Source organism: Pristiophorus japonicus, chromosome 15 (assembly GCF_044704955.1).
Source record: "Pristiophorus japonicus isolate sPriJap1 chromosome 15, sPriJap1.hap1, whole genome shotgun sequence".
NCBI lineage: Eukaryota > Metazoa > Chordata > Chondrichthyes > Pristiophoridae > Pristiophorus > Pristiophorus japonicus.
In genome coordinates, this window is record NC_091991.1 from 165,917,837 (window position 1) to 165,989,700 (window position 71,864).

The following is a 71,864-nucleotide window of genomic DNA, read 5'->3' on the forward strand; positions in this document are numbered from 1 at the left end:
CATCATTTGCACTAATGATATGCATCAAGGCATTAAAGGAACCTTTTTGTAAATTTGAAAATACAAAAAATGTATACAGGGCTTGAGTAATTTAGACTAAATTAATGGGTTTAAGGTCTACTTAGGAGAATGGACCCAGGTGTAGCTGATAACTTTCCATATAGACAAGTGCACTATCATTAATTTAGGGTGTGAAAACTCCAGGGATATTTATACCATGCAGGGGTACCAACTAAAATGTTACAGTTTGAGCTACCCGAGATTAGCCGACAACTTCTCTAAAGTGCACAAGCACCGTGAGGTGGCTGTAAGGAGGCCAAATTGGCCTTTAGAGTGCATCATGTGGACCAGGGAGCACTATACATAGGCTACAAGAAGCTTGGGTACATCCTTACTTGGAGTAGAGTGTCCGCACATGACACAGAATGTCAAAAGTTCTGGAGAAGTTGCGGAGGAGGGCTATCACCTTGATACGTAGCCTTAGGGCTCTTCGTCATAGTGCTTAGGCTCCAAGAGTTAGGGCTATTTATGTTGGAGAAACAAAGAGAATATGACTGACTCTTTTTAAATGACAAAGGGAATGGATTCAGTCCTGTTGGATAGGTTAGAGATGGATAGGGAAAGTGGCACTGGAGGGCATCCTTAGGTAACAAGAGTTAAGATAGATGCCAGTAAAGATTTAGTTCCAGTCACCACTCTGGAACAGACAACCAAAACATACATTAGGGATGGATTAGTTATAGCCCTTTACACAGTGTCAGCTATGGCTCAGTGGGTAGCATATTTGCATCCGAGTCAGAAGGTTGTGGGTTCATAGATTCCACTCCAGAAACTTGAGCACCTAAAATCTAGGCCGACATTCCAGTGCAGTGCTGAGGGAGTACAGCACTGTCAGAGGTGTTGTCTTTCTGATGAGACGTTAAACCGAGGCCCCGTTTGCACTCTCGAGTGGATGTAAAAGATCCCACGGCCACTATTTCGAAGAAGAGCAGGGGAGTTATCCCCGGTGTCCTGGCCAATATTTATCCCTCAATCAACATAACAAAAACAGATTATCTGGTCATTATCACATTGCTGTTTGTGGGAACTTGCTGTGCACAAACCTGCTGCCGTTCCCACATTGCAACAGTGACTTCACTCCAAACGTACTTCATTGGCTGTAAAGCACTTTGGGATATCCGGTGATCGTGAAAGGTGCTATATAAATGCAAGTCTTTCTTTCTTTAAAGCAAAACAGACAAGCCTCCAAGTGAAATGAAGTTGTTAGTGAGCTGGGACAATAATCAGTAAATGGGCTGGAGCTTGTCTTAGGGTTCAGAAAGGAACAGTTGAGTTTTCCCTAAAGAGTTTCTTTCCCCCTCTTTTGCATGGTTACGGGTTAGATAAATCATCAATGTGGCTGCACCATATCTGGGATAATGGTCTTTTCACATCCTTTTTGCATGTTTACAATCATGACCAAACATTGACAGAACAGAGAAGAGGGTCTGCTTGTTTCCAGGTACTAGTTTCAATTCCTGATCTGCATTAAATCGCTTAGTTTAAAGAATTAATGGAGAGCGATTGAGATGATTAGAAATGGATAGAGGGGAAGGGTAGAGAGATGCAATTACAGCAGATCGCTTCAGTTGAAGTGCTAGCACTGATACAGGCATGCCATGGGCCAAACGTCTCCCTCCTGTAATGTAATTTATGCAATACATCAAAAATAATGGGTTCATAAAACAAATAGGAAGTAGAACAGAAATACCATTACATCCAAGGCAGGGGCGCTGTAGAAAACACTGAACTTTCATAGCTCAGCAGCTCTACCAACAGGAGCTCAGAGGTACTGCAGCAGTTTAAAATTATCTATTCAAAATATGTTTTTTTTAAAAAAGTAAATGTAATGCGTGCAAAGTTTCACCCTCCTATTCTCCTGAAGGTACTTGGTCTTGGTGGGATACAGCGCCACAGGCACTCACTGACATCAACCAGGTGGGCATTCTTCGCATTGAATCTTGGCAGGCTATTTGGCTCTGTGTTAGCAATTAGGGACAAGGGCTTGGAAATTCAGCAAGAACCACCACCAAAAAAAATGCTAAGACTCCGCTATGAATTCTCAGCGGAAAATTCATGAAATAATGGGAAAAAATCCGCCTGGCAGGAAAGATTGGCGTTATACGAGGATTCGAGGCGGAAAACGCGATGCTCGTCAACTTTAGTCCGAGGCTGATTACCGCTGAGAGTTGGGCCTAGGGAGGGGGGAAAAAACACAAAAAATATTTTTCCAAAAAACAAAAACAAAAAAAATTAACATATTTTTCAAATCGTAAAACATTCACAAGACCCTTTTCTACTGAATCGCTTCAAAGTAATTTAAAAATAAACTTTAACTTACTTGTTTTGTAGGGTTTCATACCTACCGCCGTTCCAAGGGCGACTCCAACTGGATTTTCCTCTGCATTTTTTTTCCCCCATCTATGGGTCACCGCCGTGACCAAACTCGGGTGGAAGCAGTTTTGAGAGTGTTGCACGCTGGCAATCCACTCCCCAGCAATATTTCAAAACCACCGGCGGAAGACTTCTGTGAATTTCCAGCCGCACCGTTTTCCACCCAAAATGAAGAGCTACCGCTGGAAAATGCGGCGGAAGGCTGATGAATTTCCAGCCCAGGAGGTTGTTTTACATAAGAACATAAGAAACCCCTCGAGCCTGCTCCGCCATTCAATAAGATCCTGGCTGATCCGATCATGGACTCAACTTCACTTCCCTGCCCGCTCCCCATAACCCCTTATCGTTTAAGAAACTGTCTATTTCTGACTTAAATTTATTCAATGTCCCAGCTTCTACAGCACTCTCAGGCAGTGAATTCCACAGATTTACAACCCTCAGAAGAAATTTCTTCGCATCTCAGTTTTAAATGGGCAGCCCCTTATTCTAAGATCATGCCCTCTGTTCTAGTCTCCCCCATCAGTGGAAACATCCTCTCTGCATCCAATTCGTAAAGCCTCCTTATAATCTTATACGTTTCGAAAAGATCACCTCTCATTCTTCTGAATTCCAATGAGTAGAGGCCTAACCTACTCAACCTTTTCTCATAAGTCAACCCCCTCATCCCCGGAATCAACCTAGTGAACCTTCTCTGAACTGCCTCCAGAGCAAGTATATCCTTTCGTTAATATGGAAACCAAAACTGCACGCAGTATTCCAGGTGTGGCCTCACTAATATCTTGTGTAGTTGTAGCAATACTTCCCTGCTTTTATACTCCATCCCCTTTGCAATAAAGGCATCCTCCCCAGCTTGGAGCAAGGGAGTCAGCTACAGCAGCACATGCATGGCCCCGGCCAAGACCAGCTAACGCAGCACGGAACAGAGCTGGAACCTAGGAAACAGGCTGCTTTGTACGGCATCGAGTCTTCACCAGCTCAGCCACCACAGGAATCCTGAAAATGATTTTATTATTAGTCCGGGTGTTCCGCTCCTGCACAGCATGCCTTGCAAAAACACCGAACTACAATCTCACTTCATCTCAAGAGAGCCACAATTCGCGGATTTGAACAGGTGCCTGGAGCAGAAGAAGCAAAGAGCCAGATAAGCAATCCTAGTGTGCTTCGCCACAGTGGATTTAACAGTGACCAAAAACACTGTTAATTGCTGGTGCGGACCGACAGAAAAATGCTGCAACAGATTTAGGTCAACTCTGCACGTGGATATTCAACTGCATATAGCACAGATCAATGTAAAGTATTACATAACAGTCATAGATGCGCTTAAGGGGAAGCGAGAGAAGCACATAGGGGGAGAAAGGAATGGAAGGAAATATTCTTGGGGTTAGGTGAAGAGGGGTGGGTGGAGGCTCATGTGGAGCATAAATGCTGGCATGGACCAGTTGGGCTGAATGGCCTGTTTCTGTGCTTAAATTCTATGTAAAGTGCATAAGTATACAATGAATTGGATTGAGCGACCTAGAAAGGGAATTGGGAGTGGTGGTAGTATCACTTTCAATGGCTGGACAATACGACAGAGTCATTTAAAGAAAAGTACGGTGGGATACTTAGCCAGAAGATAGGGTGCAAGTGCCAAAAGATTACACAAAGACTTTACAATACACTGGTCAGACCACATTTTGAAGAACTGTATTTAATTCTGGTCACCACATCACAAAGAACATATACAAACATTGAAGAGGCAGCAGAGAACAAGACTGATTCCAATTGTAAAGTGTATGAACTGAAGAAAGATTATTGAAGCTCAAGCCAAGTCTGGAAAAGCAGCAGTTAATGTGGGGACAGGGCAACAAAAACGAGAGAACCTTGTCTAATCGTGGTTGCACCCAGATTTTTGCAAAGACGAGCCAGAAAAAGTAGAACCAGAGGATTTAATCTAGTGAAAAGTAAATTAAGCAGTGAGTAGAGGCAAACCTTAGTTATGCTCAAAACACAACTGAATGCTATTCTGGGAGAGCTACAACAACTTGTATTTATATAGCGCCTTTATAGTGAAACGTCCCAAGGCGCTTTATGGGAGTATTATGAAATTAAAAATGTGACACCGAGCCGCATAAATAGAAATGATCACAGGTAGAGAGATATGTTTTAAGGAGTCTTGAAGGAGGAAAGAGAGGCGGAGAGGTTTAGGCAGGGAGTTTCAGAGCTTGAGGCCCAGGCAGCTGAAGGTTTCCACCAATGGTTGAGCGATTATAATCAGGGATGCTCAAGAGGGCAGAATTGAGGAGTGCAGACATGAGGGGGTCAAGAACCAAGGGGCATGGATTTAAAGTAATTAGTAGGAGGATTAGAGAGGATTTGAGGGGAATTTTCTTCACTCAGAGGATGGTGGGGGTCTGTAACTCACTGCCTGAAAGGGTGGTAGAGGCAGAAAGCCTCACCACATTTTTAAAATACTTGGATGTGCACTTGAAGTGCTGTAAACTACAGGGCTGTGGGCCAAGAGCTGGAAAGTTGGATTAGGCTATCGCTCTTTGTCAGTCGGCATTGACACGATGGGCCGAAATGGCCTCCTTCGGTGCTGAATTCTATCTTGGTTGGGGGGGGGGGGGGGGGGGTCTGGTGTAGGTTAGAGAGATAGGGAGGGGTGAGGCCATGGAGGGATTTGAAAATAAGGATGAGAATTTTGGTATCATCTAGGGAGATGGGAGTTGATGGGTCGTTACTTGTCCTTGGCTTCTCGTGTTCTTATTTCCAATTACTGCGAAGACTACAGCAGGCACAACATAAAACTTGCTACACGTCATATCCATCACTATTGATGTTGACCCCAATTCTGTGGAGTTTTGCAGGAAAACAAGGCAACAAAAAAAAAAACTCAGAACAAAACACTTTCTGTAATTTTCAAACTTCAACCTTTTTCTGGTTACCACAAGACAGTAAATGTGTGTGCGTTTTATTGTAAATAACAGTGTCATCCACAGGCAGGGCAGATTCAGCAGGATAATCACACATGGGGTCATCAGCACTGTGCTCAGTTCCTTGTCCTTCTCGGTGGCATCGAGCATCACCACCAGAGATGCAGAGGGTCTTCCGCCACGCGACTTTTAAAGAGCGTTATTTCGTCTAAGTGCATCATCGGAACATCTCGGATGATGTCAGCAAGCCCTTCATAAAGGAGGGGGAATATGGCCACGTTCAGCGCGGGCCGCACAGTCTGGAACCTGGAGGAAAGCACAAGGCAACAGGTTAGAAAAGTAAGCATTGGACAGAAAGGGAAGCCCCACTTCCTTCAATCGTTAATGGCGTTGAAGTTAGACTTGAATTTAGAATAGCCCAGAGGACAAGGCATTTGCAGTCCATGGGAGTCAAAAGGCAGCTTGTAGAGAGGCCTGGAACAAATGTGATTACCCTGGGTAATGGCACATGATGCAATGGAGTATGGGTTGTGGAGGTGAAAAATGAAATTCCTAAACTATTCCTATTATTCCTGTTCATTTTAACCACTTCAGTAGTGTATTCCTTTCAAAAAATAATTTGTTGCCCACTCGGGCTTACAACAACAACTTGTATTTGTACAGCGTCTTTAACGCAGTAAAATGTCCCAAGGCACTTTTTACAGGAGTATTGTGAGATAAAACAAATAAATTTGACACTGAGCTACAAGAAGAAATTACGGCAGGTGACTGAAAGCTTGGTCAAAGAGGTAGGTTTTAACATAAAAACATAAGAAATCGGAACAGGAGTAGGCCATACGGCCCCTCGAGCCTGCTCCGCCATTCAATAAGATCATGGCTGATCTGATCATGGATTCAGCTCCACTTCCCTGTCCACACCCCATAACCCCTTTTCGATTAAGAAACTGTCTATTTCTGTCTTAAATTTATTCAATGTCCCAGCTTCCACAGCTCTCTGAGGCAGTGAATTTCACAGATCCACACCCGAGAAGAAATTTCTCCTCATCTCAGATTTAAATGGGCGGCCTCTTATTCTAAGATCCCTCTAGTTTGGTCTCCCCAATCAGTGGAAATATCCTCTCTGCATCCACCCAGTCAAGCTCCCTCATAATCTTATACGTCTCATTCTTCTGAATTCCAATGAGTAGAGGCCCAACCTATCCTCATAAGTCAACCCCCTCATCCCCAGAATCAACCGAGTGAACCTTCTCTGAGCTCCCTCCAAAGCAAGTATATCCTTTCGTAAATATGGAAACCAAAACTGCACACAGTATTCCAGGCCGAAGAATACCTTATATAGACTTCCCTGCTTTTATACTCCATCCCCTTTGCAATAAAGGCCAAGATACCATTGGCCTTCCTGATCACTTGCTGTACCTGCATACTATCCTTTCGTGCTTCATGCACAAGTACCCCCAGGTCCCGCTGTACTGCGGCACTTTGCAATCTTTCTCCATTTAAATAATAACTTGCTCTTTGATTTTTTTTTTGCCAAAGTGCATGACCTCACACTTTCCAACATTATACTCCATCTGCCAAACTTTTACCCACTCACTTCGCCTGTCTATGTTCTTTTGCAGATTTGTTGTGTCCTCCTCACACATTGCTTTCCCTCCCATCTTTGTATCATCAGCAAACTTGGCTACGTTGCACTCAGTCCCTTCTTCCAAGTCGTTAATATAGATTGTAAATAGTTGGGGTCCCAGCACTGATCCCTGCAGCATCCCACCAGTTACTAGTTGCCAACCAGAGAATGAACCATTTATCCCGACTCTCTGTTCGTTAGCCAATCCTCTATCCATGCGAATATATTACCCCCAACCCCGTGAACTTTTATCTTGTGCAGTAATCTTTAATGTGGCACCTTGTTAAATGCCTTCTGGAAGTCGAAATACACCACGTCCACTGGTTCTCCTTTATCCAGCCTGTTCGTTACATCCTCAAAGAACTCCAGCAAATTTATTAATTTAAGGTGTGTCTTAAAGGAGGAGAGAGGTAGAGAGGCAGTGGGTTTGGGCAGGGAGTTCCAGAGCTTGGGGCCGAGGCAACTGAAGGCACAGCCACCAATGATTGAGCAGTTATAATCAGGAGATGCTCAAGAGGGCAGGACTTAGATGGCAAATCACTGCCTCGTGTGGAACTTGTCATGCAAACCAGTAAACTCCTGAAGTCAATCCTCCAGGACGTGCTGAGTTAGCTTTTCTCAGCGCGAGTCGTACTAAAGGTACTATACTTAGCCTCAGCAGTCTGCGGCTGGGATAGATGATGGGTGTGGGGGGGGGGGGGGGGGAAGAAAAGAGAAGGCGAGAGTCAGCTACACTTTCTGCTCATGTTATCCAATGGCGCTTGCTGTATCAGGGTTAGCGGTGATGCCCACTTTGATGCAATAGTTTGCAGACACTCACGAGACTCACATATGAAGAATGGCCACTTGGGAGAGGTATCAGAGAGACGCTGGAACTGTATATCCTGCAATGAATCAGCACTTTCAGGAGAGGCAAGAAAATCGCAGTGGAGGGGGAAATGAGGCACATACTACTTTTGAATAAAGTTACCAAATTCTTGCAATTAAGATTCCAGTGCAGGTTTGGTCTAGTTTACTGATGATCAATTTGCGATAATCCAAAGGGATCTGGACAGGCTAGGTCAAAGGGCACAGAAGTGAAAGATGAACTGCCGTGCAAGTGTATAGTTGAGAGATTAGGTAGAAAAGGCAAGAACGTGAAATACAAATTAAACAGCAATCTGCTTGGGGTGAGAAAATTATCTGGGGGCTTTTGGTGGATAAGCTGTTAAAACCAGTAAAGAATGTAAACAAATGTGAATTATAAAACCAAGGTGGTGATGTTGGAGGAAATGCTGAAGTTATAGATTGCTTCAGGGAAGGATTGCCTCTGGAGCACTGTGTCAGTTTGTTAACTTCTTCCAGCCCTACAACCCTCAGAGATCTCTGTGCTCCTCCAACTCTGGCCACTTGCAAATTCCCGATTTGAATTGCTCCACCACTGGTAGCCGTGCCTTCAGCTGCTTCGGCCCCACGTTCTGGAATTCCCTCCCCTCTCTGCCCTCCTTCAAGACACTCCTTACTCTTTGATCAAGCTTTTGGTCTTCTATCCTAATTATCAACTTGCGTGGCTCAGTGGCAAATGTTATCAGATAACGCTCCTGTGAAGTGCCTTGAGACGATTTAAAGAGGCTATATAAATGCAAGTAGTTACGGGTAAGACTTAGAATTACTAGTGTGTCCAGAGGATGATACATGGCAGATTCATTAACTTAAGACTGAGGTACGAGGAAGTGGGTCTATCCTGAGGAGGAGGATAAGGGCAATTGGATAGGTCTACGTTTTTAAGTATGGAGAATTTATATCCAGGAAATTTCTTGTGTTGGGCAGAGGATTCGAGGAATAAGGGACACAGTTCAATACTTAAGGATGGTTAAAGGAAAATTTAGGCAAGAGGATAATAATGTTGTGAAGCGAGATTACCAACACAAGCCAAGACGGGTTTACATCATTGGGAAAAAAAGGAAGCAATTGATAAGAAGAGATACAGAACTAGAATCACACTATAGAAACTGATGGGATCTATTAAGAAGGGTAGACGAAATGAACCAGTAGTCAGGTGAATTTATAATGGGGAACAAAGAAATGGCAGACCAACTGAACAAATACTTTGGTTCTGTCTTCACAAAGGAAGACACAAATAACCTTCTGAATGTACTAGGGGACAATGGGTTGAGTGAGAAGGAGGAACTGAAGGATATCCTTATTAGGTAGGAAATTGTGTTGGAGAAATTGATGGGATTGAAGGCCGATAAATCCCCGGGGCCTGATAGTCTGCATCCCAGAGTACTTAAGGAAGTGGCCCTAGAAATAGTGGATGCATTGGTGGTCATTTTGCAACAATCTATCAACTCTGGATCAGTTCCTATGGACTAGAGGGTAGCTAATGTAACACCACTTTTTAAAAAAAGGAGGGAGAGAAAACGGGTAATTATAGACCAGTTAGCCGGACATCAGTAGTGGGGAAAATGTTGGAATCAATCATTAAGGATGAAATAGCAGCGCATTTGGAAAGCAGTGACAGGATCGGACCAAGTCAGCATGGATTTATGAAAGGGAAATCATGCTTGACAAATCTTCTGGAATTTTTTGAAGATGTAACTAATAGAGTGGACAAGGGAGAACCAGTGGATGTGGTGTATTTGGATTATCAAAAGGCTTTTGACAAGGTCCCGCACAAGAGATTGGTGTGCAAAATCAAAGCACATGGTATTGGGGGTAATGTACTGACGAGGATAGAGAACTGGTTGGCACACAGGAAGCAGAGAGTCGGGATAAACGGGTCCTTTTCAGAATGGCAGGCAGTGATTAGTGGAGTGCCGCAGGGCTCAGTGCTGGGACCTCAGCTCTTTACAATATATATATTAACGATTTAGATGAAGGAATTGAGTGTAATATCTCCAAGTTTGCAGATGACACTAAACTGGGTGGCAGTGTGAGCTCTGAGGAGGACGCTAAGAGGCTGCAGGGTGATTGAACAGGTTAGGTGAGTGGGCAAATGCATGACAGATGCAGTATAATGTGGATAAATGTGAGGTCACCATTTTGGAGGCAAAAACACGAAGGCAGAATATTATCTGGATGGCGGCAGATTAGGAAAAGGGGAGGTGCAACGAGACCTGGGTGTCATGGTTCATCAGTCACTGAAAGTGGGCATGCAGGTACAGCAGGCGGTGAAGGCGGCAAATGGTATGTTGGCTTTCATAGCTCGGGGATTTGAGTATAGGAGCAGGGAGGTCTTACTGCAGTTGTACAGGGCCTTAGTGAGGCCTCACCTGGAATATTGTGTTCAGTTTTGGTCTCCTAATCTGAGGAAGGATAGCGAAGGTTCACCAGATTGATTCCTGGGATGGCTGGACTGTCATATGAGAGACTGGATCAACTGGGCCTTTATTCACTGGAGTTTAGAAGGATGAGAGGGGATCTCATAGAAACATATAAGATTCTGACGGGACTGGACAGGTTAGATGCGGGAAGAATGTTCCCGATGTTGAGGGAAGTCCAGAACCAGGGGACATAGTTTTAGGATAAGGGGTAAGCCATTTAGGACTGAGCTGAGGAGAAACTTCTTCACTCAGAGAGTTGTTAACCTGTGGAATTCCCTGCTGCAGAGAGTTGTTGATGCCAGTTCATTGGATATATTCAAGAGGGAGTTAGATATGGCCCTTACGGCTAATGGGATCAAGGGGTATGAAGAGAAAGCAGGAAAGGTTGTACTGAGGTGAATGATCAGCCATGATCTTGTTGAATGGCGGTGCAGGCTCGAAGGGCCGAATGGCCTACTCCTGCACCTATTTTCTATGTTTCTTTGCCAACCCAAAACATTCCTAGCTCAGTACGAACTAGATTGAAACCTGCATTTCCTTGTAAGCTAGTTAGGAAAACTTTTCAATAGTCTAGGCCAGGGTTCATTACGCGAAAAAGGCGAAGATTTAAAAAACAAAATTTCATCAATTACTCAAGAGGGTTTCGTTTTCAGCTGAGATAACAGCTGCAATTCCAGATTTGCATATTTTGTATGGTCCCAGTTCTAGAAATATTAATAAAAGGAACCAATTATTGAGTTAATGAGACAGACATAGAGATAATAGAAGCCCAAATCATCACGAGGTAATGGAACCCAATCGCCTGGGGTACCGACATTCCCCGCACACCTGCGGAGGTGCGCCTTTAAAAGAAAATCCCACAGGCCAAGAATGAAGTATGGTCATTCAAGTTAGTGTGTGTGGAGGGGCATTAGTTACCTGCAAGCTATTTTAGAACACAAAACACATTTTTGGAACAGCTACAGAAATGATTTCCCAACCCATTTTTTTCCCAACCCATCTGTATTTTTATGTTCTATGTTTAGGCTTGCGTTTCCCTCAGGGCTGTGAGGTTAAGTTGTTTAATGTTTTTGACGTTTCCTGGAACCACTGAACAGTTACACATTGTTCACACTTTGAAAGTTGAGGCAAAACTAAGGCACTTCAAGTACGGCTGATCTTAGAAACAATGCAGGCATGCCTAGCCCTCCACCTCCAACCTTCCAGAAATAGACCCACTCCACTGCCCCACTGTTATTTTCATTTGACATTCAATACTAGGAATACAGGCCAAGCCTCCTGAGGTAGAGGTGCCACTATTTCACAGGTACTAGCTGTCCTTTGCTCTTCATCTAAATGGGCATTCATCAGCAGCAAACATTTGCAGCCCAATTGACTGTATGTGGCATGAGATGCCAACCATGCTCATGTGCACTTTCCAGCTTTTTTTGGGGGGGAGGGGGGGGGGTTGTCACTCAACAGCAATTGGAAGCAGTAGCTGCTCTCCCCACCCCTGTCACAAGCTCAAAGGATTTGGACACCAATTATAGGATCACTACGGGCAGCTGAGATCAGCAAATGACATCCCTGGTCTGTTATCACTGGTAGTGCATTTACCTACTAAACTAATCAGGATATTTGTTTAATGGAATTGAATGTAAATAAAGCAAGATTTGCACCGTTTTTTATTTCCTCTAATCAAGGTCATACTGTTTCACAAGACAGCAGCATATAGCTACACAAATGCCTGAATAGCTCATTTAGGGCTGTCCGTGCACTTCCAGCAGGGTAGGTGTAGAGCCATCCGGCATTAGCACTGGCAAATTCAGCACAGAACGCACATCAAAAAGACAAGCTTCCCGTCCTGTATGATCTCAGTGCAACCCCATGCAGTTCATCAATCTATTTTATCTGCAGAGATTAGGAGATCTAACCTCACTAAGGTGTGGAAAATGCACTATTCTTTCCCTCCCCTCTTTGGGTGATTCACGTTGCAGAGATCAGAAGGGGCACAACATGCATCAGCCAAGCAGATCACACCAGAAGTACCACTCCACTGAAACACATGGGCTGCCAAATCCTTCAAACTGTGTGGGTTTGTTGTTTTGGCTTTCTTTTACGTAATGCAAATTTTGCTAACAACTTGTATTTATATAACTTCCTTAGCATAATGCAACACAACATTAACAAATTATACATGCAGAGGTTACTGCAAAGGAAGAAAAATTTAAAACCATCAAGTCAATAATATCCTAAGGCTGCCGCACAATGATTTGTTTAATGTTTTCAAGGCGGTTATCTGAAGTCGTGCTTTACTAAGTCTTAAGGGCATTGTATTTAAGATCAGAGTCACCACATAATGTTAGGACTCTAAACTCCTCGACCAGAAAGTAGAAATCACTGATTAACTTGGAGACATCAAAGTGTTATGGGTGACAAAAATCAAAATGAAGGACGACAATCTGAAGAGAACTGATCGATAAAAATTTGAGTATTTATATAATAGGGTTAGAAGAAAGCGTTACATGCTTTAAAGCTTTTGTGCTTTGATGTACAAAGCTTTACTGAAAGCAGCACACACTCCCTGAAAGCACCAATCTCCACTAGCTCCCAAGTCTGACCTTGCTCCTCCACAGTTCGAATACGATAGAATGTACGCCTCCCACCTGCGCAAACTGTAAAGCTTATTACAGCGGATGGGAATGACATTTATATTAAATATACGGCGAGAGATGAAGGTAATTATGATTAACCAGGCAAGCCACAACTTATTTCACGCGTGAATATTAAACCGTCTTTAACAGCAGTTTGCTTGCTTTTCATTTAAAATTTGCTCAAAAGCTTCATAATGTTTCTCAGAAGCAGAGACAATTAAAATGTTCCCTACGCGATTCTCATATCAATGAGGAGAAGAACTCAATCACCTCAGACCTACCCTGCACAAAATTATTAAAAACTTAAACACACCTGAATGGCATTTGTATGCAGACAAGCAGAAAGTTTGAAGGAAGTCTCTCAATGAGCAGGGGACTGGGATTAATTGGATAGCTCTACCAAAGAGCTGGCACAGGCACGGTGGGCCAAATGGCCTCTTTCTGTGCTGCTTCAGTCTATGATTCTATGAATAGTGTGAACATTTTCTGTCCAGAAAACATTTCACAGGTTGGGGGAGTATTGCACACTTGAGAATGTCTGTCACTTGCTATACATTTTTCATCTATGTACACATCACTATTTAAGATTTTTTGGCACTAGTCTCTCTTTTATTCTTTATCTATTTATAAATAGTTTAGTTGAATACCTGGGTTTGCACAATTCCTCCCAAATTTTCATTTTTACTACTCGATCCGTGATGCTCGGCAATGCGGAACGGCAAGCCCCCAGGTTCCAACCTTGGTCTGATCTCGGGCAGGAGTTCAAATTATTATTCAGCAATCTCTGCTTTTAAAAAATGTACTGAATCAGGCAGGAACAACACTGGGCTTGTATGCGATGTCCCACCCATGGATGTTGACACACATCATTGAGAGGGTCAATCTACTGGGGTGATTACTGGTAGAAGTGTGTGAGGGGGACATAAAGAAATGGCCAGGGCTCCCGTTCCTTCCCTCTTTCCAGTGCTTCATGGTGTGTGTCGGATGAAACCTGGATGTGATGCCTTCCATGGTGGCATTCACCACCAAGGCTCAAACACGAACACCCAATGAGCAAGGTACCAGAGGCAACCTCTATGTGTGGACACCGCCCCAACAAGGCTTCACTCATTTCATGGAGGTACAAACCCCATGTAAAAAGAAAGCTTCAAATTAGGCACAGACAAATCTTACAAAGAATCACAAACCAGCAGCAATAATAGCTGTAGAAGTCTGCAGGCTACACAGTCCCAACCCTGTTACTGAAAGAGGAAATGCAACACCCATTGAGGGGAAAAAAATGGGGGGGGGGGGGGGTGGTGGCAGAGGGAAAGAAGAGAAACCAGGCAGGGCATAGAAAAAGAAAAATACAATCTTATTCAAATGTGCTTTTAATCCCAGGGACAGTGTGAAAGCTTGAATTGAATGGCCTACTCCTGCTCCTATTTTTTATGTTCTTATGAAAAGACTTAAAATCAACAAAAAGGGCCCAGTTTGATTGTATTCCACTGACGGTAGAGTTGACACTGTTCCCTTCCTTAGTTTATACAGTATATCTGCTCCAACCGGTTTCAACTCAATCTCTCTGTCCAATCTTTTATCTCTTTCATGGTTGCTCAGTCTAACACAAACATGTTTTGTCCCAACTAAAGCGACCCACGAAGAGGCCTCAAAATGGGCTCCAAACAAGTGTGGGAGGGAAAACAGAATATCTGCTGCAACAAAACAATTTTGGATGTTGGTGAAAGATCTGGCCAAGTCACTGTCCAGGCTCTCACATGAAACAAATGGTCAGGATCCCACCAGTACCAGTGGAGCTGCACTCCAACCACACCTTCACAGCAGGTGAAAAGGAAGTTAGGAGGGGGAGGGGGAAGTGGGTAATGAAAACATTTAAAAAACATAAATCAAACGACGCACGGTCAATCAGTTACCACGAGCTCTCACTCATGAATTACCTCAACCTGGTTGCTGTAAATTACTCACTTGTTAAGAGTCAAATATAAAATAAGGGTTTTTTTTTTCTGCTGTGCACTAAACACACCAACACACAATTCAATACACTGTACTGCCAACCGTGGCCAGAATGTTTCTGCTTGGTGAATCCCCACAGGGACAGATGGAAAGTCTTCTTGGCCCATCTCACCAACCTCCTGGTGGGTAATTAGAGTGCCACTGGCAGAGACCTGGCAGCCAGCCATCTGGCTCCCCTCTTGGATGAAAACTTGAAAAAGAGGCGAGAACAGAACTGAATATAAAATTCCACAGATCGTCTTTCGAGCACGTGCATTTTTCTGCGGGTTGGGGGCCGGCGGCGGCCAATTTTTGATCAGTATTTCTCACTTTAAAAAGTAAATTTTCTACTATTGCCTGAATACACAAAGGCAGAGCTGATAGATATTCATTTTATATATTAGGTGGAAGTAGGTCGTCAAGCATTCAAAACAGGTCTACATAAAACTTGAAATAACAATCGGATTTGAGGAACTGTTCCACTGAACTGTGAAGTATGAAACACGTGCTCTGTTACTGGTGAATAAGGTATCGAGGTTAAGGTTCTTTGAAAGGTGTATTTCAATAAATAAGAATGCTAGAGGGCACTGGCACTAAACTTCAGTTACTTATCTAATTACTGAGGTAAAGGTATTAGCAGGACAAGCAACATACATCAATGTCAGACTGGAGTTGCTTATCTGTTCTAGGTCTTAGCAATTTTTCCCTTTCAAAATGGACACGAAAGATCCCGATTATTTATGCAGTACCCACTGTTGGTTTTGACTATAGTGTTCTCACTCACTCTCCCCTCTGCTATTGCTGCCAGTTCCTTGGACCATCTGCCTGCACATCAGATAGTGCATGCAACGATGACCTGGAAGAAGGCATTGCCATGGCAACGTTCACTGCCGAGCCAACACAAGGCTTAAAAACACATACATTACAGAATACCTTTTTGAGGACAATCCTCACTGAACAAGAACCGTGCACTTCAAGGAAGGAAGAAATCAATCTGGAATTTATTTTGGGATTTCGAGATTAGAAATTTTTTTTTAAAATTAAGTTTATTAATCTACATGCAGTGAGCTGATACTCTGCACAACCCACAGGCCTGACACCATGCTAGGGTAAACAATGGAGGATTAGCCTACTGCTCCAATGGGCACCATGTTTCTTTCGGGATCCTGTCATATAAAGAAACACTTGCATTTAGATAGTGATTTTCATAACCTCAGGATGTCCCAAAGCACTTTACAACCAATGAAATTCTTTTGAAGTGCAGTCACTACTGTAATGAAGGAAATACAGCAGCCAATTTGCACACAGCAAGCTCCCACAAACAACAATATGATAATCTGTTTGTTGAAATTGGTTATAAGCATCAGTTTTACAAATTTCATATTTTATACAGCTGTAAGAACGTTGAATTTTCCTGAACTACAAGATCCACTCCATAGAATGGTTTTCAACTTTCTTCACTCTCACTCTGCACAATCTCCAGTTATAATGGCCGGGCAATCCAGCTTCCACCAATGTCACGATCAACAGCCAGAAATGTGGACCACTGGTACTTTTATTCAACAAAATGTAAAAGATTTGCATCTTATTACTGGGAATACTTGTCCAAACCATGATTGTTGACAAGAGCAGTTACCCAGCCAGGCTATACACAAGAGAGGTGAATTTAGCATTAAAACCTCAAAACAACCAGAGCTAACAACCGTTAATTTAGTGCTGTTTTACCATCAGCCAAGTCACTGCCAAGTCAGTTCCACAATGGGGTCATTGTTTAAATAAATGGAAATCTTATTGTGCCTCAGTTCCTGGCATTGGTACCTACACGCTATAGTGGTCTAGCAAGCCCGATATCTTGAGCAGCTGCTTCCACTATTACCCAAATGATAATTATTTTGCACTAAATATTGATGCCTTGTTTTGCAGGGTTACACAATGTAATTGGATATTAATTTAGGTATTTGAATGCCAGTTTAACAGATCACGTACAGGTCAGTCGATTTATTTATTGTGCATTACCTGGAAGAATTGGTATAATTTATTTTCCAAAACATGCTCAAGCATCAGCAACTCCTATTTGCCAGTGTTGATGGACTAGATAATATGGTTCAGGTTAAGATACATTTTGGGCCGAAGCAAACAGCTAGATCAGTTTCTCCAGAGTTATTTGTACAAAGTATATAAAAAAAAAATACACAAACTAACATCGTAGTTTCTATTAACAGCGCTTTAATTCATCACATTTGTGATCCAGTCAGTTGTGGCCACGGTCAGGAAGTTATGTTCAAGCGCCAACAGGGAAGAGGAAAAAGAAAACAACTCATGCCCATTAGCTTGTTGAAGGATGCACATTAGTCTGTGCATCCTTCAACAAAGTGCCTTTAGGATTGTGTCAGCTGTGGCTCAGTGGGTAGCACTCTCGCCTCTAACTCTGAAGGGTTTGGGTTCAAGTCCCACTCCAGAGACTGCAGCACAAAATCTAGTCGTAGGTGCTTTCTTTCGGATGAGACGGTAAACACGTCTGCTCTCTCAGGTGGACGTAAAAGATCCCATGGCTCTATTTCAAAGAAGAGCAGGAGAGTTATCCCCGATGTCCTGGCCAATATTTATCCCCCAACCAGCACCTAAAAACAGATTACTGGTCATCACATTGTTATTTGTGGAACCTTGCTGTGCGCAAATTGGCTGCCGCACCTCCTATATTACAAGTGACTACACTTCAAAAGCAGTTCATTGGCTGTGAAGCGCTTTGGGATGCCTCGAGATCGTGAAAGGCGATATATAAAATGCAAGTCTGTCTTTCTTTAGGATAGCTCCCCAATGGCTCATAGAAACATAGAAAATAGGTGCAGGAGTAGGCCATTCGGCCCTTCAAGCCTGCACCACCATTCAATAAGATCATGGCTGATCATTCAGCCGAGTACCCCTTTTCTGCTTTCTCTTCATACCCCTTAATCCCTTTAGCCGTAAGGGTCACATCTAACTCCCTCTTGAATATATCCAATGAACTGACATCAACAACTCTCTGCGGCAGGGAATTCCACAGGTTAACAACTCTGAGTGAAGAAGTTTCTCCTCATTTCAGTCCTAAATGGCTTACACCCCTTATCCTTAGACTGTGTCCCCTGGTTCTGGACTTCCCCAACATCGGGAACATTCTTCTTGTATCTAACCTGTCCAGTCCCGTCAGAATTTTATATGTTTCTATGAGATCCCCTCTCATCCTTCTAAACTCCAGTGAATAAAGGCCCAGTCGATCCAGTCTCTCCTCGTAGGTCAGTCCAGCCATCCCGGGAATCAGTCTGGTGAACCTTCGCTGCACTCCCTCAATAGCAAGAACGTCCTTCCTCAGATTAGGAGACCAAAACTGAACACAATATTCCAGGTGAGGCCAAACCAAGGCCCTGTACAACTGCAGTAAGTCCTCCCTGCTCCTATACGCAAAACCCCTAGCTATGAAGGCCAACATACCATTTGCCTTCACCACCTGCTGTACCTGCATGCCAACTTTCAATGACTGATGTACCATGACACCCAGGTCTCGTTGCACCTCCCCTTTTCCTAATCTTCCGCCATTCAGATAATATTCTGCCTTCGTACTTTTGCCCCCAAAGTGGATAACCTCACATTTATCCACATTATACTGCATCTGCCATGCATTTGCCCACTCACCTAACCTGTCCAAGTCACCCTGCAGCCTCTTAGCGTCCTCCTCAGTGGGTAAATGAACACCGAGCCATACAGAGCAGAATAATCCCAGCTTTCACTGCCAGTTTGTGTTTAGTTAGCGGGAATCAGCCAGGGTTTCAGTGCGGGTGCTGCCACGAGCATGCATCCCTGTGCTGGTGAGGGGAAAACAAAACATTGGCTGTCTCCTGCTTCTGTAATACTGCTCAGCGTGAACTGCTGGAAGTACATGCACATGGACAGGCTTGGACTCAGTTGATGTGCCTTCCACTGTTCAACAGGCTGCCCATTAATCACGATCCAGACTTTGATATGAAACCTGGACAGTTAGTGGCTGCTGCCACTTGCAGAATCAGACTGGTCACTCACTGCATTGGGATTCATTTTCCAACATTCTATTGACTCTGGATCAGTTCCTATGGACTGGAGGGTAGCTAATGTAACATCACTTTTTAAAAAAAGGAGAGAGAGAAAACGGGTAATTATAGACCGGTTAGCCTGATATCGGTGGTGGGGAAAATGTTGGAATCAATTATTAAAGATGAAATAGCACTGCATTTGGAAAGCAGTGATAGGATCGGTCCAAGTCAGCATGGACTTATGAAAGGGAAATCATGCTTGACAAATCTTCTGGAATTTTTTGAGGATGTAACTAGTAGAGTGGACAAGAGAGAACCAGTGAATATGGTTTATTTGGACTTTCAAAAGGCTTTTGACAAGGTCCCACACAAGAGATTGGTGTGAAAATCAAAGCACATGGTATTGGGGGTAATATACTGAAGTGGATAGAGAACTGGTTGGTAGACAGGAAGCAGAGAGTCGGAATAAACGGGTCCTTTTCAGAATGGCCAGTGGGGTGCCTCAGGCTTCAGTGCTGGGACCCCAGCTATTTACAATATACATCAATGATTTAAATGAAGGAATTGAATGTAATATCTCCAAGTTTGCAGGTGACACTAAGCTGGGTGGCGGTGTGAGCTGTGAGGAGGATGCTGAGAGACTGCAGGGTGACTTGGACAGGTTAGGTGAGTGGGCAAATGCATGGCAGATTCAGTCATTGAAGTTTGGCATGCAGGTACAGCAGGCAGTGAAGGCGGCAAATGGCATGTTGGCCTATATAGCTAGAGGATTTGAGTATAGGAGCAGGGAGGTCTTACTGCAGTTGTACAGAACCTTGGTGAGGCCACACCTGGAATACTGTGTTCAGTTTTGGTCCCCTAATCTGAGGAAGGACGTTCTTGCTATTGAGGGAGTACAGCAAAGGTTCACCAGATTGATTCCCGGGATAGCAGGACTGACATATAGGAGAGACTGGATCAACTGGATTTGTATCCACTGGAGTTTAGAAGAATGAGAGGGGATCTCATAGAAACACATAAAATTCTGACAGGATTGAACAGGTTAGAGGCAGGAAGAATGTTCCCATTGCTGGGGAGTTCCAGAACCAGGGGTCACAGTCTAAGAATAAGGGGTAAGCCATTTAGGATCGAGATGAGGAGAAACTTCTTCACTCAGAGTGGTGAACCTGTGGAATTCTCTACCGCAGAAAGTTGTTGAGGCCAGTTTGTTAGATATATTCAAAAGGGAGTTAAATATGGCCCTTACGGCCAAAGGGATCAAGGGATAGGAGAGAAAGCAGGAAAGGGGTACTGAGGTGAATGATCAGCCATGATCTTATTGAATGGTGGTGCATGCTTGAAGGGCCGAATGGCCTACTCCTGCACCTAATTTCTATGTATGATTTGGAGGATAGGTGGCAAAAAATGGAAGCTAAATGGAGCAGACCCCTCCACAGAAGAAAACACACATTCCCAATACTACTTAGGTGTAGGAGTTATCTGTAACTCATTGTGTACCACAAAGCTAACTTCACCTGTAAAAGTGTTATTTTGTTATAATGTTTCCCACATTACAACAGTGACTACACTCAAAGTACTTTATTGGTTGCAAAACGCTTGAGACGTCCGGTGGTTGTGAAAGGCGCGATTATAAATCCAAGTCTTTCTTTCTTTACTTCTTCTCCAACCTTTGAGATAAGACAAGAGTCTCCCAATTAGTTACTGGTTTTAATGTTGCGTTTGTTTTCACTCAAAATCTCCACTGCTCTTCCTGCTGCTCCAGTGTCCTCCTCGACCATGCAAAGCTCGGAGCCAGACTGTTGATTCACAGAAAGGCAGTGAATTGATGGCAGGCGAGATCCATCCTCCTAACCATAAGTGCTCCATCTAATGACCTAGGGAAAAAAATAGTCCTAACTTTTCAAATGAAAGATTTCAGATGGGAGTAGAGTCCAGTTTTGGATTTTGACTCTACCCCCAAAGACCAGTAAACTCACAATTCTGTTTAAGTATCAGTCACTTTAAAATGAATTTTTGACCATCATCATCATCATAGACAGTCCCTCGGAATCGAGGAAGACTTGCTTCCACTCTTAGCAGGAGTTCTTAGGTGGCTGAACAGTCCAATACGAGAACCACAGTCTCTGTCACAGGTGGGACAGATAGTCGTTGAGGGAAAGGGTGGGTGGGACTGGTTTGCCGGATGCTCCTGCCGCTGCCTGCGCTTGATTTCTGCATGCTCTCGGCGATTCAAGGAGCTCAGCGCCCTCCTGAATGCACTTCCTCCACTCAGGGCAGTCGATGGCCAGGGACTCCCAGGTGTCAGTGGGGATGTCGCACTTTATCAGGGAGGTTTTGAGGGTGTCCTGATAACATTTCCTCTGCCCACCTTTGGCTCGTTTGCCGTGGATGAGCTCCGAGTAGAGCGCTTGCTTTGGGAGTCTCGTGTCTGGCATGCGAACTATGTGGCCTGCCCAGCAGAGCTGATCAAGTGTGGTCAGTACTTCAATGCTTGGGATGTTGGCCTGGACGAGGACGCTAATGTTTGTGCGTCTGTCCTCCCAGGGGATTTGCAGGATCTTGCGGAGACATCGCTGGTGGTATTTCTCCAGCGACTTGAGGTGTCTACTGTACATGGTCCACGTCTCTGAGCCATACAGGAGAGCGGGTATTACTACGGCCCTGTAGACCATGAGCTTGGTGAGTTTTGAGGGACTGGTCTTCAAACACTCTTTTCCTCAGGCGGCCGAAGGCTGCACTGGCGTTGGATCTCGTCGTCAATGTCTGCTCTTGTTGATAGGAGGCTCCCGAGATAAGGGAAATGGTCCACATTGTCCAGGGCCACGCCGTGGATCTTGATGTCTGGGGGGCAGTGCTGTGGGGCGAGGACAAGCTGGTGGAGGAGCTTTGTCTTACTAATGTTTAGCGTAAGGCCATGCTTTCATATGCCTCGGTAAATACGTCGACTATGTCCTGGAGTTCAGCCTGTGTGTGTGCACAGACGCAGGTATCGTCCGCGTACTGTAGCTCGACGAGAGGTTGGAGTGGTCTTGGACCAAGCCTGGAGACGGCGAAAGTTGAACAGCTTCCCACTGGTTCTGTAGTTTAGTTCCACTCCAACAGGGAGCTCATCATACTGTTGGCAGTATAACTATCAGATGTTAGGAACAGATTACGCCTACCTTATTACAACAGCATGCCCCCACTCACAAGCGTGCGGACCCAGATTCTCACAGTGCTCAACAGTGATTGGTGCAATAATGAGTGTCACTGAGCTGGTCAGGTGGCATCAAGAGTCCATTCCCAAAAGGTGCTTAAAGAAAACTATAACCTCCTGAAGTTTTAGGGTACATTATAAGACACATATCTATCTCCTTATGGAGGAAGAACAATGTTAAACCCCATAGAAGATGTATTCAATGTTGCTACCTCAGACTTGGCTGGGTCAAAAAGTGCTCTATATTAGAAGAATTAAGTGCCAGTCTGTTGTACTTACGCTGAAGATGACTCCCCACTTGCTGAGTACTGGATGCCTGTTCTGCATTGGTAAATCCATCCAGCTCTGTTGTTCATAAGTTAGTTGCCTGTGATGTTCGTGCTGCAGAACAAAGGCTGGCTTATTTCCCTGCGTATTCTCATCTCACTGCCGAGACAGCAGTTGACGGATAGTGCTAGCTGGGCCTAGAAATCTGGTCTTCAATGAGGCGTAATGCATTGCTAATGACTGAAGGAGCACATCTGTGCTTTTCTCTTGTGTCAGCGTGCACTATATTGCATTTTGGTTCTTCAGTCAGGCTTTACACACACACACACACACATACACCTGGCTTCACAACCCCCCTGCTGCTTTTACACACGCACATATATCCACTGAACTGTCATAATACTAAACTTTATGAAAGTAGAACTAGGAAATACTAGAAGAACTAGGATGTTCAAATTTCTTTATATATGCTCCAATTACAAAAAAGGTTTGTAGTCCTTAACCTGCATCTTTAGAGAAAATTAAACGTGCTTCAATTCAAGATTGAAGTGCTTTATGGCGAAAGCAAAATGCTAGGTGTCCAAATAATGTGTGCATTTCAGGAATGGGGAATTTTAAATCTCTGCAGTGAGCTTCGGCTAAAAGAAAACAAAACTGAACAAGGATGTGAGCGATGCATCTATAACACTAAATATAGGTCAATGCAGGTTGCAGGTATTTCTTCCTCATCTGGAGGCAGCAACTTAAAACAGAGTTAGGATTCCAGGAACTCATCTCAGCGGCTATTCCTCAGCTACCACAGTCGGCCGCCACAGAGTGCGTAGATTCTGTCACGTGACCACAAATAATTACCCCAGCAGCATCACAGGATAGTGATCAGATATAGTTCCGCCTTCCACCCTCCCTAGCACAGAGACCATAACTGAACTGTGGTCACCACAGTTACCCTCCCCTTCCCCTACCAGACTGATTCCTGGGATGGGGGGATTGTCCTATGAGGAGAGATTGAGTATTCTCTAGAGTTTAGAAGAATAAGAGGTGATCTCATTGAAACATACAAAATTCTTACAAGGCTCGACAGGGTAGATGCAGGGAGGATGTTTCCTCTGGCTGGGGAGTCTAGAATCAGGGGTCACAGTCTCAGAATAAGGGGTCGGCCATTTAAGACTGAGATGAGGAGAAATGTCTTCACTCGGAGGGTGGTGAATCTTTGGAATTCTCTGCCCCAGAGGGCTGTGGAAGCTCAGTCGTTGAGTATATTCAAGATAGAGATCGACAGATTTTTGGATATTAAGGGAATCAAGGGATATGGGGATAGTGCAGGAAAGTGGAGTTGAGGTAGAAGATCAGCCATGATCTCATTGAATGGCGGAGCAGGCTCGAGGGACCGAATGGCCTACTCCTGCTCCTAATGCTTATGTTCTTACTTGGCCAAGTTAGTACAGAGCAGGGATCAAAACCTGGGACCAGCTTGAACAGCATGACAGTACCACATCTACCCAATGGGCATCGGGGGAAGCTTTCATATTAGGCAGCGTACCTTGTATGGAATGATCGCTGTAAAACTAAAATGGGCTGAAGTAAAAAAAAACATTTTAAAGATCCATTACTAGAATTAGTGGAAAATAAAAAGCATGCTGAATACAATGAGCTGAACTGCCAAAGAAAATATTAACAATGAAGATTTCTATTTTGTAACAAGTAGTAAACACCATTAGGTTGGAGGTCTCTTTTGTTATTGTTTCACGATTTTTTTCCCCCTCACTCTTACGAAGGATTGATATGGTGTTACAGGCCTGGGTGCCTCCGGATGTCCAAGTGGACGTCAAGATCGAGTTTGGCTCACCCTTGGGACAAATAATCGGTTGGCACTCATAGTCCTGGCTTACACTTGAAGAATGGTCACTTAGACGAGGCAACCGAAGGCAACTAGAACAATTCCCCAACAAGGAATAAATGCCATTGGCAGGGGGGGGAAGGGGTGGAGAAAGAGAACAATTGGAAGAAAAGGATGCGGGGGGAGAAAATAGGCAGTACTGCATTTGCACTCTATTCACTAAAATGTAAAAACAGCCAATGTTAAATTTAGTATTATAGTATTAGGCAGTCCCTCGTATCGAGCATGACCCACTTCCAGACCAAAAAGGGATGAGTTCACAGGTGTTTCAATGAGGGACCTGACATTCTAGGTCCCGAACTACATCCTGAAAAGTGGAAGATGTTGGTGCGTGGAGTCTTTTAACATGGGGTGGCCGTTGCACACCAGCCACCACATGGGTTTAACAGAGCTAGGTCTTGATCCAGTGGCAAGGGTTAACCAAGACAACTGGAGACCAAGTCCAAGATGCATTACTAACATTCTCAAAGGATATTTGCTTAAAATTAAGATCAGCTCAGCTGGAAATAAACATACGTTAGTAGCTCAGCAGGTTAGTGAATCCTCCAAACTGCCAACTCCAACCAGAGTTTTAGCTAGACCACTAGATGGAGTGCCTGTTCAGCAATACACGGTCCAATGTGTGGACAGACAGCATTCTTCGCAATCTACCACAAACGGGGCTTCTGTTGGCGAATCAGAGTCATTCATGGCCTGCATCCTCACAGAAGAAAGCAACCCAATAAATACTGAGAATGACAAGAGTGGGAGGGCAGAGGGGGTTGTGGAGAAGAGATAGCAGAGAGGGGAAACAATACAGCAGGATACAGATTACAGAATTAAATCAGGATTGTTGATTTGGAAGAAACTGGATAAAACAGAACTTGGTAGTCAATGAGCAATATTAGTGCCCATCTCAAGCCTGAAGGGAGAGTTACACATCCGATTCATCATTTCCGCAATGGGTCATGCCCTTTGGCTGTTGGAGAAACAACCACGATTCATTTTTAATTTCTACCAAGTTGGCTAAATTTTCTACATTAATACTTCATATTTCCATCCAAACGGGATCATTATCAGCAGTTCTCACATAAATAGAATTCCGGCTTAATGTGCCAAGCCAGCCATCCTATTGAAACTGTCTGCCAGGTCAACATACCATGACCGATAACCCATCTCATGGATGCACCGATAAACGTGGCAAGCCTGCCCGAACAGTTCCTCTGCACATTCCCCCCATTTGATCTGTGAGTTACTGGAAATAAACTGTGCATCATGAAGTTACTGTAGATTAAAATCACAGGGGCTGCCAGAGGAATTATCACAGTGGAAAGATTCATCCATTCACCAGGAGCCAATATGATCGATAAGACTCAAAATAAAACTCTTTATTCTAAAAATATGCACTATCTCTTCCAAAATACTGTTATCCTGAGAAGCTGGGTGAGGATCCATTCTGCCCTGGCACGAGGGCATCCACACACAGCAGAACTGCAAAGTACATCTAATAACCAGCTGTCAAATAGCGATTCCATGCTACTTGGTGTGATCTGTAATCGATTTCAAAGCAGCAGAAAGTGTGAACCACTATCGCTATGGGCTTCAAAGAAGCTAGCAAGGACTTACCTTTTTATTCTATGCCCCTTAGCAATTTCACTGTTTCTCGTGTGATTAAATTCACTACTGTGAAAATACAGCATAAACAGGCATGGAGTGGGGGGGGGGGGGGGGGGGAAGAGAAAGAGAAACAACATACAACCTCCCACACAGCAACCTACAGCACGGTGACATTGGAGAAGAAAATAAGTAGATCACTGCTTCAGGCCAGAGTAGAATCAGCAATTGATTCAGCAATGGCCACATATTTTAAAACCCAAAGTACCTCCTGTAAATGGACCAGTGTTGTAAGCAATCTACGAGAAACTCAAAGCATGCATTATAGAAGCTAGTGGTTCATAGGGGAAAAAATCCACTCAACTCAACCCCTTTGGGCAACATTTAAATTGGGGAGTGAGCGAGAGAGTGCAATTCACTATGCTGCTACGCACAGTGTATTCCTGGCGCCTCTTTTCATTGCCGTTAGTTTTCTGTCACTTCCTTTTTTCCCGATCGTTTTTTTTTACTCCTTGCTTTTTACATTTTACCACTCTTTGATTTGAAGCCGTTCTTTTCCTGTCCCTTCCCATTTTCTCCTTCCAAAGTGCAGCTACCTTCAAACACACATACATCACACACAAGAATGTAGATTACAGATAACATTTTCAGGAAATCCAGAGGGATTAAGTACCTCTATCCATTATGAAAAGGATAATGTACACATGAATCATTTATGAGTCCACATCGACCATATAAATCAAACAATCCACTAATAACTTTGCAGCACTGCTGCTCTTTCAGTCACACCAAACGTGCTCGAGTAATGCAGTACAAGAGTGAAAGAGGAAGAGAAAAAAAAATCCTGAACCATTTGCAATCTTTCTGCTGAAACACCATTTAGAGATGATGTTTAACATGTCACAATACTGCAGTAAAACACTTACAATACTTTGGTCCCATTCAATTCCATTACAGTGTTTAGGTTACAGAACGGCCTTTATATTGGCCATGTATGGAAGATAGAAATACAACTGCAGTCAAATGCCTCTTACAACACTGCCCCCTACTGCCAGAGTAAAGAAATCTCAAAATACTCTTGCTCGGATTAGAGAAGAGAAAGAAACATCATCTATAGCCCTGTCCTATTATCTAGGGTGGGGAGATATCCCGACAAAAATTCAAACACATCTTAATGCACCTGCTCAGTGCTTACAAAATATAACTTTCCGAACGTTACCTGTCACTGCACCTCAAAGTAATTTTTTTGTCGTGAACATAAGAACATAAGAAATAGGAGCAGGAGTAGGCCATACGGCCCCTCGAATCTGCTCCACCATTCAATAAGATCATGGCTGATCTGATCATGGACTCAGCTCCACTTCCCTGCCCGCTCCCCATAACCCCTTATCGTTTAAGAAACTGAAGAGTTGCGTGAGATCCACGCATCAGGAGCCAGCAGTATTAGCACCCCGATTAACCCTTAAAGAATAAGTGAATCACTTCAGACCTCAAAATAATATTTCTTCTTCATGCCAACCTCCATTCTCTTCCCTCTCCTTGAAGGCAAAGATCAGTGCTGGGGTCTGGTTCTATAGCACTGGCTACCTTTCTGGTACCTTTGTATGTTTGAACTAGACAGTGTTAATAGGCTTCATCAGAGGTTCTCAACCGTGAGGGTCCAGGGTCCCCTGAAGGTTTCAAAGGTTTCACCAAATCAGCATCCTTCAAGAATAATATTTTTTTAAATCCCATTCTGCGAGCAAGATCAACAAAAAAAAAAAAAGAGGGAGACTGCTCACTACCGATGTCAGTGGTGCCCTGTTTATTATTAAGAACGAGACCTCGAAATAGGACGTGTTTTTTTTTTAAAACCCATCTCAAAAAAAAGTTTAATTCAGTGCACCGATGCGAGGTTGGGCCGATGTGCCGTCACCACTGATGTTGGAGGAGAGCAGACCTCCCTCGCCCCCTCTCCTCCCCCCGATTGGCAGCGGGTTTTTTTCCCAGCAAGCCATGCAGCGTGCACTCTCACATCCGCCATTTTAAACCGGGTCGGCAGAGCAACAGGTCAGTGGGGTCTGATGTCCATTTTGGATGGGGGGTGGGGGGACGAACTGGGAATTAACCAAAAAAAAAAAGAGTGTCGGCGAATGTTCAGTTGACTTCTACCTTTATGCGACTGACCTTGGCAGCTGTTTACAGAGCCGAGCGCGGCACGGGCGGCTAAGCAGACTGCCCGCTGCCTCTGGGAGCTCGTGGTCCCCGAGGACATCACTCACGGGTGGTGCGGACGGCCATGAAAGTTGACCTTTGTATTGGGTAGCGAGCATGGTGCACATTGTATATGGCTATTGATCGCATTTTCTGTTGTGGGATCTTACTGTGCGCACATTTGCTGCTGGTTTTTAACCATGTGATAGGATGTAATCTTAAAATATAGTCGTGTTACTGGGGAGGGTGTCTGCTGAATTTTTATAATAAGGGGGACCTCAGAAGCAAAACGCTTGAGAACCCCTGGGCTACATGACCAAGATGACTAGGTGGGGGGAGGACGGGCATCATAGCCATATGTTTTGTGCATCCAAACATATAAATTCCCAGCAAGGGTCACTCGATAGTAATCAACAATGGGGATTCTGGTTGATCATTACTCCCTTCCTTAGCACAGTATACCAGAGGCCAATTGTAGGCCTCGACCAAGCCCAGCTCAGTTAAACCTTCCAGTTCCATATGAAAGTGCCACATCACGCATTGCAGTCACCCACACACTGAACCATCAGGAAGACGGGTTACCTATATATTCTCCTGTTCTTGCAGCTATGCCTCAGAAATATGGCAACGCTGACAGCCCGAACAGGAGACGTTTAGAAAAGGTGTTAGTTATGAATTTTTAAATCATGGATCATTCCTTTAAATAGCATTTCAAAACCCATAAATAAAAAATGTATCGATGGGATCTAAAGGCAACCTGCTGGTTTTCTGACGCATTTTATTTGGCATTCGTTAGACCCACTGGCCCTCTGGTGTACTTCCACACAAGGCGTCAAGTAGCTCGTGCATTGGTTCCCTATATATATATATATATATATATTGCAACTGTGATTCACTGCTCGTGCACACCAGCCATTTCTTTCACTCACCCTTGAATCAACGCTTGCTGAAGGTTCTTGCAAGCCACGAGAGTTTCTCCGGTGAACATGTGACACATGATGACAGCCGGGCACTTGGTCATGAACGAGAGCACCGCATCAGGCTGGAAGGTTCCATGCCGAGAGACAATGCAGAATCGCTCCAGTGACGAGCAGTGGCCCAGTGCTTGGAAGAACGGCGCGCTTGCCGACAGGTACGGCTGTTCTAGTCTGTAGGAAGAATGAAAAGACAATGAAATCCGAATCTTACAAATTGTGTTCTACGACCTTGTAAAGTGCCAGCTTTCAAAGTACGTCTGCACTTCTCATCAGATCTACCCCACGCAAGAAAGTTCAAACGTGAATTATTTGGGCAATAATAAAAAGCCATGCATATTTCAAGAGCTTTAATAACGGCAGTAACTCTTGTTTCTGTCTACTTGTGCTGTCCCTAGTTGACAATTCTGGCAGGTCATTCCATCAGTACTGCATTAAGGCACCAAGCTGACAAGAAGGAACTATATCTATTTTAAGAAAATCTTATATCGCCCCACTTCCCCATCAGATTTTCCCCATTATAAATTCCTGTGATTCTCATCCTGGTTTGCAAATCCCTCCATGGCCTCGCCCTTCCCCTTCCCCATCTCTAATCTCCTCCAGCCCCACAAACTGCTCCTCTAATTCTGCCCTCTTGAGCACCCCCGATTATAATTGCTCAACCATTGGTGGCCGTGCCTTCTGTTGCTTAGGCCCCAAGCTCTGGAACTCCCTGCCTAAACCTCTCCACCTCTTTCCTCCTTCAAGACGCTTCTTAAAACCTACCTCTTTGACCAAGCTTTTGGTCACCTGACCTAATTTCTCTTTATGTGGCTCGGTGTCAAATTTTTCGTCTCATAATACTTCTGCGAAGCGCCTTAGGATGTTTCACTACATTAAAGGCGCTATATAAATACAAGTTGCTGTTATTGCGTTCACATTTATAATGGAAAATGCCTATATAAACGTGTCACATTGTAATTACACCCTATTGACAGTGATGGCGCTGTCGTGCCTCAGATTTGCATCTCCTCGCTCCTATCTTGTGTGTCACTTTGAACCAATCAGGAAGTGGCTGGCCCATCCGCTAGAGGAAAGAGCTCAAATAATCTGCAAATACTGGCCACAAGCATGAAGATAACCTTGGGCACAGAGGGGCCTTGTCGGTATACCCTGGAACTGTACCCCAGTATGAGTCAAATTCTTCAGGAAAGGTTTGGGGCACGCTGGAAGATAGAGGAAACTCGCCAAGCAATGTCTCGGCTCCTGAACACTTGGTTCTGAAAACAGCCTTCTCACCCAGCCTTGGCCACGCAAAACACGAATCTGTCCATCACCGAAGAGATCCTGACCAGTGATTTACAGAGGATGAAGGCCTATTTCCGCCGATGGCGACTTCGGCCAAACCTGCAAAAGACCATCACCTCAACATTCCACCTCAACATCCATCAAGCAAACTAAGCTTTGAAAGTCTCCTTTTGCCGTGCAGAGATAAACCATGCCAAAACCCTCTCCGATTTAGGAGTAACGCTTGATTGCACCCCATCATATAGACAACATCTCCAGAACCTTAGCAAGTAACTAAAGAGTAGGGTCAACTTGATCCAGAAACCCGTCGGATCCACATGGGGAGCAGACACTCAAACTCGCCCTGGTGTACTCTGGCATGACTCTCCGGCATGACTATCAAGTCCGCATGTCAAATCCGTTGATGTCCAGCTGAATTCTACTATGAGAATTATCACCAGGACGCTTTTATCGGCACCAACACCATGGCTGCCCGTGCTTGCCAACATCGCACTGCCACACCTACGCCGCGAATATGCAGTTTCCAGAGAATACAACTGCTACACCAGCAAAGATATGCCGATCCAAGCTGACCTGAACAACCTACCACCAATCGGTCTCAAATCAAGGCAGCCATTTTGGACCGTCGCCAATGCCCTTCAGCGATCTCCCCTCAGCCTTGATGACCGATGGCAAAATGTTTGGAAGAACTGCGACATACGGAATGGATTCCTTATAGAGGACCCCACAGTACAACCTGAAGGATCAAACCTTCCTCACAAACAGTGGACAACCATCAACCACCTCAGAACCGGTCATGGTCGATGCTGCCACCTTCTCCATAGTTAGGAGATTAAAGTATCCCCATCATGTCATTTTGGAGCTCCTAATCAGACCCCCCTGGAGCATATCATTGAACACTGCCCTCAGAGGAAATTCGCAGGTAGCCTACAAAGTATCCATGCTGTTACACCGGAAGCTTTGGCCTGGATATCCAACTTAGATATTGGAATTTGATTTGCTACCACCATACGAAAGAAGACGACCAGCAACCTAATATTCTACTGAAAGAAAAGAACTTGTTTCTTCTCCTGATCAGTATAGTCACTCTGCTGGAAAGTGTACATGTGGATCTTGAGTGAGCATGCACTCAGTTTCAAGGCTCCTCATCGTCAAACAGCCAGCCAAGGATCATTGTCCAGACCCACCAATGAAGAGCAGCCATTTTGATGATGTGCAACACTTGCATTCAGATGGTGCTCCTCACATTCAGAGTGCTTTACAACAAGGAGGAAAGGGATACTGTGGATACAGAGCAAATGGAAAGAGAAAGGGAGGTGAGGATGGGTACCTGAAGGAAAAGTTGATGAGCAGCCTAACTTTCTTGGAGAATGCTACTCAACATCAATCACAACTACCAGGAGAAAGGGGTGGGAGGATTTTGAAACGGTGTCTGCTATTGGCTGCTTGTGTGTGCCCTGCCACATTAGCCTCCTCCTCCTACCCACAATCAAAGTAGGTCAAGCTGAAGCCCAGACCTGTCAAACCCCAGACTGCCTCCCTCCTGACATTGCCAAAGCAAAGTGCAGTCTTTCCAGATTTCCCCCCTCCCCACCCAGAGTGTCCAATACAGACTCCCCACAATTACTCCCACTGCCCAAGTGCACATGGCCCTTCCCCCTTATAGCCTCTCACCTGCTTCTAAACTTCAGCAGCTTCTAAACCTCAGCACCCATTGCCCAATTTATCGCAGATCCTCTTTCTGACACTATCTAATCCCACTACACCTCTGCCTGTCAAGCAGTTCAGACGCCATCTTCCCCCCACAATGTCTCCATGGCCCAATCCTATCATGTACTCCCAATTCCCTAATGGGAATTAGCTCCATGCCCAATGACTCCACAACACACTTCCCCCAGACCCCTGCCCGTGTCTACTTCCTCCCTTACAATGCACATGCTACATTACCTCCCCGACAGCCTCACCCTGCTAAATCTCAGGACTCCCCTCCACCCTGGCCCATGTTGTGGCCATCCTGCTGTGTATCCTGGGCTTCAAAATTAAAGTGAGTGGTATAGAATCTGAACACAAGGGGGGATAAGAACACACGCGAGAGCCACAGGGATGGATTGTAAAAGGTATAGGTGAGAGAGACTTATGCAGTGACGGGAGAAAAAGCTTCAGAAACAAAAACAGCACCGACACCGAGAAAAGTGCGAGTCATAGTGAGAAAGGTAGAGGACAAACAGAAAGACATGGTGGCAAAACTGGAGAAACGCAGTTGCAGGAAGAAAATGTTTTTACGTTTCTCCATGAGCCACAGCACAGATCAGCTGGTGCATGTTACATGATGCAACACTCTGGTCACTCTCAAGCTGCGTCTCCTTAGGCCGAATGTGAGCAACGCCACAGAAGATCCAGTATTTGTCAGTTTTACACACACACAAAATCAGAACTCCTCAATATTTCGTAGGGATCAATCAAAAACAGTCTCATCCTCCCTCCCCTCCCCTCGCCATGGCCATTCTTCCTTCCATCTGCACCATTGTTTTGCTTGCAACATTTTTACACGCCTTAGTACAATCCAACTGTCCTCCTTTGCGCTGGCTCAATGAGCAACACCTCGGTGGATCTACTAGTATTTTAACTAAAAGAATCAATGTTTTCATGATGACTATGCTGACACCTGGGAGTCCCTGGCCCAAGACCGCCCTAAGTGGAGGAAGTGTATCCGGGAGGGCGCTGAGCACCTCGAGTCTCATCGCCGAGAGCATGCAGAAACCAAGCGCAGACAGCAGAAGGAGCATGCGGCAAACTAGTCCCACCCACCCCTTCCCTCAACGACAATCTGTCCCACCTGTGACAGATTCTGTGGCTCTCGTATCGGACTGTTCAGCCACCAAAGAACTCATTTCAGGAGTGGGAGCAAGTCTTCCTCGATTCCGAGGGACTGTCTATGATGATGACTTCACTTCCAGAATTTTCCTAATGAGGATTTTATATCCAACCAATGGATATACAAAAAAATATTTTTAAGTCTTGCATTTGGAATGTTTTGCTAGGATTATCACTTTTGCTTCTGGTGTCACAATCTGAGCACAACAGCTAGAATCCTTCTAAAGGAAACGGAAAGGTTTGTATCGCTTTCTCGACTTACCATTACTTACCTTTCCAGTATTGCATTGTGCGACTGAGTCTCCGAGGTAGGTCTCCTGTGCTCGTTCATCCAGATGTTACTGCATGCAAGTGCTACTTGACTTTCACTTCCTAAGATTATCAAATTTTAACCTTTCAGTTTGTAGACTTTATTGAGTCACTGGGGAGAAGAGAACAGGAAGGTTTTGCCAAATTATCACAATAGGAAGGATTGAGAAGAACAGGGAAAGTGGCAGGGGGTGAGGAGGGATGGAGAAAATGGGGGTGATCGGGCAGGGGATAGTAATTTTAGGGAGAAAATTAGAAGGGGTGGGGGGGCGGGTGAGTAAGAAAGCGAGACAGGGCACAGAGTAGGAATAGAAATGGAGAAGCAACAGGAAGGCTATGGAGAGAAAGGGAAAGCAGAGGAAGAAAGGGGGAAACTGTAAGGCAGAGGGTGGGGGTGGGGAATGATCAGAGTCGGACAGGAAGGAAGAAGAGAGAGTGGAAATGTAGCAAAAGTAGGAGCTGCAGAAGATGCTGCCATTGACAGCTCCCTTCTTCACCCAGTAAGGGAAGAGATGCAAAAAGATACAACAGAAGAGTACAGGGAGGGGGAAAAAGAGAGAAGCAGCAACATGAAGATGATGGATAAGAAACACACCTGTATATAATATATAAATAAATAAAACAGGCAGGAGCGGTAAGACAGCAGCTGTCTGGCCAGTACAAGTGACATTAGGTGGTGAACAACCACTGGCAGTTAAACCCTGCAGATAGTGATGTAGAATTCCCTGTAGCCACAATTCCCATCTAATCACAAACGCTATTCAAATCTGTAGTTTTACTTATGTTAATTGGGAACTGCAATGCGTAAGCATTTGTTGGGACAAAAATATTGCTCCCATGAGTCTAAGTATTTGTCTCAAAAATCGACCTCCACAAATGAACAATGCAGCACTGAACAAAATTACTCAAGGGCAAAACAGCTAAAAGAGACTAAAAGGTAACTTCCCCCACCGATGCAAACAGTTCGATCATCTTTTTTCCCCATCCATGACAGAGTAAAGCAAACAAAACAATAAAACATGCCGCAAATGACTACAGTGTACGGTAGATTAACAGAGCCTCGAATGAGAGAAAGTGCGTGAGTGAGCCAGTGAGCACACAAATAACAAGCACCAGAAAGGCATGTCAAGCAATGAATGGAATGTCACTTGATTACAACTGAACATGAGCGATAACGCTAGTTCTACTTATTTCTTTCCCTCACCCCACGTTCTCGACTGAAAGTAGTGATCCATGGCAGCCGAGGATACCATCGGCACAACTGGAAGGAGACAGGCTTTCTTCCTGAGCAGTTTCAAACAACTGAGTGGCTTTCTCGGCTACTTCACAGGGCAGTTAAGAGCTGGTGTGGGTCTGGAGTCACGGCAAGTGCCAGACCGGGTGAGGACGGCAGGTTCCCTTCCCTAAAGGACATTAGTGAACCAGCTGGATTTTTACAATAATGCAACAACTTTATGGTCACTTTTACGGACACTAGCTTTTTATTTTATTTCCAGCTTTTAAAAAAAAAAAATTAAATTCAAATTCTCCATCTGTCATGGTGGGATTTGAAGCCAAATTCTCTAGATTAGTGCAGGCCTCTGGATTACGAGTCCAGTAACATACGCTACCGTAACTGGTCACTTACCTCAGTGGTTCTCAGCTTTTTTGGTTGAAGGACCCCTTTCCAAATGGGTTAGTAATTACAGACCCCTCATCGAAATTATACGACAGAATACTCATAATATGAAAGTGCTGCGTGGAGAGAGTGTTTTAATAATGCTTTTAAGAACAGGTATTTACTTACAGATCTCAGTGAGATGGGTGTGCCCGCTTCTCTCAGCAATTCTGGGCACTCCGCAGCAACAGATGGGCACTATTAGCCACTTAGTGCCGGGCAATTTTGAAAGCCATCAGCAGGCTGGCCACGGTGAGCGAGGGCAGGAGCACCCACACATGGGCTGGGGCTGTTGCTGGAAGCACAGCTCAGTACCGCACTGTCCCACTGGCGTGTTCATAACAGCTCACTGCGGGACTGCACGCGTTTGCGTGAACATGTTCAGGTACGTGTATGAAGGGCCCAGCAAGCGCTCTAATCGTGTCGGGAGGATGACACAGGGTCGCGGCGCCGGGAGAGGGATTGGCTCGATCGGCGGGGAGCACTCGATGCAAAGTGAGGGAGAGCTGTGGGCCTCTGTGAGGAGGCGGGTCCAGCCCAGCCGTTGAGAATACTGTAACTATAAAGGACTGAATCAGTGTCGGTTTTATAAGGAGGAGCAGGTTTGAAATTACCTCCAGGTGTGGACCCCCTGGAAAGTCTCTACAGACCCCTAGGGGTCCGTGGACCCCAGTTTGAGACACACTGATTTATCTCATAGATGTTTCTGGGACTTTATATGCAAAATGGCTGCCACGCCTGCCAACACAACAGAGGTCTGTACTCAAAAAATAATTCACAGGGAAATCCCAAGGACTTACAAGTTCTCGCTTTTACATGGAGGATTGCAAACTATATTACATTAAGATGTGAAAGGCTGTTATGTCTCATAGAAGGTGCACCCTTCATTTCCGTAGCACGTCTCAAAACTGTGAATTGCAATAAATACATGCGCTCACCTCAAGTCCTTCAATTGTTTGCAGTGTTTCAGCATTTCGCACAAGGCTGGCATGTAAGCCACCTTGCCCAGCAGGCCGAGGTTGGCCAGGGACAATGTCCGCAGCTGCTGGCACTTCAGTCCGATGCCAATCAGCCCCGACCCAGTCAGAATGCCAGGGAGCTGGGCCAAGGTCAGGGAGCGCAGGCGCGGCAATTGTCCGATGAGCGCCAACTCTTCGTCCCGGACCCGCTGCGCCCGCTCACAGGGCGGCTGCATGTTCCGAATGGCGGGCTCGTTCCGAGGCACATTGGAGGAGAAACTGGACCCAATCAGCTCCAGCTCTTCCAAAAAGGGAACATTCTCCAGGAGAGTCCCAAAGACGGTGGGCGGCAGATTCAGAGACAGCTGTTCCGGGATACTGTTCGGGTAAGTCGGGGCTCCGATCCGGACCTTCTTGCCCACTCCCCGGCGCACGGACTGCGCCCCCACAGCCAGCACCGCGTGATTAGGCAGCTTGTCGGCGTTTTTGGCACTTTGCACAATGCAGCAGACGGGCAGCGACAGCGAACGCAACCGCTTCAGCCGGGCCAGCAGCAGGCACAGGTGCTTGCCGGCCCCCTCGGGGCTGTGGTGGTGGGCTGCAGACAGATTCAGGTGCTTCAGGTTGGGGCAGCAGTTCACCAGCGCCTCCACCACGTCGAAATCAATGTCATCTTTGGCCTTGCGGAAGATGGAGCAGTCCGACAGCAGGCAGTGGACGCAGCCGCTGAGGTTCAGGCTGACCAGCGACTGGACGTTCCGGCCGCCGTTGATGATCTGATGGCTCAGCTGGCAGCCAGACAGGATGCAGTGGCTGAAGTTCAAATAGACGGGGTTGCTCAACGTGATGGTGTGCAGAAGCGAGGAATGCAGAAGCGAGGATCCGTTCAACCAGGAACGGGGGAGCTGCAAGGCCTCCAAGCTGAAGTTTTTGGTCATACAATCGAGGAAGTTTCGCGTGGAGCATCCGGTGTCCACAAAGATCCCGGGGACGGAGAGGATAAAGGCACGGAGGTTCTCGGGGGTCCGAATGCTCAGAACAGACAGGTAAAACCTCCCGACTTCCTGGTTAACGTAGCCTGGCGACAGCCTGGCGTAGAAGACCTTGAGATTTTGATAGTGGGGAATGTTGCTTTGTCCGACCATCAGCTGGCCCGAGAGCATTTCGCCCTCCCGAGTCCGGTCGGGGATCTCGAAGTAAAGCAGCAGCCGCTCTAGGTTGGTGCAGCAAGGGACAACGCCGTAGGAAGGGGTGAACAAAGTCTGCTTGAGTTCAGTTACTTTACCAAGAGTGGCCTTGCATTCGCTGCTGAGTTGGCCAACGTCAAATCCTTGGCTGACGTCCAGAGCCAGAGAGCGCAGGTTAGAGAGCACAGACAGCATCTTGGAGAGGCGCAGCGACGTCATGCGACATCCCGTCAGGTCCAGCTTCAGGATGTTTTTACACTTTGCCACCAGGTCGATGGTTGAGCCAGACAACCAATAACAGCCACTCAGCTTCAGTAGTTGAATGTCACTGGCTATCTCTTTCAGCAGAGACGTCACCTTTGCGCCACTTTCCTGGAAAGAATACAGAATTTAGCTCAAGGCTACGAAAGCGAGAAATACTTTTTAAGAAGAAAAAAACCTCAATTGATAATTAAAATAAGCATCATATTTACAACGTCACAGTTGGGCCAAAGTGATACTTTGGTCCATTTGCCCATTGACTGCTGGGTCGTGCCCAATCCTGGCTCCCCATCACCAAATGGCCAGCTTGCAGCTGATTGACTGCCTCGCGCCTTTCCAACTGTGACTCCCACCTCACACAAAACTAGTCACTGGACATCAAGAATCCAATGGCTCAGTAAATGCACCGTGTGCTGTGGTAGAGGTCCAAAAATCAAGAGCAGAAAGTCCCAGTTCAGTCTGTGGGCTGCAGCTCAGATCCCAAGCAGGGCAGCAGTGAGGGTGCTGTACCTCTGGGTTCGGACTAGGGAGCAGAAATTGAAGGCTCCCACTCCTGGTTGCTACTCAGAGATCCCCCTAGTGTAAAGTATAAATGTGTGACAGCAGGCAGGACCAGAGTCTTCTGGTCATGATGCTTTCCACAGCCAAAGCTCATCAACGTTCACATGTGTTCACACACGAAGGCTGACAAGTTGGGCAAGATACTGGAGCTGGCCCGTGAAAATCCATTTAAAACGGCCAGTCTGTTTTGGATGTCATTTACCTCAGGATCAATCAGGTTGTGTGAAGTTATTTCTGTGCAAACGTACAGCAATTCACAGTTTCTATCTTAATCAGTTCCTACGTTACAACAGTGACAACACTTCGTAAAGTACTTCATTGGGCTATAAAGCACTTCGGAACGTCCGGTGGCTGTGAAAGATGCTATATAAATGCAAGTCTTTCCGCTTTAATGCTTAAGATCAAGAGACAGAATTAGAAGGGAAAAGTACCAAACCACTGAACACTCGCCCCCACCCCCACCCCACAAATATCCCGGGTGAGGTCAAGTCTGGTGCAAAAGAGTGACTGCTGTCTTCACAGAGTTAAGTTAGGTTTCAGTGGCGGGTTAACCACTTGCCTTCATTCCCTATTTAATGCTGCAGGCAGTGCCCTCTAGTGGTTACTTTCCTCCTTAAAGTCAATTGTCATCATTTCCAATTGCACAATGCAAAAAAAAACGTGTGTTTATGTGTGGGTTTCCTATTAATCTTTACGTCTATTATATTTTGTGAATTTGTCAATTTCTTTTACCTGTTGATTTCAGTCTTTGCCATATTCGATTTAATTGCTAGATATTTATTTCATCCATTTTAGTTTTGGTCTTGCCTTTATAGACTCGGTGTTTTAAAAAAACATTTCCCTTCCCATGTTTCCCTCTCCATTTTGTCAGTATTCCATTATCTGGTTCAAACTGTTAAGAGTCCTGCAGTAAAGCAACACAATGCTCTCTTCCTTCCTCCCCTGCCCTTACGTTCTTCCCTTTTCCTGACTTTTGTTGAATTATGGTTTACAAGGACACCAACAGCAGCCTACTAAGAGAGTCAGCAAACTATTCAAAGCCGAGTTTGATCCTGTCCTTCAACCGGTGTTCAAATGCATGCACTTTCCAGCAGGGGTCAGTGAACAGTTACTGCGGAAGGAAACTCAACTCAAGTTTCCCCTCCACTCCCTCGAGCTGCCGAGGCCAGTTGTAGCTCCCCCTGGTGGACATCAGCTCACTCAGCAGAGACCAGGAATCGAACCTGCGATCTCCCACCGCAACCTACCCTGCGTTCTAGCAAAATATCAGTTTAGAGTGATTGAAGGCCTTTTACGTTTGAGATAGATATGGAACAACTGCGCCCTTGTCAATTTTTGTCTGATTACGCTCCCGTGAAGCACCTAGGGAGGTTTTATTACGTTAAAGGTGCTAACAGTGTTAGCTGTGGCTCAGAGGGCGGCAGCACACTCGCCTCGGAGTCAGAGGTTGTGGGTTCAGGTCCCACTCCAGGGACTTGAGCACAAAAATCTAGGCTGACACTCCCATGCAGTGCTAAAGAAATGCAGCACTGTCGGAGGTGCCGTCTTTCAGATGAGACGTTAAACCGAGGCCCCGTCTGCTCTCTCAGGTGGATGTAAAAGATCCGATGGCACTATTTTGAAGAAGAGCAGGGGAGTTATCACCGGTGTCCTGACCATTATTCATCCCTCAATCAACATCACAAAAAAAAAACAGATTATCTGGTCATTATCACATTGCTGTTTGTGGCTGCCACGTTTCCTACATTACAACAATGACTTCACTCCAAAAGTACTTCATTGGCTGTAAAGCACTTTGAGACATGGTCATGAAAGGCACTATATCAATCCAACTCTTTCTTTCTTTTTATAAATGCAAGCTGTTGTTGAAATAGTGAAATAAAGGCCCTCCCCCCAAGCTCTGAGTTTGTTATGGAGTAGTTGAGTCAGACAGAACTGGAAGATCAGAGAGTCAACCCTAAATTTTTCCTGAGTTAGCAGGGACAGTGTTAGCTGCACCACAATCGGCCTCAGCATGTCTGGGTTACAGAGAACAAAAAAACAGTCATGGTACCTTCTGATCGCTATCCACTGAACCTTGGCGGAGGTGTGCAGGTGTAGTTCTTTTTGCTTTGTAGGATGAACTGGATGGGCTGAACGGCCTACCTGATCTCTTAAAGTTGGCCAAGGACAGAGTCAAGGTTCTTCCTCCACCCCCGGCAGATATTTTACCTGTCAAAGCTCACAGATGAATTGTGGACACTTGCCCATGGCAAGAGGCCACCCAGTCCACAAAATTCTACCCCACTAGGATGTCAATGGCTACCATGAGAAAGAGAACAAAGGCAAAAAAATAGAATTTAAAAAAATAAATAAATAACTGCACACAATTTGCTGGCAGAAATAAAATGGTCACCATGGCATAGAAATAATTCACTGCGTTTGCTAGTGCTTTGTCCACAAATGACAGACCTCCAGTTCAAAAGGTCTTCTGGCCAAGAATCTAGAGTCCTGCATTGAACACTTGGCCTTGAACTCCACACAATGATTCAAGGAAAAGGTGCACTCTCACACTACTCAGCACATCAGTAAAACCACTCGCTTCACCATTTACTGGATTTGCTAAGGTTACGGACTGAACATAGGCATTGTTTATGCCGGCGAGATTCCATTGCCATGAAAAAGCACAATAATACAACACTCTGGGTTAACAGCAGGGCTTTTGAGGTTAGATTACTGGCAAATTAACCTTGAATAATGGCACCATTTGCAAGAGATCACACATAGTTAGGCAGAGCATTCTAAAATTTGTGTTTCAGCTCGTACATTAAACAATGAAGCAACAGAACGTGTCAGTACTGCTGCATAATCAAATTTATCAATTATAATCTTCATGTTTATATTAACAAAAATCACAGAACAAGGGCAATTTTAGGACCTAGATCATTTGAACTCAGTGGCAGAGAGAGGAGTCAATTTATTGAATTAGAACGAATGAAGTTGGAGGGGGTAAGTGTTTGAACGTATCACAGGACCTAGAAGAGAAAATGGGGAAAACCATGAGCTAAAATGATCAAGGCACTTTTTTTGGTACCAGACAGCTATTTAAGCCTTATTCTGTCTTTATCTGGTGTCCACATAGGTCCTTTCTAGCAGACTGGCACTGGACAGCAGAAAGCGCAGAGAATCTGGCTTCACTGCCACTCCATCTCAACTGCAACACCCCCCCAAAGCATAGCCCAGTGGCACAGAGACCAACTGTACATCACTTCTGCTGCCTTGATTATCAACATTGGCACATACCAGGGTTGCACTGACCCAATTGGTATGGCATAGTTCCACATTACGCAATGTGCTTACCAACCGATTTGCCAAGGTGGCAAAAGTTTTTTACATTTTCTTATAGCACATTTGCCAAGAATGACTTATTTTGTTGTTAGTGATTTTATTAATATGCAAACAAAGTTGGTAACTAAATGCGATTGTGCAGCAGTACTGATTGGTTTTCTTGGCTTTAAAGCCAACTGCTATATTGTTTAATTAATCAAAGAGACATAAATGTTAGACTTCTTACAATTAATAGTTCAAAACTAAAGAATAAGATTACACCAAGCAATTTTTTTTTTAATTCACTCAAGGAATAGATAGGCATAGAAAAGAAAGGTTTGGCTGTGGAAGACAAAGTATAGGGTTCAAATGCAGATTTTTAATCTGAATGAATTCAACTCTACCTAGTCTGAACAATATAATTGAAGTTATCAAAATAAATGGGAAATACTCGTGCGTAACCTCCTAATTTAGAATCTCTGCTCCTGAAGTTAAGGACACCGGCCAGGATGAGTTAATATTTCTTTTGTCTCATCCCTGTTCGGTGTTGGAATGAGATAATTGGTGGCACTGGATGCAAATTAGGTGGTCAGTTAAAGGAATTCCACAGTCTACATTTAGGCCGCCCTATAAACGCTAACTCTGTTTCTTTCTCCACAGATATACTGCCCGACCTGCTGAGTATTTCCAGCATTTTCTGTTTCTATTTCAGAGGGTCTGACTTCAGCTATTTCCCATCGTCACACGACCTGGGAGTGCAATAAACACAGAAAATGCTGGGAAACACTCAGCAGGTCAGGCAGCATCTGCGAAGACAGAAACGATACAGAGTTAACGAAATGGCTGGGATTAGTTTGCGCTAAATGCTAGGCTTCATTTTAAAACTCACTGGTCAACAGTGGGTTTCTAATAGCAGCAAGAGTGAGCAAATAGCAGGACGGTGGGCAACCCGGCCTGACAACGGTGGCTATTTACCTGGTACTCCTTGTGCAGAGTGACACAGCTGACCAGGCTCTTGTCCACACACAGGGACGCAAACTTTCTGCTCACTTTCCTGACATTCAGCAGCAGGTCGCAGCTGGGCACGAAGCCCAGGATGTTCAGCAGGATCTCATCCGAGAACTCGGTCAGGTTGAGGGACTCGCCTTGGTCCTGCTCCAGCTCCAGCTCCCGATCCCGCTCCTGATCCGGGTCCGGGTCTTGCTCCAGCTCCCGATCCCGCTTCCGATCCAGCTCCGGGTCTTGCTCCTGCTCCTCCCCGCTCTCCATTTCCTCAGCCTCCTTCTCCGGCTCCAGCTAACGGCTCGCTCGGCACCTGTGAGTGGGTGGGTGGGTGGGGCGGCGGCCGCCAACTGAATTTAAAACAGATATAGTATCATATATATATATTTATGTATAGAAAATGGTTGTTTTTTTTTAATGAAATACTCAAACCCCCTGACTCGCCGGTCGGCACCGCTCAGTCTCCCTGCACCGACACACCAACGCTGCTGCTCCGGAACTTCATTCCGACCCCACGCAGCCCTACTTCCGGCCCACGCAGCACGTCCCCAGCAACCGAGCGTCAGGGGGGGGGGGGGCTCATCACAGGAGGAGGCCATTCAGCCCATCACTGGAGGAGGCCATTCAGCCTCTCACAGAAGGAGAGCATTAAGCCCCATCCTGCCTGTGCCTCTGCTAGTTGAAGCCTTAAAAGAGACACTGGGTTGCCTGGGTGTCACCTAACAGAAGGAATCTAACTGTCTTTCGGATGAGACGTTAAACCAAGTCCCACTCCAGGGACTTGAGCACATAAATCTAGGCTGACACTTCACTGCAGTGCTGAGGGAGTGCTGCACTGTCGGAGGTGCCGTCCCTCGGATGAGACTTTAAACCAAGGCCCCGTCTGCTCTCTCAGGTCGGCCCGTAAAAGATCCCACAGCCACTATTTTCGAAGAAGAGCGGGAGAGTTTATCCCCGGTGTCCTGGCCAATATTTATCCCTCAACCAACATCACTAAAACAGATTATCTGCTCATTATCACATCGCTGTTTGTGGTAGCTTGCTGTGGGCAAATTGGCTGCCGCGTTTCCTACATTACAACAGTGACACCATTTCAAAAAGTACTTTATTGGCTGTAAAACACTTTGGGATGTACAGTGGTCATGAAAGGTGCTATATTAATGCAAGTCTTTCTTTAAAAGCACCCCCTGTTTAGAGGGGCGCACCTAATAAACAGCCAAGTCGTACAAGAGAAAAAGGAAACTTAGCAAAGTTAAATAATAGTATTGTTTCCACTGTCGACTGTGCACTCCAGTCCCTGCGGTGCCCACTGATCACCGAAGGCCTCAAGCTTACCAGCAGACATCACGTGCCATCGTGCATGTGCCGACTCTTTGAAAGAGCTATCCAATTTGTTCCACTTCCCTGCTCTTTTCATAGTATCAGACAGCACAGAAGGAAGCCATTCAGCCCATCATGCCTGTGCTGGCTCTTTGAAAGAGTTATCCAATTCATCTCACTCCCCCTGGCTCTTTCTCCATAGCCCTGTAATTTTTCCTTTTCAAGTATATATCCAATTTCCTTTTGAAAGTTTCTACTGAAACTGCTTCCACCACCCTTTCAGGCAGCGCATTCCAAGATTATAACAACTCGTTGTGTAAAAATGGATAGGGGAAGGAGGGCCCAGCTTTTAGATTTGTCTCTTGTCACCTCTCATGAGATTTATTGAGTTATTTTAAAATATATATAATGGAGGCTCTTAGTGTGTAATACATCATCATCATAGGCAGTCCCTCGAAACGAGGGTGACTTGCTTCCACGCCAAAAAAAAGGATGAATTCACAGGTATTTAGAATGAAGAACCCGAACTACATCCTCAAGGGTGGAAGATGCCTGTGCATGTAATTTTTTTAACGTGTGGTGGTCATTGCACACCAGCCACCACAAAGGCTTGACAGCTAGGTCTTGGTCCAGTGGCAAGGATTACCCAAGACAACTAGAAACCTGCTCTGCTGCACGGACCTAGTACGCACACATATTGCAGTGTGGGCTGGCCTGTGCTGCCCTGAACTCACGCCTCCCCTGGGCCCCGATCACATCCCTCCACAGTCTCTCACAGCTCATTCGCCCCTCTCGCCGCTCCTGCTGAATCTGCCCACGCTCTAATCATCGACCTGGACCTTGCTGACATCACTCTTCGCTGCCGTTGCCGTCCTGCACTAGCTCGCGCTGTACCCTGGACCTTTCAGTCATCAGTGAAGTGATGGGAGGAGCCATCAGTAGTGCCATCAAGCAACAGCTATTCACCAATAACCTGCTCGCCTAAAACTCAGTTTGTTAAGTTCCATCAAACCCACTTGGTAACCTCCATTACCTCCAATCCCTTATCTTGTGTAATAACCTTTTATGTGGCACCTTATCAAATGCCTTTTGGAAATCCAAATATACAACATCCACTGGTTCCCCTTTATCTACCCTACTAGTGTGTAATATGCACACACACACACCACACACACACAAATTAGGTGTCAGTGGTCGCACACTCGCCTCTGAGTCAGAAGATTGTGGATTCAAGTCCCACTCCAGACACTTAGACTGACACTTCAGTGCAAAACTGCTGCACTATCAGATGAGATGTTAAACTGAGGTGTCTGTCCTCTCAGATGGACATAAAAGATCCCATGGCACTATTCAAAGAAGAGCAAGGGAATTTTTCCCCAGTGTTATTGCCAACATTTATCGCTCAACCAACATCACTAAAACAGAAGATCTGGTCATTATCACAGTGCTGATTGTGGGACCTTGCTGTGCACAATTTGGCTGCAATGTTTCTGACATTATAACAGTGACTACACTCCAAAAGTGGTTCATTGGCCGCAATTTGGACATCCAGAGGTTGTAAGAGGTGCTGTATAAATGCAAATTTGTCTTTTTTTCCCACAAAGATCGCTAATTTTCTGCAACGCCAATTGTAGCATTCCAATTTCTCCCAACGGACTTAGCATGGACCAGGAATGAAACTTCTATGTGCCTCAGTTCCACTCTGGGCAGTGCATCGACTGGCTGAGCTATTAGGGAGCAGGAGGGTCGAAGGTTTCATCTTTGACCAGTTGTGAGTTAACTGAGCTCAAGAAAGGTGATGGTAGGGACACTTTCACACGTCTCTGTATCCCGTGACAAAAGGACAGGATTCCTGCCTGCTCCTCGTTACATGTTTGAAAGGGCTCCAATTTTTATTTTAAAACAAAAGATGCCTATCTTGTACTGACACGATTTCCTCATTTCCGAACAGGCGCTAATTTCTCCATGAGTGTCCTGAGGCAAGGTGTTACCAACGTTAGCAAAGCTTAACATTAAAAAGACCTGTCACAGCACCACCTAAAGGCATATCAGGTATCATAAGTAAATGCAAACACTTTTATAATGGGATTATCCATAAGACCAAGACAGCATAGGCGTTTGACTACATTGTTAGAGGATGGATGAGTTCAGCTCCAACAACACTCAAGAAGCTTGACATCATCCAAGGCAAAACAGCCCGCTTGAGCGGCACCCCATCTACTACCTTCAACATTCATTCCCTCCACCACTGGCGCACTGTGGATGCAGTGCGTACCATCTACAAGATGCACTGCAGCAACTCACCAAGGCTTCTTCGGCAGCACCTCCCAAATCCGCGACCTCTACCACGACCTCCACCACCAGGGCAGCAGGCGCATGGGAACACCACTACCTGCAAGTTCCCTTCCAAGTTACGCTCCATCATAACTTAGAAGTATATCGCCGTTCCTTCATCGTCGCTGGGTCAAAGTCCTGGAACTTCCTCCTTAACAGCACTGTGGGAGTATCTTCAGCACAAAGATTGCAGCAGTTCAAGGCGGCGGCTCACCACCACCTTCTTAATTAGGGATGGACAATAAATGCTGGCCTTGCCCACAGGACAATTTTTTTTTTTAATTATGATTAGATTTTCTATCCCTCAATTATCAATACAGTTCTTGAAATGTTAAGGTCAAGTGTTCATAGATTTATTAAGAACAATGTACATGCAATAGTACGTAAATATACACTTACAAGATAGCACTTACAACTGATGGTTGGAGACTCAAACACGTTACAGTTCTGAACTGTGTATTTCAGGCCGATCAAACCTTTACAAATCCAAATGTTCATTACGATCTGTCACTTTTTATGCAGCTCTCTACCACCGACTATATGACAATTCACACACCTCTGCATTACTTGATTTTACCAAAAGTTAACGTTCAACTCCATATAAGCTGAAGAGCTCCTCCCAGAGTCACAATGCGGATTCCGCCCACTAAGGGGCACCATGGACATGAACTTCACTGCGCGTCAAATTCAGGAGAAATGCAGGGAACACCACCTCTCTACACAGTCTTCTTTGACCTCACAAAGGTCTTGGCACTATCAACCGTGAGGGATTATGGAGCGTCCTCTTCAAGTTCGACTGCCCTCAAAAGTTTGTTACCATCGTCCGCCTGCTTCACGATGACATGCAAGCCATGATCCTGACCAACGGATCCACCACAGACCCAATTCACATACGGACCGGGGTCAAGCAAGGATTCTGTCATTGCATCAACACCCTTCTCGATTTTCCTTGCTGCAATTCTCCATCTCGCCCTCAGTAAGCTCCGCTGAAGTGGAACTAATCTACAGAACAAACGGGAAACTTCCATCGCCTCCAGTCCAGATCCCATCCTTTGTCATTGAATTACAGTACGCAAACGACGCTTGCGTCTGCACACCATTGTCAACATCTTCACAGAAGTATATGCGAGCATGGGCCTTACACTAAACATCCGTAAGACAAAGGTCCTCTACCAACCTGCCCCCGCTGCACAGTACTGCCCCCCCAATTATCAAAATCCATGACGAGGCCCTGCACAATGTGGACCATTTTCCATACCTCAGGAACCCATTGTCAATAAGGTCAGACGTCGATGATGAAGTCCAACACCACCTTCAGTGTGCCAGTGCAGCCTTCGGTCGCCTGAGGAAGAGAGTGTTTGATGAACAGGACTTCAAACCCAGCACCAAGCTCATGATCAACAGAGCAGTAGTAATACCCGTCCTCCTATATGCTTCAGAGACACGGACTACGTACAGCAGGCACCTCAAAGCACTGGAGAAGTACCACCAATGCTGCCTCCGCAAGATCCTGCAAACCCATTGGCAGGATATGCGCACCAATGTCAGTGTTCTCGCTCAGGCCAGCATCGAAGCATTGACCACACTCGATCAGCTCCGATGGACCGGCCACGTTGTCCGCATGCCTGATACAGACTCCCAAAACAAACGCTCTACTTGGGGCTCCGACATGGCAAGCGAGCTCCAGGTGGGCAGAGGAAACGCTTCAAGGACACCCTCAAAGCCTCCTTGAAAAAGTGCAACATCCCCACCGTCACCTGGGAATCCCTGGCCCAAGACCGCCAAAAGTGGAGAAGCATCCGGGAAGGCGCCGAACACTTCGAGTCTCTTCACCGAGAACAAGCAGAGGCCAAGCACAAACAGCAAAAGGAGCGCTCGACAACCCAAGCACCCCACCCACCCACCCCTTCAACCAAAGTCCCTTCAACCACCGTCTGTCCCACCTGTGACAGAGACTGTAGGTCCTGCATCGGACTCTTCAGTCACCTGAGAACTCATTTTTAGTGTGGAAGCAAGTCATCCTCGACTCCGAGGGACTGCCCAAGAAGAAAAGGAGAAGATAAGCAGAATCTAATTGGACCTATGCCTTTACAATCACTTCAGTTAATAAGTTGGTTTCCTTACTAACAAGCTCTTTCTCCGCTAGGCTAACCCGAGATCAATATAACTCCCTTACTTTGTTATCAATAATGTTGCTCTTGTTACATTTAATTGCTATTCCACCAAGTGAAACCTTTAATTATAATGATGTCTTTGATTCTGTACCACTCGGCACCAGTTAATTCCCTCCTTCTACAGAAACCCTAATTAATAGATAATATGTTTTCCTTTTGCAGGACTAACTTTTGTCCTTGTATCCCTGAAACTTAGAAACTAGTATGCAATGGCGCAACTTTAATTATGTCCCCTCATTAAGTAGGTGATTACTTCATATTGAAACTAGCTAGTGCTCTAGGGTCCGTCTCGGTTCAAAAGTTCAGTAGTCACTATTTTAACATTGACCATACTACACTACTTAATAATAAAAAAGAAAGATTTGTATTTATATAGCACCTTTCATAGAATTACATACATAGGATTACATAGGATATATAGCATAGGCCATTCGGCTCAACCAGTCCGTGCCAGCATTTATGCTCCACTCGAGCCTCCTCCCGTCTTTCCTCATCTAACTGTCAGCATAACCCTCTATTCCCTTCTCCCTCATATGCTTATCTAGCCTCTCCTTAAATGCATCTATACTATTTGTCTCAATTACTTCCTGTGGTAGCGACTTCCACATTCTCACCACTCTCTGGGTAAAGAAGTTTCTTCTGAATTCCCTATTTGATTTCTTGGTGACTATCTTATACTATATTTCTAGTTATGCTCTTCCCCACAAGTGGAAACACTCTCTGTATCTGCTCCATCAAAACCTTTCATAATTTTAAAGACCTCTATTAGGTCACCTCTCAGCCTTCTTTTTTCAAGCAAAAAGAGACCCAGACTGTTCATCCTTTCCTGATAGGCATACCCTCGCATTTCTGGTATCATTCTTATAAATCTCCAGTGCCTCTATATCCTTTTTATAATATGGCGACCAGAATTATACACAGTACTCAAAGTGTGGTCTAACCAAGGTTCAATATAGGTTTAGCATAGCTTCATTACTTTTCAATTCTATACCTCTAGAAATAAACCCGAGTGCCTGGTTTGCTTTTTTTATGGTCATGTTAACCTGTGTCGCTACATTTAATGATTTGTGTATTTGTACTCTGAGATCCCTTTGCTCCTCTACCCCACCCAGACTCGCAACTTCCAAGCAATAAGTGACCTCCCAATTCTTCCTATCAAAATGTAATACCTCACGTTTATCTGTGTTGAATTTAATTTTCCAATTATATGCCCATTGTGCAAGTTTATTAATGTTTTCCTGTAATGTGTTGCGGTCCTCCTCAGTATTTAGCTTGTTCTTGTTTATTAGCGGAATATATTTTTCCTGGACTCTGTTGAACACCATTTTAAATGTTTCCCATTGCTGTTCTACAAAAGTGTTTGCCAATATTTCTGTCCATTTTATTTTCCCAAGTTCTATTCTCAGCCCCTAAAAGTCGGCTTTTCTCCACCCTGGTCTTCATCATACTTATGTCCTTCTCAATTATTATTTTAAAGCATATTATATGTTGACATTGCAATCAGGGAGGAAGAGTCTGAAATATTAGATGAAATAAATATAGTGACAGAGGAAGTATTAAGGGGTTTAGCAACTTTGAAAGTGGATAAATCTCCACACCTGGATGAAATGTATCCCAGGCTGTTAAGAGAAGCAAAAGAGGAAATAGCAGAGGCTCTGACTATCATTTTCCAATCCTCTCTGGCTACAGGTGTGGTGCCGGAGGACTGCTAACGTTGTACGTTTGTTTAAAAAGGGATAAAGGGATAGACCAAGTCATTACAGGCCTGTCAGCTTAGCCTCGGTGGTGAGAAAATGATTGGTAAAAATTCTGAGGGACAGGATAAATTTTCATTTCGAAAGACTAATCAAGGCCAGTCAGCATGGATTTGTTCAGGGAAGGTCGTATCTGACTAACTTGATTGAATTTTTTGAGGAGGTAGCAAAGAGGGTCGATGAGGGTAGTGCATTTGATGTAGTGTATATGGATTTTAGCAAGGCTTTTGATAAGATCCCACATGGCAGTCTGTTCACGAAAGTAAAACCCCGTGGGATCCAAGGCAAAGTAGCAAGTTGGATCCAAAATTGGCTCAGAGGAAGGAAGCAAAGGGTAATGGTCGATGGCTGTTTGCAGTAGGGTCCCGCAGGGCTCAGTACTAGGTCCCTTGGTTTTTGCGGTACATATCAATGATTTAGACTTGAATATAGGGGATATGATTAAGAAGTTTGCAGATGATTCAAAAATTGGCCGTGTGGTTGATAACGAGAAAGAAAGCTGTAAACTGCAGGAAGATATCAATGAACTTGTCAGGAGAGCAGAACAGTGGCAAATGGAATTCAATCCAGAGAAGTGTGAGGTAATGCATTTGGGGAAGGCTATCAAGGCAAGGGAATACACTATGGGCCCGAAATTGATGACCCTACCGCCGGCTGCAACTCGGCAGTTTCCCCATTTTTTCAGTGCTCTCCCCGCCGTGGAAATTAGTTATGCCCCCACGCCTGCGGTTTGGAAGGACTGCTGGGGAGCGTCCGCTGGCGTGAATGCCGAAAAAGTCCTCCCGCCCGAGATTCAGCAGTGATCCTCCGCTCCTGCAGGAGAAAAGACTGTCATGTGGAAGCAGGTCTTACCTGGAGGGTAGGTATGATGACCTGCAAGAAAAGGTGAGATTTTTTTCTTTACTCTGAAAGGGTCCTCTGAAGGTTTTGTTTTTTATTTTTTTAACATTTTTTTTGTGCGTTCCCCCCTCCAGCCCCCCCCGGGCCCAACTCCAGCCTCGGCATAACTTCCTCCAGGATTGCATTTGCCACCCAGAATCCCACCTACAGCCCTCTTCTGTCCAGAATCAGCGTGTAACACCCATTTTAGCCACTGGGTACTTTTTTCTTCTTTTTTGACCAAACTTCCGCCCAAAGTACCGTCAGGATCTTAGTGGTCTTTTCGGCGGAACTTGCCTTTGATCAATTTCAGTCCCATTGAAGGATAGTATACTGAGAAGTGTAGAGGAACAAAGGGACGTTGGAGTGCATGTCCACAGATAAGGTGGTTAAAAAGGCAAACAGAATACTTGCCTTTATTAGCTGACTCTATTTCTGTCTTGCTGATAACTGCATCACTTTTTTCTACTGCCATTATGTTATCCCTGATAAGTACAGCTACTCCACCTCCCATTTTCCCCTCTAGCTTTCCAAATATGTTATACCTTGCATGTTTAATTCCCAGTCATTTCACAACCACCAGACTTCCCAAAGCGTTTTACAGCCAATGAAGTACTTTTTGAAGTATAGTCACTGTTGTCAAGTAGGAAACGCAGCAGCCAATTTGCACACAGCAAGCTCCCACAAACAGCAATGCGATAATACCAAATAATCAGTTTTAGTGATGTATACTGATAAATATTGGCCAGGACACCGGGGATAACTCCCCTGCTCTTCTATATAATGCCATAGGATCTTTTACATCCACCCGAGATAGCAAACGGGGCCTCGGTTTAACACCTCATCCAAAAGACGGAACCTCCGACAGTGCACCACTTCCTCAGTACTGTACTGGAGTGTCAGCCTAGATTTTTGTGCTCAAGCCCCTGGAGTGGGACTTGAACCCACAACCTTCTGACTCAGAAAGGCTAAAAGCTAACACTACAATATAAACAATAATTAATAGCAGATTACATTAGCAAGTCAGTCTAATTCATTCTTTCCCTACAGGTTGTTATGGTCATTTTAAATATATTCCTTTATTTCTTTATCAATGTATTTATTTATTTTTATCCCTTCCCAGTTATTAAGTTGAAAATACACAGCAAGGTGGTGTGCAAGATGTTGAAGATGAATCTCTGGGTCCTGAAATTCCATGGGGGTTCTCCAGGTCTCCCATCATAACTTCATTTGGAGAGAAGAACCACTGCAGGATTTTATGGCCCTGGTAGTTAGTATATTGGGTAAAACAATTGGGATTAATCTGCTCTTGGGGGCAGTCCTGCACTTTGGTAACTGAGGAGTGCCATGAGCTTTGATAGAATTGGGAGATTGTCCTGGACTTTGGTAAGAATTTCAGGATGGGTCTGGGCTTCAGGGTTGGATTTTCGGGACTTCTGCGCTCCAATTTTCGCCCCGGAGCGGCAGCAATGAAGTGTTTTGGCCGGGGCGGTCAGCCTCCAGCGCCCCACAGTGATTCTCGGGTCCGGTTTATCGGCAGCGCTGAGCAACACCGCCCGGAAGAGCTGCGCCCGGTGTGCAACGCCCCTGATTTAAAAAAATTGACACCGAGCCATGTAAAATGTTAGGGCAGATGATCCAAATCTAGTGGCATGGCAGGTAATTATTACGGATCAGTGTTGTCATTTAACAATGGACTTTTCGTTAGAAATAGTTACATAGCATTTTACAATGTCAAGCTGTGACAGGAAGTGAGAGTTTGTGGACCAGAAGTGCAAGTTGAAAAAATATTTATTTGACATTTTAATCACAATTAAAAATCTTGCATTTGCATTCACTTCCTGTCTACAAAACTGTATTCTTTGTGGTCACACTTTTTATGACAACTTTTGCCATTATAAATTCCCATGTCCGCATTTAAAGTGTCATCGGGTTCCTGTCACTGTGCAAATAAAGGCTCCGGCCATTAGGTGGTACCATTTTATCCCCCTCCCCAGAAATTACTCAAAATGCTTTTGAAAAGTGATGTCAGATCAAAGGATCTTGATGCCAACCGCCAGCAGCCTCACTTCATTACCGTCAAACACCAGGACCCCCCCCCCCCCCACCTGGGACTATCAAAGCCCAGAACCATCCAAAGCCCAGGACTAAACTCAAGTGCAGCTAAACTCTATTTCCCCACCCCAGTACCACTACATACCAGATATCTACCAGATATATTATGTGTTTATCTGCACCAGATAAAATCCCAAGTAATAAAAATCAGTGACAAGAGTCCTGAATTTATTGTACTCTACATACATGAACATCCCCATTGTCAAAAAAACAATGACTCCTCTGATACAGAGCAATTTCCTGGAAAATATACTAGAATGTAGCAGTAATAATATATACAAATTACCCGATATTCCCCCTTGATGCAAAAGCTACTGAGCGCAGGTCCTAGCTGCGGGCACAACAATGTGTTTATTTAGAAGGCTAACAGACCAATGTACCATTATTTTACAGCTCGGGTTATCAATAATTACAATAAAATCATGGCTGACTATCCGTCTATCACTTTATTGCATTCAACTTTGTTAGTAAATAAAATGTACATTCCACTGCTCCCCTACCCTGCAAAGGTGACAGCACGCTTAACACAAGTGTGCTGCCATTTTGGTGGCTCTTGCCTTTGCAGATGATTATAAAAGTCAATTTCTGCCAGTCCGTTGAGAATGTGACCACAATATATTAATCCTCTGAATGTGCTGAGTAGTGCCGTGTATTGTGGAAATATATTTCCACCACAAATACTATAGACCTGTCACTGATCATTTCTGTTCCTGAGTACACTCAGCAACTAGGTGAATATTCCAAAAACATGGGCAGCAGAGTTTTGGGTGACATCAAAGCCTTTAGGAGAGGAGGAAAGAGAAATTGGTGAGAAAAAAGCCTTGCAGTGTCACTGTGTGCATGAGCCTCTGAAAGATGGACCCATCTGCGATGAGTCAGCTTCCTGACATGATGCTTTGAACCCAAGAATTGTTAGGACACCATAAAACTATTACCTGTATCATGTCAGCACCTTGCTCCTCAAGGGAATTAACAATGCTCGTTTTGAAAAAAAAATCAGATTGATTTTGAATGTATATTTTTGCCATGCCTTCCCCATCTCCCCTGAAGGTACCAACTCTTGCTGGAATATAGTTCCACGGGTTGCCAGTAGCCTTCTAGTGCCTCTCCCAACCGACCACCTTTCACGTATCGGAAACAGTGAGTTCCACCATAGAGGCCATCATACCTAATCTTGATACAGATGTCCACATACTCGCACTTTCCAACAGGATTATTGGTCAGTAGGAACCCAGGCGGTTTTTCCCCTCCATAACTAGGAATGCAATAACAGCTCAACCTCCTCTCAGACTGGGAATTGAACCTGGGACTTTTTGGTCAGTATGGCTTAGTACCATAGGACATGGTATGTTAACACATTGAAGATTCAGTGGAGCTACTATTTAGCTTATTAAATAACATTTGCTAGGGATCAGATGCTCAAAGCCACCTTTATTATCCGATTCTATTTCCTTTCCTAAATCTAATTCAAGGGCCTCTTCCTTTAGCTTTATATCTAGGATTATTTATGCATTGTTTCAACCGTGTGCATGGGTCTAAGGAACAGCATTCACACCTGGGAAAAACTCTCCCGACTCTCTTACAACTGCACTTATGAACTCCCAACTGTCCTGCATTTGGCCCTCCATTCACCATGACATTTCAGCAACTACCAATTTGCTCAATCACACCCTCACCACCACCTTTGATGCCCTAGTCCCTGTTAAAACAATGACTCTCTCACCCTGGCTGTTCCTCCTGGTACAGCCCTGATTTTCGTTCCCTTAAGTCCAAGGGACACAGACTTGAACGGATATGGCAGACAACTGATTTAGCCATTCACTGCTAGATCTGGCTGTACCACATGTTCGGGCCGGATTTTCAGCAGTTTGCGACCAGGTTTTCTCCGCGATTTAACCCTCCGTGGCGAAAACTGGTCGCAAAGCCTGGGTGGGATCCTCGGGTACCTATTTGCGGCGGCGCTTTCAAGTACTGCTGGGGACAGGTGCACCGGCGGGCAACGACTCGGATTGCGTTTGTGCCCGAGTTTCGGCCTCTCCCGACCCGTACGCAGCGCCCAGAATAGCGACAGGTCAAACCTGTCGGGCAGCCCTGCCAGCAGCGGTAAGTATGAAAACCTGCAAAAAAGATAAGTTAGTTTTAATTTTTTTTCTAGCGATTACATAGTTAAGGATCTTGTATATGTTTTTGGAATGTTGTTTTTTTCTTTTCTCCCCCCCTCCCAAGGCCTCTCTCGGCCCCAGACTAGTTGCCGAAACTGGTGCAACGCCTCCCTTACCGGCGCAGACGTAAGGCCGAAAGTTCGGACTAAAAACGGTAGCGCAGTGAAAATGGTACGTTTCACGTATCACTACCCTTTTCGCTGAAAAACCCCGAATGCCGAAAATCCGCCCCGAAGCATTGTCGGGTCCTGCTTCGTCTGTCAAAATTGCTCACTGTTCCAGAATCATCTTGGAATGTAAAGATAAACCCTGGCTTCTATTCCCCACTGCTAACCGTATTTTTAAACCCCTCTCCCCAGTCTCCACCCTCACCTCCGACAATAAGTGTGAGGAGCTCATGGACTTCTTTTGTCTCCAAGATTGAGACCATCCATTCGGCCTCCTCTGCCTCGTCCCTTCCTTCCCCAAGCCCACCAGGCCAAATTTCCTCTAAGGATCTCCCCTGCCCTAGCCCTGACCTCACATTTTTCTCCCGTTTCTCTCCGATCTCCCCTCATGACCTTTCCAAGCTTATCCTGTCCATGAGACCCACTTCCTGCTCCCTTGACCCACCAAATTGCTGACCACCCAATTTCCTTTTCTGGCTCCCATGTTAGATGACATTGTTAACGGTTTTCTCCTCAGGTATGCACATAGATTGGGCTAACCAAACTGGAAGCAATACGGTGGAGGAGGATTTCCTAGAGTGCATAAGGGATGGTTTTCTAGACCAATATGTCGAGGAACCAACTAGGGGGGAGGTCATCTTAGACTGGGTGTTGTGTAATGAGAGAGGATTAATTAGAAATCTCGTTGTGCGAGGCCCCTTGGGGAAGAGTGACCATAATATGGTGGAATTCTGCATTAGGATGGAGAATGAAACAGTTAATTCAGAGACCATGGTCCATAACTTAAAGAAGGGTAACTTTGAAGGTATGTGGCGTGAATTGGCTAGGATAGATTGGCAAATGATACTTAAGGGGTTGACTGTGGATGGGCAATGGCAGAAATTTAGAGACCGCATGGATAAACTACAATAATTGTACATTCCTGTCTGGCGTAAAAATAAAAAAGGGAAGGCGGCTCAACCGTGGCTATCAAGGGAAATCAGGGATAGTATTAAAGCATACAAATTGGCCAGAAATAGCAGCGAACCCAGGGACTGGGAGAAATTTAGAACTCAGCAGAGAAGAACAAAGGGTTTGATTAGGGCAGGGAAAATGGAGTACGAGAAGAAGCTTGCAGGGAACATTAAGACGGATTGCAAAAGTTTCTATACATATGTAAAGAGAAAAAGATTAGTAAAGACAAACGTAGGTCCCCTACAGTCAGAATCAGGGGAAGTCATAACGAGGAACAAAGAAATGGCGGACCAATTGAACAAGTACTTTGGTTCGGTATTCACTAAGGAGGACACAAACAACCTTCCGGATATAAAAGGGGTCGGAGGGTCTAGTAAGGAGGAGGAACTGAGGGAAATCCTTATTAGTTGGGAAATTGTGTCGGGGAAATTGATGGGATTGAAGGCCGATAGATCCCCAGGGCCTGATGGACTGCATCCCAGAGTACTTAAGGAGGTAGCCTTGGAAATAGTGGATGCATTGACAGTCATTTTCCAACATTCCATTGACTCTGGATCAGTTCCTATGGAGTGGAGGGTAGCCAATGTAACCCCACTTTTTAAAAAAGGAGGGAGAGAGAAAACAAGGAATTATAGACCGGTCAGCCTGAAATCGGTAGTGGGTAAAATGATGGAATCAATTATTAAGGATGTCATAGCAGTGCATTTGGAAAGAGGTGACATGATAGGTCCAAGTCAGCATGGATTTGTGAAAGGGAAATCATGCTTGACAAATCTTGTGGAATTTTTTGAGGATGTTTCCAGTAGAGTGGACAAGGGAGAACCAGTTGATGTGATATATTTGGACTTTCAGAAGGCTTTCGACAAGGTCCCACACAAGAGATTAATGTGCAAAGTTAAAGCACATGGGATTGGGGGTAGTGTGTTGACATGGATTGGGAACTGGTTGTCAGACAGGAAGCAAAGAATAGGAGTAAATGGGGACTTTTCAGAATGGCAGGCAGTGACTAGTGGGGTATCACAAGGTTCTGTGCTGGGGCCCCAGCTGTTTACACTGTAAATTAATGATTTAGACGAGGGGATTAAATGTAGTATCTCCAAATTTGCGGATGACACTAAGTTGGGTGGCAGTGTGAGCTGCGAGGAGGATGCCAAAAGGCTGCAGAGCGACTTGGATAGGTTAGGTGAGTGGGCAAATGCATGGCAGATGAAGTATAATGTGGATAAATGTGAGGTTATCCACTTTGGTGGTAAAAACAGAGAGACAGACTATTATCTGAATGGTGACAGATTAGGAAAAGGGGAGGTGCAAAGAGACCTGGGTGTCATGGTACATCAGTCATTGAAGGTTGGTATGCAGGTACAGCAGGCGGTTAAGAAAGCAAATGGCATGTTGGCCTTCATAGCGAGGGGATTTGAGTACAGGGGCAGGGAGGTGTTGCTACAGTTGTACAGGGCTGCACTCCCTCAACATTCTTGCTATTGAGGGAGTGCAGCGAAGATTCACCAGACTGATTCCCAGGATGGCGGGACTGACCTATCAAGAAAGACTGGATCAACTGGGCTTGTATTCACTAGAGTTCAGAAGAATGAGAGGGGACCTCATAGAAACGTTTAAAATTCTGACGGGGTTAGACAGGTTAGATGCAGGAAGAATGTTCCCAATGTTGGGGAAGTCCAGAACCAGGGGACACAGTCTAAGGATAAGGGGTAAGCCATTTAGGACCGAGATGAGGAGGAACTTCTTCACCCAGAGAGTGGAGAACCTGTGGAATTCTCTACCACAGAAAGTTGTTGAGGCCAATTCACTAAATATATTCAAAAAGGAGTTAGATGAAGTCCTTACTACTAGGGGGATCAAGGGGTATGGCGAGAAAGCAGGAATGGGGTACTGAAGTTGCATGTTCAGCCATGAACCCATTGAATGGTGGTGCAAGCTAGAAGGGCCAAATGGCCTACTCCTGCACCTATTTTCTATGTAGTGTCCCTCTCTCCTTCAAATCTGCGGTCATCACCCCTCTCAAAAAAAACCTCGAGCCCCAACGTCCTTGCAACCTCCCTTTGCTCTCCAGTTCTTGAATATGTTGTTGCCTCCCAAATCTGTGCCCATCTTTCCTACAATTCCATGTTTGAATCCCTCCAATCAGGTTTCCGTGCCTGCCACAGTTCTGAAACAGCTTTCATCAGTTACAAATGACATCCTTTGTGACTGTGACAAAGGCAAACTATCCCTCCTCATCCTTCTTGATTTGTCTGCAGCCTTTGACACAGTTGACCATCCATCCTTCTTCAACGCCTCTCCATTGTCGTCCAGCTGGGTGGGACTCTACTCGCCTGGTTCCATTCTTATCTATCTAATCATAGCCAGAGAATCACCTGCAACTGCTTCTCTTTCTACCCCACATCGTTACCTCTGGTGTCCCCAAGGATCTATTTCTCATCTACATGTTGCCCCTTGGTGTCATCATCCGAAAACACAGCATCAGTTTCCACATGTATGCTGACGACACCCAGCTCTACCTCACTACCACTTCTCTCAACCACTCCTTGGTCTCTAAATTGTCAAGACTGCTTGTCCAAAATCCAGTTCTGGATGAGCAGAAATTTTCTCCAATTGAATATTGGGAAGACCAATTGTTTTCGGTCCCCGCCACAAATTCCATTCCCTAGCCACTGACTCCATCCCTCTCCAAATACTGTCTGAGACTGAACCAGACTGTTCACAACCTTGGTGTCACAACCCCGAAATTAGCTGTCCGCAGCATAACTAAGACCGTGTAGTTCCACCTCCTTAACATCGCCCACACTTCTTTGAGGATGTAACGAATTGAATGGATAAAGGGGAACCAGTGGATGTAGTGTGTTTGGACTTCCAGAAGGCATTTGACATGGTGCCACATAAAAGGTTACTGCACAAGATAAAAGGGTTGGGGGTAATATATTAGCATGGATAGAGGATTGGCTAACAGAGAACAGAGTTGGGATAAATGGTTAATTCTCAGGTTGGCAATCAATAACTAGTGGGGTGCCGTAAGGATCAGTGCTGGGACCCCAACTATTTACAATCTATATTAACGACTTGGATGAAGGGACCAAGTGTAACGTAGCCAAGTTTGCTGACGATACAAAGATGGGAGGAAATTGTGTGAGGACACAAAAAACCTGCAAAAGCCTGAGTGGGCAAAAATTTGGCAGATGGACTATAATGTTGGAAAGTGAGGTTATGCAATTTGGCAGAAAAAAATCTAAGAGCAAGTTATTATTTAAATGGTGAAAAAATTGAAAAGTGCTGCAGTACAGCGGGACCTGAAACACAAAAGGTTAGTATGCAGGTACAGCAAGTGATCAGGAAGGCCAATGGAATCTTGGCTTTTATTGCAAAGGGGATGGAGTATAAAAGCAGGGAGGTCTTGCTACAGTTATACAGCATATTGGTGATGCCACACCTGGTTTCCATATTTAAGAAAGGATATACTTGCTTTGGAGACAATTCAGCGACGGTTCATTAGGTTGATCCCAGAGATGAGGGGGGTTATTTATGAGGAAAGGTTGAGAAGGTTGGGCCTTTACTCATTGGAATTCAGAAGAATGAGAGGGGATGGTATCGAAACGTATTAAGATAATGAGGGGGCTTGACAAGGTGGATGCAGAGAGGATGTTTCTACTGATGTCTAGACTAGAACTAGGGGGCATAATCTTAGAATAAGGGGCCACCCATTTAAAACTGAGATGAGGAGTTTCTTCTCTGAGGGTTGTAAATCTGTGGAATTCGCTGCCTTAGAGAGCTGTGGAAGCTGGGTCATTGAATAAATTTAAGACAGTTTCTTAACCGATAAGGGATTATGGGGAGCGGGCAGGGAAGTGGACCCGAGTCCATGATCGGATCAGCCATGATCGTATTAAATGCCAGAGCAGGCTCGAAAGGTCGTATGGCCTACTCCTGCTCCTATTTCTTATGTTTGCCTCAACTGATCCACTGCTGAAGCCCTCATCCATGCCTTTGTTACCTCTAGACTGGACTATTCCAATATACTCCTGGCTAATTTCCCACATTCTACCCTACAAAAACTAGAGGTAATCCAAAACTCAGCAGCCCATGTCCGAACTCGCACCAAGTCCCACTTACCCACTTACCCTGTGCTTGTTGACCTACATTCCCTCTCGGTCAAGCAACGCCTAGATTTCAAAATTCTCATCCTTGTTTTCAAATTCCTCCATGGCCCCCCCCACCAAGATGTCTGCACTCCTCTAATTCTGCCCTCGAGCATCCCGGCTTAGAATCGCTCAACCATTGGTGGCCGTGCCTTCTGTTGCCTCAGCCTTTAGCTCTGGAATTGCCTGCCTAAACCTCTCCGTCTCTTTTCTTCAAGACGCTCCTTAAAATCTACCTTTGGCCAAACTTTTGTCACCTGCCCCAATTTCTCATGTGGCTTGGTGTCAAATTTTTTGACTAATATACCTGTGAAGCACGTTGGGACATTTCACTACGTTAAGTGCACTATATAAATACAAGTTGTTGCTTTATAAAAGATCTGACCTGGCATATTTATGGGTTTCAATTTGCAATAATCTTCTGCTAAACAAGAAATAGGAGCAGAAGTAGGCCATTTATCCCCTCGAGCCTGCTCCGCCATTCAATAAGATCTATCTCCACCTTATATATAAATGCATGGAGCCAGTTAAGTACATCAGCATGCTTGTCTTGTGAGATCCATAGGTCTGGTTTAACATCAATTTCCCAGGCTTTCCTGCTTTGCGCTTCATTAACATATGACACGTGAAAAATTGCAGCTGTGATTTCAGTCAGCCTATGAGACAAGAACAGGAAACAATATAAACACAATTGGCGCATATCAGTTCTGGTGTTTTTCCAAGACCCTGACTAAAGGTAAAAGCATGTCGAGTAAATGAAGGAAAATCAGTGGGTGAATCAATTTTCACTACTCCCACACATTTATCAGTTGTCTCTTCATGGGTAAGTGGATGTTGACAGACCCTAAATGAAATGTAGGGGCGGAGATATGCACTATATTTTAAAGTTTGGAGATTTTCCCAATCACTTATTTGCTATATATAAATGAGACACGGATCAGGTGGACAATCCCTGGTCAGTTCTGAACCAACTATTACAATTGGTCCACTGGGGGAAGGAAGTGAAAAAAAAATCAGACATGACTCCCCAACTTTTGATTACTGTCCATTTTTTCACTTCCTTCCCCAGTGGCCAATTGTTAATAGTTGGTTCTGAACTGACCAGGGATTGCTCCACCTGATCCGTGTCTCATTTATATATAGCCAAATAAGTGATTGGGGAAACATCTCCAAACTTTGAATGAATCTCGCCTACATTCATCTGTCAACATCCACTACATGAAGAAAATTGGCAATATGGTTATAGGACCATCATCGTTATTTCAGCCCATCAGGAACATTTATGTAATTGACTTTTGCCTTTTTAGTGACGGTTGAGTAGATGTGGACAATGAAATCTGCACATCCCAGCTCTACGCAGTGTGGGGATTAAGGCTACAATGAACAGGCCTCATTACGGTCTGGCCTTAGTCCAGTTCATTTCAGATATTTAAAGGGAGATTTAAATATTTGCTTGCCGTCCTTTTTTACAACTCCAATATTATCCAGCCAGGCACTTTGGGTGCGTGATACATGGAACATTCCATCCTTTTTTCAATTTAAATTGTCCATACTATAAGGATGTCACTTGAGCATGTGCAAAAATACTGTATTGGGGCTTTAAATTAATTAAGAAATTGCCCCACCTAATTGTGTTTTGTTGTAAACTAGCAATTAGTCAATTTAAATTCTCACCTAGGCCAACACTCCAATACAACCATTGAAAGGAGAACTGGTTAGAGGTACCATCTTTTATGACACATTACAGAGGCACCATCTCCCTCCAGTGGATGCAAAATATCCTACTGCAGCAGTTCCTTAGTCATGACTTCATTCCTATCCAGTTACAGGAATCACTAAAAGATTACCTGTTATTACATTGCTGTTTGTGGGACCTTGCAGTGTACAAATTAGCTGCCACTCTACCTACTTTACAAGTATTGTAATGTACCCAAGTCTTGGCATGGTAAGTCTTTCATGTTACATGAAAAGAAATTTCACTAGAAAATGACCAATCACCATCTCCAATTTAAGTTAGGCAACTATCTGTTTTAAGGTACAGCTGCACCCAAAGGCTGCTAATAATCACCAAGACTTATACAAGCGAGTTTGGAGCAGAAAATTGTCCAGCTCGACCACTAGTTCTGTTAAGAGATTCTTCCGATCTGTGAGACTTAACTGGAGACTAACAGCTAGTGGCTCACAGAACTGGAGCCATGAGCATGTCAGTTTTGGGTGTGGAAAGAAAAATCAACTTGGTCAGGACTTCATCCCTATCCAGTTACAGGATCTAGCTTTGCTGCAACCCCCACATTACCAGAACCCTACACCTTGGCAAGGAAAAAAACATTCCAACCAATTGTAGTGTCCCTCTTCATTTTAACACCCCTATTTTGATACCCAAGCACTGCTTCTATAGTTTATTTTCTCCCTTTAGCCTGACTATTGACAGTGCCTGTTGGTTATGTCATGACCATTAGTAATTGTGGGGGACTAGAACACATTCAAGTACATGTCAATTATTGACAACTGTACTGTGGATCCATACATTCCACTCATACATGAAAGGGGATTGTCAGTGAACACCAGCATCTTTAGCAGGTCACTAAGACAATTTAGCTGGCTATAAAAATAAAAACAGCAAAATAGAAGGGGGTCACTAAATTGGGATGCTATGCCAAAAATGTCATACTCATGCAGCTAGGAAAAACTACAGCCCAGGAACTGGATGCCAGTCTTTTAAGGCCAGAGCCTGTACAGCCAAGAAAAATATTGTACAGCTATTCAACTTTTGCACTGGTGTAAAAACAAAATCTGAAAAATAAATTCAGATTGGTATTACTGACAACTTCAACAAAAACAAACAGCACAGCAACTTCAATTTTCCGTTTAAACATGTGCACTTTATTATATTAGTCAGTGTAGGTCCCACAAACTGGCATCACCAAGTTTTAAACGGTTCGTCTTGTGCCCAGGGGATGTAAACCTCACTTGTGGTTGTAGTTGTATAAAGGTAAAGCTTTTTGCATACCAAAATCAAAGAGGACCGAAAATTTAAGGCGGAAAGTACAAAACGGGACACTTTTCGGTTACATAATTTACATATAAGCAATACTACACAAGGTTAAGTATTTGCTCCCACTTTTTGGGCAGCCTTCACAGAGGCTTTAATAACCTTAAGACAATGCAATCCTTTACATCAATATTTGGAATGACTAAATGTACAATTCAGTCCTTGAACGCATTGCAGAACTTCTGGGATGCTTGTTGCCAAAAATACCACCAACACCTTCACTGTTCCAGTTTTTATTCCTGAGACAAGCACTAAAGCCATGCCAATTCATCTCGCGCGATCATCGTGACAGTTACAGTCCGTTTAGAAGCATTTGCGGTGGACAATGGAAGGTCCAGACTCATCATATTCCTGTTTGCTAATCCACATCTGCTGGAAGGTGGACAGGGAAGCTAGGATAGAACCTCCAATCCAGACTGAGTATTTACGCTCAGGTGGGGCAATAATCTGTGACAGAATGAAACTCATTAGTACTTTGTAAGCCTTGGGTAGTAACTATGATTTATGAGCACACAAAAGCATAGTCTTAGTTCAATTATAGCCAGATGAGTATTAAAAATTATTCTATTTAGCCTCATCACCCAAGTACATACACAGGATTAAATTCCAAAATCACCCAAGTTACCTTGATTTTCATGGTGCTTGGAGCCAGAGCTGTGATCTCCTTCTGCATGCGGTCTGCAATACCAGGATACATAGTGGTACCACCAGACAGGACAGTGTTGGCGTACAGGTCCTTCCTGATGTCTACATCACACTTCATGATGGAGTTGAAAGTGGTCTCATGTATTCCACAGGATTCCATACCTGTTGGCAGAATTAACTTTTAATCACCTAATTTCCAGTACTTTATTCATGCCCACAATTAATAACTGCTAGTAGCAACATTGCCTTGTTACATAGCAGCTACTACATACCCAAGAATGACGGTTGGAAGAGGGCCTCTGGGCATCTGAATCGTTCGTTGCCAATGGTGATCACCTGCCCATCAGGCAGTTCATAGCTCTTCTCCAGGGAAGAGGAAGAAGCAGCAGTGGCCATCTCCTGTTCAAAGTCAAGTGCAACGTAGCAGAGCTTCTCCTTGATGTCACGGACAATTTCTCTCTCAGCTGTGGTGGTGAAAGAGTAGCCTCTTTCTGTCAGAATCTTCATGAGGTAGTCTGTCAGATCACGACCAGCCAAATCCAGACGCAGAATAGCGTGGGGCAGGGCATAACCTTCGTAGATGGGCACAGTGTGGGTGACACCATCACCAGAGTCCATCACGATACCAGTGGTTCTACCAGAGGCATACAGGGACAGCACAGCCTGGATGGCAACATACATGGCAGGGGTATTGAAGGTCTCAAACATGATCTGTAAAAGAGAAATGCAAAAATTAATCCTGTCTGACAATACACTGACATTTCAGCAGATTAACAAGACATTACAACTGTTGGCATTAAATATACACAGGCATTTACATGCTAGTATCTGAATTTTAAGTCAGAATCAAAGTCAAAAGTTAAAGCATGCAATTTTATGCAAAAGCTATTGTCCCAGATCTAAAAGGCAAGGCCAGACTCTGCTAGTTAAATACAATAGCTCTAATTCCCCATAACACCCAGAAAGTAAGTTTGGATACCATATTTTTGTATGTTAAGGGGACCAAGGGATAGTGCAGGCAAGTGGAGTTGAGGTAAAAGATCAGCCATGATCTCATTAAATGGCTCAAAGGGCCAAATACAACTCCTGCCCCTATTGCTTATATTAATTCTACATTACAGTTCTGAAACTCATCCTGCAATACAACTATTAATGCAAAAGTAGGACAGAATTGAAGATTAGAACTGCACACAAAACATGCATCAGTAAGTTAATGGAACTCAAACAAAGTTGAGAAAGCAAATGAAACCTTGTAATTTCCAGGAAAGAATGTCATCTTTGAAAGAATCCCTGTGAATGAGGATAGGAAAGAATGAAGGAAGACAGTTTGACAGTAAAGGATTGAGGATAGAGGGGTAATTTGATGTGGTCACATTCAGCTTTAATACCTGTGTCATCTTTTCTCTATTGGCTTTGGGGTTCAGGGGGGCTTCTGTGAGCAGGACTGGGTGTTCTTCAGGGGCAACTCTCAGTTCATTGTAGAAAGTGTGATGCCAGATCTTCTCCATGTCATCCCAGTTGGTGACAATACCATGCTCAATGGGGTATTTCAGGGTCAGGATGCCTCTTTTGCTCTGGGCTTCATCACCAACGTAGCTGTCTTTCTGTCCCATTCCAACCATCACACCCTGAGGAGCACAGCACAATTTAATATCCAATTGTTAGCAGAAAAAAAAGCAAACAAGTGACCTAGAATGCAAGCAGTCATTCCATACCTGATGTCTTGGGCGACCAACGATGGAAGGGAAGACAGCACGAGGGGCATCATCTCCGGCAAAACCAGCCTTGCACATACCAGAGCCATTGTCAACAACCAGCGCTGCAATTTCATCATCCATGGCTGTATATTACCTAAAAAGTTGCAAGAAAGTAGTTAAGAGGGGAAAAAAAAGGAACAGCTCAACACAGATGTCGTGAAAGCATTGGGTATTCTAATATTGATGCACAAGTATCTCATTGCATAAAAATTGTTTGCTGTAAATCTCAGTTCTGCTAGATATCCGAGTGCCTTCAGGTTTCTTGTTCTTGTATGCTGCACCAGCCCCTCCTTACTGCCCACATGTCCTCGTTTCACTTCGCGCTGCTGGTCTGGTGCCGTGCGCCGACAGCAACAGCAGAGGGCGCTGCCGCCACAGACGAGCTCAGACAAAGAAACCCGGAGCGACTCTGGCATTACCATAAAAGGCAATGGCTTGTGCGGCTCGCAGCAGGCGGTGTGGTGTGGTGGCACCCGGCCAGGTCCTCAGACTCATTACCGATTTGAACTCGGGGCTGGCGGCCACTCCCTTAAGAGCAGCTCGCAAATTTCTTCGACCACAAACACACATTTACTATCTTCAGTTGCTTCAATGCTGCGAAGTTCAATTAAGAACCAGCACCCAAAAAAAAAGGCTATACTTAAAACTGTCTAATGCAACAAAAAGTCTCACCCTGGAGCGAATGGATAAAGAAGCTGCGCCAGATAGTTTCTGAACTTGTATCTTAACGAGATAAACCCCTCTTACCCTCCATTCACCCCCCCCCTCCTCCTCCTCCTCTCGGCCGCCGCGCACCATCAGCACCGTTAGTTAGACGGCGGGAAGACGCGGTGTATGCCGGGATTTGTAGTTCTGGCGCCCGCGGCGGAGCAGAGACGGGCGTTGCACGCATGCGCGGTGCAGCCAGGTCGGGCGGCGCATGCATGCACGGTAGTGCCGGGCTACCATCTTGTAATGGCCGGCGGGGGGGGGGGCGCGATTGGGTCGAGTTGTGGGGAAGGGAAAACTAGCATGTGGCGGAGGGCAGAGCGGACCACAAACTACCCATTTTTATAATACGCGATTCTTGTGCATTTCAAAATAAGCCTAACGAGTTTGAAAACGCGGGACTCGGACCAGTCACGGGATGGCGAGGCGCCGCCACCCCTGATTGATGAGTGCGGCAATCTCACCCCCCCCCCCACCCCCAAGCCTGAGGGAAGAAACCACGCCCTTAAAAAAAATAATAAAACCCCCCAGAGTCCGGCAACAGCCCCTTCCCAACCTTTACCGCAGGAGCGAAGAGAGGAGAAGCCCGCTTCACGACACCGGGCCGACATCCGAGCGCAGGCAAACAGGTGAAGGGAGAAAGGAGGGTTGCCATGACGGCGGCGGTGGTTTAGGACCAGCCGAGCATCTTATCTCCACACACTAAACCCAGGCCGGGAAACACCCGACACCGTTAAACAATCGCACCCCTCAAGAGTATGGAGCCTCGGCCATCGTCTCAACTCCCCTCATTACAATTCTAGAAGAATCTCTCGCTACAGCCCGGGGGGGGGCCATTTTATCCGCCCGCCCCCAGCCAGCACGCTGCCGCTCGCCACCAAACCGTTAACTCGTCGCGCTTTCCTTTTTTTTTTAAAAAAAAAATTGTTTTAAAATAAAAATCTCCCCCGCATCGATGATTTTTTTCCCCCCCTTTAATCGCCCAACAATCCTCACCAAAAAAAAATCATTGTCTACATTAAAGATTGCTCAAGAGCAACTAGATACCACAAAGCACGGTTAATCACCGCCCCTTACAAAATACTCGAGAAACATTTATCCTAGTTTCATTTAAATACTAGAAACATTTATCCTGGTTTTATTTAAAAAATACTACAAACATTTATCGTTTGAAAAACACCTCATACTTAAAACGCAGGATTTCGGATTGCAATCCTTTGGTGGTGTTTTTTTTTTTGGGAGTGTGATTGGAATGTTTTGTTTTTAAAAAGGCTGTTTTTTTTTTTGAATGTATAAAGATAGTAATATATATATATATAATTTCTTACCGTTAGTTTCCTTCTGCAGGTGCAAGCCTGGTCTCGTGCCGACCCGGTGAGTTCAAAAAGCCTGAGAGTGCCTCGAGCCGGCGCGCCCGCCCATCTTATACCGGCCTCGCGCGGCCCGCCCCGCCCACTCCGCTCTGTAACCATATAAGGGAACGTTTGGGAAAGCTCCGCTCCCATTGGCTGAGCGTCACTACCCCTTGCCCCCCCCCCTCCCCTCTCTCTCTCTCTCTCTCTCCCTCCACCGACCCCCCCCCCCTCCCCTCCCCCTGCTCCCGCTACTAACCATTTGAAGCTAACTTTACCCCTGCTGCCTGCTTTCTTGCAATGTCCAAAAGCCGCCAGCATGCCCTTCCCCGATGCACAGAAATTGGAAATTTGACTGGGATGTTTTTTTTCTTCTCTGGTGAAGTGCTTTAACGCAATGTCTGTGTATTTGCTATTAAAACACGCACATATAAATATCAGAATGTATAATAGCTTTTAGCTTACTCGCAGCGTCCAAAAACTGCCACTGCACTGCACTGTGACAGGATCCCCTCCTTCCCCACATAAATTGGAATTTTTTGTTTCTTCTTCTCTGGTGAAGTGTTTTATTCCAATGTCTGTGCTATTAAAAACACGCATCTAAATAGATGGAAGCAGAATGCACAATAGCTTCTAAAAGGGCAGTGGATAAATATTTGAAAGAGGGAGATGAAAAACAATGAAAAAGGGATCCTGGAGAAAGGGCAGGGAATGGAACTAAATACATAGTTCTTTCAGGTATCGCAGGCGTGATGGGCCAAATAGTCTCTCTACGGTACAGTTCAATGATTCACATTACAGATCATTTCATCACACTTTTAGAACTGAGCAATCAGACTGGGTTTACTGTAAAACATGGTTCTTAACTGAAGTGAGAATCCAGTAATGCTTAATAAAATATTACACATAGTTCACACTGCTAACATCATGGGCTTTAGAATAGCTTGACATTTGAGAAAATTAATCTACTGTCTAACTTCAACATATATTTTATGATCTGTTATTTATAATTCCCGATGAAACAATTCTGAGAAAAGACACTTCTAATTTCTGTATTTCAGAGTGCTGAAAATCCCTGTTAACTCTTTCCTTGCCCTGCTGCAAGACAGAAATTTCAGAAGGCTAGTATAGAAAAGATAAAACATGAAATAAAAACACATCATGAAGTATTTTGTTTGTGGTCAGTTATACCATCACTTAGTCAGCCATCTATCTGATCAGCAGAGGTCCTCAATTTTCAACTGAGGTGCCATTAGAAACATCTGAGAACACCCTCAGCCAGCTGTTCGCAGCCTCATCACAACATAGTCGGGATATTCACAAGTCCTTTTCCAATTTATCGTCGGTGACATAGATAGGCACTAATACTTGTCTTTTAGTTCTCCTGAAATAGTACCAGGATTATTTCAATGACCATTCACCTTGTGAACTGGCAACTGCTAAGTAATTTTTAACTGTTGCGACAATCCAATAGTTATAACACTAGATTCCAGCCTCGAGCACCTAAGTTCAAATCTCAGTGTTGACTCACATTCTCACTCCTATATCCCATTAAAGCCAAGCTTTACCAATGGCAGAAGGGAACACATGAAAACATGGTTTGAGGTCAGGGCCATCTTCCCCTCCCATCCTACCCAAGTTCTTGAGTTTGTTGAGCGAGGAAGTGAGTTGATCTGTGGAGATGTATGTTTGCTGGGACATCCCACCTCTCCCAATTTGACAGGATATTATGGATGTGAGAATGGGAAAGAAAGTAGAGAACAGTACATATATACTTACATCTGAAACACTGCTAATTTCAGGCACTTTAGTGTCTAAAGTGCTAAAATTAAAATTGCAATACAGTGAGCACAAAGGCAGTTGTGAATGAGAACAGGCAGCTTGATTGGCACAGTAAGGCTGCAAAACCTTGGCAGGTCAGGCAGCATCTGTGGAGAGGCGGAGGCAGAGTTAATGTTTCAGGTTTATGAACCATCGTCAGATCTGTAAAGTCTTTTCTGTGCCTTTGAGTTTTGAGGACCTTCATATAAAATATTGTGGTTGGTCTCTGCTTCTTAATTCAATTGATCATAGGTACTATTGGATTGTACTATAGACATCACGGGGAAATTTTAAGCCATCCCGCCTGTCAAGAACAAGGCATGCGAGGAGTTAGAATCCTGCAAGTGTGCTTACCTCGCCAATGCTGCTTGCTTCCGGCCCGGCGCTATTTCAACCGTGGACTTTTCAGGCGGCTGAGGCTACTGCTACAGGGAGCCTGGGGTAGGAATCTCTGTGCTGGTGCTGGGAGGGACGGAGCGCATGACAGTGCTTCCTCAGGAGCGATGTCCTCATCCAAGGTGTCCTCTTCAGGAGCTTCTTCAGGAGGTTGGTTGCTGAGAAGAACCTAGAGGAAAGGGACAAGAGTTAGAATGGCAATGAGAGGCTGTACATTTTCACATAACAGGCTTGACCATAGTGGTTGTGTTCTGAAGTTGTAATTTTTTGTGAAGGGGTACAAGCGAAGAGCACCCACCCTGCTCTGACCAGCCCCCAGCCTCTCCACATCTAATGCTGCCTGTACTGGATGTCCCACTTATTTCCATCACCACCTGCTCCAGCTGGGTGAGGGCCACGATCTCGGCTCTTCCTCATGTTGTGCGCTGTCTTCTCCACCAGAAGAGTAAGGAGAGAGTTATGAGCGGCTACAGAGAAGGTATGTTTACATGTGGGGCTTCTGCATGCAGTGTGTAAGTTGAGAGGGAAAAGAAACAAGATGCTAGGAGAATGGGGATATCTTGAGTGGGAAGTAAGTGGCTTGAGTGTGAATTGAGGAAGGCGTATTGAGAGGAGGTGCAGTTTCAGCAATTGAGAGCAGATGAGAAGAGCATGCCGTGAGTGGAAGCAGTGAAGGCAGCAAGCAGGAAATGAGTGTGTGTTAGGAGTGAGCATGAGAGGTGGCACAGTGTGCCCTTGTGATTGGTGGTGAGGGCTGCGATGCAGGGGTGGTAACTGCTCTGAATGCTGAAGGATAGAGGGGAGGGACTGACAAGTTGCAATGCAAGAAATAGGGAAAGGAGGAGCTGTAATTACCTTTGCTGATCTAGTTAGGTCATTGAACCTCTTTCTACACTGGATCCAGGTCCTTGGATTGATTGATGCTCCTGTTACTAACTTCCTCTCCCACCTCTAACTATGCTTTTTTATTAAAGAGGCTGTAAGACAGCTTCTTCCCCTTTTCTGGGGGAAAGCACATCCCTCCTGTCTCTGACTTCTGCCAGTAACATCATCAGTGAGGCGTCAGAAAACCTGTGGGGCAACCCCAACCCCTCCTTCCAGCCAGGTTCACCATCTCAAGAAGAAATGGAGATGGAAAATATGATAAACCCCTTTAAGGGATTGCACATGCCTAGCAGCTGCTTGAGATGTTCCATTTTTGTTATGTGGTGGGTGGTGGTCTGTTACTTGTGAATAATACACATGCCACAAATCCAACTCTCGTCATTACTGCAACTTAAATTCCAACCCAATTATCACTAGGCCCCAGTACAAGAAGAACTGCAACAGATTGCCTGAACGGGCAGGGGCAATATTTTTTCAACTATTCAGATCTCAGCAATTCACCAATGTTTAGAATACAATTGACTTTAACTGCATGGTGTGTGGTAATAGTATAGTCACAAAATGCGTTGGAGCAACTGGCTGCATTGTTATACAGGGTGTAAGCACTCTCATTGGAAGCAGACGGTTGTAAATTTGAGTCTCGAGCTGCCTCAGTTGAAAACCAGTTGGTAGGTGGAGCATATTTCCTTTTAGTTAATCATGCAATGTTGTTGGCCTGTCAAAGGGCAAATGTCGTCTTTACCTACACAAATTTGGAAACAGATTGTTCT

At 44.9% G+C, this 71,864-nt stretch overlaps 2 protein-coding genes across 5 annotated transcripts; both read right to left on the minus strand.

Moving 5' to 3' along the window:
* Positions 1-4,107: 4,107 nt before the first annotated feature.
* fbxl18 (F-box and leucine-rich repeat protein 18) lies at positions 4,108-42,969 on the minus strand. Of its 3 annotated transcripts, XM_070901269.1 has the most exons (5): positions 42,901-42,931; positions 42,442-42,818; positions 36,131-37,710; positions 29,021-29,239; positions 4,108-5,654 (listed from the first exon to the last, which is right to left on the minus strand). In XM_070901269.1, the coding sequence occupies exons 2-5, from the start codon at positions 42,733-42,735 to the stop codon at positions 5,498-5,500; spliced, it is 2,250 nt and encodes a 749-aa protein (XP_070757370.1). In that variant the 5' UTR covers positions 42,736-42,818; positions 42,901-42,931; the 3' UTR covers positions 4,108-5,497. The 3 variants fall into 3 exon arrangements, with proteins under 3 accessions (XP_070757370.1, XP_070757369.1, XP_070757371.1); XM_070901268.1 differs by having other exon boundaries at positions 42,442-42,969; XM_070901270.1 differs by lacking the exons at positions 4,108-5,654; positions 29,021-29,239 and adding an exon at positions 34,545-35,269 and having other exon boundaries at positions 42,442-42,969.
* Positions 42,970-63,338: 20,369 nt separating this feature from the next.
* Positions 63,339-68,070, minus strand: actb2 (actin, beta 2). 2 transcript variants are annotated; one of them, XM_070901271.1, is made up of 6 exons: positions 67,969-68,070; positions 65,891-66,026; positions 65,564-65,803; positions 64,448-64,886; positions 64,156-64,337; positions 63,339-63,977 (listed from the first exon to the last, which is right to left on the minus strand). In XM_070901271.1, exons 2-6 carry the CDS (start codon positions 66,011-66,013, stop codon positions 63,834-63,836), a joined length of 1,128 nt encoding a protein of 375 aa, XP_070757372.1. In that variant the 5' UTR covers positions 66,014-66,026; positions 67,969-68,070; the 3' UTR covers positions 63,339-63,833. The 2 variants fall into 2 exon arrangements, with proteins under 2 accessions (XP_070757372.1, XP_070757373.1); XM_070901272.1 differs by lacking the exons at positions 65,891-66,026; positions 67,969-68,070 and adding an exon at positions 65,425-65,465 and having other exon boundaries at positions 65,564-65,654.
* Between the last annotated feature and the right edge of the window lie 3,794 nt (positions 68,071-71,864).

Bases quoted from the DNA above. Each gene is read 5' to 3' on its own strand.
- fbxl18 (XM_070901268.1), bottom strand. From the start codon at position 42,735: ATGGAGAGCGGGGAGGAGCAGGAGCAAGACCCGGAGCTGGATCGGAAG. The intron at 29,240-36,130 runs GTGAGCGCATGT...TTCTTCCTACAG, and splicing joins AAACAATTGAAGGACTTGAG to ACTAGAACAGCCGTACCTGT. The intron at 5,655-29,020 runs GTGAGTGAAAGA...GCTTTCCTCCAG, and splicing joins CAGCAAGCGTTGATTCAAGG to GTTCCAGACTGTGCGGCCCG.
- actb2 (XM_070901271.1), bottom strand. From the start codon at position 66,013: ATGGATGATGAAATTGCAGCGCTGGTTGTTGACAATGGCTCTGGTATG. The intron at 65,804-65,890 runs GTATGGAATGAC...TGTGCTCCTCAG, and splicing joins TTGGTCGCCCAAGACATCAG to GGTGTGATGGTTGGAATGGG. The intron at 64,887-65,563 runs GTATTAAAGCTG...TCTCTTTTACAG, and splicing joins ATAGAGAAAAGATGACACAG to ATCATGTTTGAGACCTTCAA.